This window comes from Fundulus heteroclitus, chromosome 10 (assembly GCF_011125445.2).
Source record: "Fundulus heteroclitus isolate FHET01 chromosome 10, MU-UCD_Fhet_4.1, whole genome shotgun sequence".
In the NCBI taxonomy this organism is placed as follows: domain Eukaryota; kingdom Metazoa; phylum Chordata; class Actinopteri; order Cyprinodontiformes; family Fundulidae; genus Fundulus; species Fundulus heteroclitus.
The window spans coordinates 20,874,354-20,931,646 of record NC_046370.1 but is presented as its reverse complement, the minus strand read 5'-3'; the positions used below and the strand labels follow the sequence as shown (position 1 = coordinate 20,931,646).

The following is a 57,293-nucleotide window of genomic DNA, read 5'->3' as shown; positions in this document are numbered from 1 at the left end:
AAGCAAGCAAGAGTTTTTGTTGTAGTAGTTTTGAGTTCAAACGACACAACATCTGAGACTCAAATTAAGGAAATCCTGCCATTGGTGTTTGCCGAGTAAAATCCCCCACCTTAAAATCAAACAAAGTCTTATAAACCATGTGCTAGTATGGATGCATTCAAAAAGTAGAAATTAGAAAGCTGGAACGTGCTGTTGGAGCTGCACGCTTTCACACAGAAGGGTCAGGGAGATGACAACAGTAAAAATACAGTATGCACAGAGAGGTGATGGCCATCAAACATGAACCTGATGTCCTGGAGACTTGATGCTGAGGCTTTCTGATGTTCCAACAGCAACACTGTAGCACGCCATGGTTCTTCAGAGGACGTTTGAATGTCTGCAGCTGTTGCAGACATCCGAGTCCGCCTAATCGATCATGAGCTTCTTGAGGGAGTTGAGATAAGCTGGGATGAGGGAACTGACCGACTCGTTGTCGTCGTTGAGGATCTTCTCCCCTCTGCCCTCGGAGCCCACAGAGCTGGGTGACCTGACCAGGCCGGGGTAAGGAGTGCTGTAACCCTGGTGGAGCAAAGCGTTTTCTTTCAGGACACGCATGCATGACCCGCGACCTTTAAAAGGGTTTATACCTCTTGAACTTGTTCACATTTGCCACCTTACAACCCCAGATTTAACTGTGTTTGGAGGGAGTTTTATCTGATACACCCACACAAAGAAAAACCAAAACAACACATGGTTTTCTCGTTCTGTTTACTAAAATAATCTAAAAGTGTGGAATGTATTAGCGTTCGGACCCACCTGAGGCGATACCTTGCAGGACCATTATGCGCTGCATTGACAGAGACAACAGCTTTGGGCTGCGCCTCTATCCTTCCCTGTTCTTAGCCTAGCAGCTCAAGATCAGTCCGTCCGGAAGCCAAGCGTTTGCGAACATCGATTTTTGAGTTTTGCAACAGGTTTCCAGTTGGATGCAGAACTGGACGTGGAGTGGGCCATCCTAACACAGGAATATGTTCTGACCCTAACCACCTAATCACAGCTCTGGCTGTTTGTTTAGGCTGCGACAGAAGCGCAATCTCAACTCTTTGGCAGCCTCTAACTGGTTTTCTTCCAGGATTTCGCTCCATCCATGTTCCCATCCAATCTGACCCGCTCCCCTGTCTCTGTTGAAGAAATGTTCTCCCCAGCATGATGCTGCCAGCATCAGAGATATGGAGATGGTGAATTGACGGTGATATCCAGTAAGTGCTTTGCATTCTGATGGGTTGAACAGTTCTCTGAAATGATTCAAAGTTTGTGATTTTTTGTTGTTGTTGTTGTTGACGTTAGTCTGCTTTAAACCTCTCTACAACTGTATCCCTGACCTGCCTGCTGTGTTTCTTAGTCTACAAAGAACCGACGCCTTCACAGAACAGCCAGTTTTATACTGAGAATAAGTTGCACACGGGGGCAAGAGTCCCAGTTTCAAATAAGTTGACTTCTGAAGATAGCTGGTCGGAACGGGAAGGGTATCAGAGTAACAAGGGCTGAATGCAAATGCACGCCACACTTTTCAGAGTTGTTTAATTCAAACCATATATTCTTGTTCTTCCACCACCCACCGATGCACTACTTTGAGTTAGTCGATCGCATAAAAAAATCCCCCCAAAAACACAAAAGGTTCTGTGGTTGTAACAAAAGGTTTAAAGGGTGTGAATAGTTTTGCCAGCTACTGTAGATGGGACTTCAGGCAGGGAACGTGCTTGTCAGAAGCAGCTGGCTGCTTCACAGGGATACTTACAGAGGAGTACCCTTTGCCGAAGCTGCCCCTGTTCTTGGTCCTGATCTTGGTCAGCGCCGACTCTGCGATGTCAGCCCGCTCCTCGGCATCATCCAGCTCGTGGACGGTCTTCCTGTACTTCGCCAGGTTCATGTTGGCCTGTTCCTCCTGAGGGGACAGAACACGCTGAGCCACAGGCAGTGAGGGACCCACAGGGGCCGTGGAGAAATCGGAGCGAGAGCACCCAGTGACGTACGGCCTCCTCCACTTGTCTCTTGTAGGCCTTCATCTTGTTCTGCAGCCTCTCCACCAGCTCCTGCATCCGCTGCTGATTCTTCTGGTCCTCCTCGGACTGGAACAGGAGCTCCTTCAGACGACGCTCGTTCTTCCGCAGCGTCTTCACCGTCTCGGCGTGCCGCTTCTGCTCCGAGTCCAGCTCCAACTCCAGCTCTTTTACCTGCACACAGACAGAAACTGCCGCTGACAGGGTCCCAGGAGCTCCCCATTCACCCACACCCGTCTTAATAGTGATGGAAGATGGAGAATTATGGAAGTAGATCAAGCTGTCGTCGATGTGACGGCCCTTTTGCTCCTGAACCTGTGCAGCGCAGATGTGTGTGAAGTAAGGCAACTGTGTTGTTGTCGGCCTCTTGTTTGATTGTTTTAAAGAGTAGAGGATTTTTTGTTTTTATTGCATTTTATTTAAGTTAAAAAAAATGTTTTTATCATTTTGTATTTAACAAAAAGAGAAAAGGCTTATTGGCTCAAAGCTAAAGGGCTATTTCACTTTTTTAAGGAAATCATGATGCACTCATATCTGATTAAAAAGCTCAAATTCTTAGAACGCTCCCACCTGAACTACATCTTTCTCTACTGAACAGTTTGAGATTAATAAAACATTTTTTTTTCTGTTGGTAAAAACAAAAATTAGTTTTCAATTAGAAATAATGATCATGTATTTTTGTCCTTGTGTTGTAAGTATGACCTAAAAGAAAACTTGGTCTTTTCATTCCTGACTGCCACTAAAAAGTGGTCAAATACACACCTAACTAATACTCACAGCTGATTTAAAGTGATAGAAAATACCAGACCCATATCGAATTGAATGATATTTTTACTTCCATCTGTAGCTGTAGAAAGGACAAAGCAGCTGAATAAGATTTGATCGTAGTCAGGAATAGTGGTCTGCAAGGGATGCTCAGAATTCATGCAAAGCATCACTGTTTGCAGGATTACATCGGTGAAAAAATATTTTTAAGCAAATATTTTTAAGAAAAAATATAAAAAATAGAAGGAATAATGTCTGGTAAATTAAACTTTTTACATCCTTTTTTCCCCCCGTTTAAATTGTAAAGCTGTTCTAGTGACTCAACTAAATATATAAAGCTTTGACAGAACTTGAAGATGCATCAGAATAGTGAATATGAAAAATGCAAACAAAACATTAAAAGGTTTTGTATATTCCTAGGATGAAGAGTGCAGTTTTTGCATCTTTCCATCCTTTACCAGAGCTTTGTGAATCTGCAACACTGCTTTGCTCTTATTTTATGAATGCCCCCCCGTCCCCAAGAAGGACCATCAGAGATTCACGAGGAACCTGTGGCCAGCATCACTTCCAGCATCCTCCCCATGATCTTGTTAAATGTCTCCCAAATAATGTTTGTTATACTCACCTGTTAAACGATTCCTGAAAGTCATGTATACTGTTACACTAAAATTACATCAAATCGCAGCGTAAATCGCTGCGATTTGATGAGGAGTACGGATTTATCAGATGCTTTTCTGGGAACGAACCTTCCCCTCCAGCTTCTGGATGATCTTTTTCCCTCCTTTCAGAGCCATCTGTTCAGCCTCGTCCAGCCGGCTGCTCATATCTTTAATCTGGCCTTCAAGACCTTTCTTCACTCTCTCCAGATGAAGTGTGTGCTCCTGCTCCAGGCGCAGCTCCTCCCCCACGCGCGCTAGCTGGTGGAGCAAAGCGTTGGTTTCAAAACGGGCCTGAAGTGTGTGAAGGTGCTCTAAAAAAGAGGCGTGCCCCTGAGTTTTACCTCACAGCCGGCCTTCTTGACCTTGTCTGTGCAGCCTCTCAGCTCGCTCTGCAGCTCCTCGTGCTCCTGCTGCAGAGTCTGGAGGTCCACCTCCAGCTTCCTCCTCCCGGTTAAAGCCGACTGAAACTGAGCCGAGAACAAAAACAAAGAAAGGATTTTTTAAACGTCTGATTATCAGAGTAAAACCTGCGGTGTGGAAACAAGAACTCACCTGGCTGCTGAGGTCGCTGTACTTCTCGCTGGCCTCCTGCAGCTCGGTCTCTAGGGCTTTCCGGGCCCTCTCTGCGCTTTCCAGGGCGGCGCGGGTCTCCTCGCCTTCGCTGACCAACAGAGCACAGCGGCGCTCCAAGGCCGCCTGCTCCTCCCTCCGCTCCTCATGGCTCCGCACCTCCTCCTCCAGCTGAGCCTGCAGCTCCTGCAGAAGAACAGAACCGGTAAGTGTGCGTCAGAAGTCAAAACAGTGCCTTGCAGAAGTACTCATAGTTTTTTGGCATGTTAAAACTGCAAACCCCGAAGTTTTTTATTTTACTTTTTTGTAACAAACCAATACTTAGGAATCCATTGATTGTGAAGCAACAGGTGAAGCAGTCCTTTGGAGAATGTCCATCAGCTTTGCACATCTTGACATTCTTCTTTGCTAAATAGCTCAACCTCAGACAGACTGGTTGGAGAACACCTGTGATTCTTAAGTGGAAATGAGTATGCTTGAATTTAAACCTCTACTTTGTAGCTCTGGCTGCATGTTTGCAGTCGTTGCCTCCCCAGAAAGGGAACCTCTGTACCAACATGGAGTATTTTGCAGGTTCCAACCCTGTTTAACCCAGTCTAGCCCTGGATTTAGCTCCATCTGTCTTCCCATCAGCTCTGATCAGCTTCAGCATCCCAGCTAAGGAAAAGCATGCCCACATAATGATGCTGCCACCACAATGTCTAACAATAAGCATGGTGAGTTCAGCTGGCCAGAGACAGATCGTCCGCCTGTTTGTGCTGCATGGGTTGTGACAATATTTTACCAATATTTTTTTTGTTTATAAATCAGTTTATACGTGTGCTGTAAATACGGCACGGCATGTAACGGGCAGACCTTGATCTGCTGCTGCATCTTCTTGCTGCTCTTGTTGAGCTCTGCGTTGCTCTTGGTCAGCAGGTCGACCTGCACCTCCAGCTCGTTTATGTCCGCCTCCAGCTTCTTCCTCAGCTTCTGCGCCTCTGCTCTGCCCTTCACCTCCACGTCCAGGCTGGCCTGCAGGGACTCTAGCGCCCTCTGGTGGCTTTTTCTAGGAAGACAACAGGGTTCATGAAGCAACGCCAAACGCTCCGTTTGTAGAGTTCAGTTCAAAAGAGGCCGTAGAGAAAGTCTAGAAGGTAGAAAGAGCTCCAGTCTTACCTCCAGGTTTTGCACAGTGAGGTTTTGGACTTGCAGCATTAAAAGTGATTACAGACAATAAGGATAATAAGGAGATACCAGTAATCAGGCCAAGTTTTATTTCATTCAAATCACATTCTTAAGTCACATTTCGCTATCGGTCTACGTAGCTTTTTAAAGTGGACCTGTGTTGGACAGTTTTGTGTGTTAGGGGATGAAGAACAGGAGGAGAAACTCACCTTGCAGCTTCAGCTTCCTCCTCCTTCTCTTGCAGTCGGCGCTCCAGGTCGCCTTTAGCCTGGGACAACTCCAGCTGAAGCCTCAGCACCTTGGTCTCTTCAGCCTGGAGAAAGAAAACGGAGAAACTTGCTAAAAGAAAGCACGAGACACTTGTGACGATGAATGCGCAGCTCGCTTCGCTTTGCAAGTCTGTACCTCCAAAGCTGCCTCAGATTCCTCCAGTGAGGCCTGTAGCTCCTCCTTCTCCATCTCAATCTTCTTCTTGGCTTTCTGGAGCTCGTGGACACTCTTGCCCCCATCGGACAGCTGGTCTGTTAGGTCAGCTATCTCCTCTGTACGAGAAACAAAAGCCCAAAAGATGCTACTAAGCTATAAGACATATTAATATGCTACTGCAATTTTTCTTTTATCAGGCACAAACAAAATTATATCTTAGGATTTTTAAGGTGCGGTCCTGTAAAAAGTTCATAAGGGAGTAATAACTTACTTGAAAAAGGGAATTCTGCATCCTTATTTAATGTAAAACCAGATTAGTTAGTTAGGTAACAGCTACTCCACGAAGGGCGAAGAATAGAGCAGAGGCTGCATCCGGAAACGTCTTTTGGGTAAGGACTCTTTAGCCAAAGTGGAAGTGAGTCAGCGGTTGCCATGATAAGTGCTGTCTAAATAGTGCAGTGACTAGAGAAGCAGGTAGGAAAAAGAGCCTGTATGCTTCCTCTCATAGCTCCTTTAGCATAGGAACCTTGTGAGGTCCCTTACCGCCACTAAAGAGCGATAAGGTATCCCACAATCCTTTTGAGTGACATGACGTATAAGCACAGCCCACCTCACGGAAATTTACAACAATGTCCGGAGAGATAAGAGCACACAATTTATAGTTCATTTTGAGAAGGCCGTGGGCCCAGCTCTGACCAGAATCATCCATGTGGGTTAAAGACTGTCAGAAATGGGCACAGCAGTCCGAAGCTCCTTTACTGTTGACCTCATAAAAGGTCAAGGAACAGGAGCTAGGAGCTGTAATTAGAACATTTCAAATTTAGCCAGAGTATTATTATTAGCACAAGAAATCGAGGTGAGAGGGGGTGCAACACCAATGATCATCCACACACTGCTTTAGTTTCATATGAGAAAATTAGCCTGAGAGGATATGCTTCGTATCTCGAGTTTGTCACAGGAAGATAATCGGTGACGCACCACCTCCGACCCCCATTTGCCCTGTAAATACGCAGCAAGTTTTCTGTAAATGGTGTAAACGAGATCATCGAGCTATGTTCTTGATTTTCACTGGACATTAGCTTTGGGATTTATGTAGTAAGACATTGGCTGCTTATAGCTGAGGTGTCCAAACATTTTGCCTTTGGTGGCCAAAACTTTCAAACTGAACGTAGGCCACAATATTTATTTTTTTTGTTTGGTTTTTGTTTTGAAAATGCTTTTTACCTGCCAGTCCATAAACTAAATGCAAAATATTTTAATGAAAAGAAAGTAGTCTGATATCTATAATAAAGAGATTGTAGGCTTTTCTTCAGAAACTCTTGCTTTGTTCTGCCAAGTTGGCTTTTGAGTACAATTGACATGATGTTTGTGGTCTTATTTGCATTCCATTTAAATTAAAAGCAAAAAAACGATGCTTAAAGGCATAGTGGACAATTTTTCCCAGGGTGTGGAGAAGTCACTTTTTGAATAACTGCTAATTATTATTATGCTATTGTACATAACTGTAAAACTCTACTCATAGTAATATCCACCTGTATATTATATTCGGTACATATCCAGCTGTAAATTTAGTTCACAATACTAGTTATCTATATATTATAGTCATAGGACAAATCTATCAGTAAAATTCTGTTTATAATAGTATCCATCTCTATATTTATTCAGAAAAAACCCATGTCCTGTACTTATGGAACCATTGTTTATCCTGCACTTGCTTCTATTGCACTTCTGGTTAGACCTAAACTCCATTTCGTTGCCTTGTACCTGTACCTGTGAAATAACAATAAAGTTGAATCTAATCTAATCTAATGTGCATGAACATCCTATCTGCTCTTCCGCTCCTCAGGGGATCGCGTTGAAGAATCTCCCAAATGCATTCTGGGCTTATTTCTTTCTTCTTAGGCCTTCCTCTTCTTCTCATAAAATTGTAGGATACTTTGCTTCCTGCAACTCTCAGCCATTTTCAAAGTATACGGTGAGAGCAGTGGAACTAGATCCAACGGCTGAAACCAGTTGAACACATAAACACTAGAACCGTTCATGCGCAAAGGAAACTAGGAAGGATTAAGTACACAGACTGGCGTTAGGTGAGCGCATCACAATGACTGGCATGCGGGACAACCAATAGACAAGATGATCCCCTGGAAACCGAAGCCGAAAAGATTGTCCTCTATACCTTTAATAAAACACAAATTTTTCACGAGTTTCTATTTTAGAAGATTTTAATTTGTGTGCATCTTCTTTGAAAACTTTTTGTCTTACATGGACAACTCTTAAGTGTAAAAAAATATATATATCTTACACTTAATATAACCCTGAACACAACATCTCCATAGTGAAACAAGGTGGTGGCAGCATCATGCTGTGGGAACAATGTCCGTCAGCATAATCAGTGTGAGTCACACTGTGTCTACATCTGTCATAGTTTTTGGTTTTGTTAGTCTTGCTAACAGACTACGCTTCTAACTGTAATAGTCGTATCTTATAGTCTTACATAATAAATAAAGTGTTGTGACACATCGATGAAAATTCTGACGACGATTCACCGTTTGTACGATTTATCGTTCCTACCCTGGAAGGCCTTGTTCTCTCTGCGTGCCGCCTCCAGCTGCTCCAGGCACTCTTCGTGAGCCGTCTTGACCTTGAACAGCTCGGCGGCGTGCTGCTTGCTCTCCTTCTGGCAGCCCTCCACCTCGGCCACCACCTCCTCGCACTTCTGCCTCCAGTCGCCGAGCTGCTTCTCCAGGACCCGCTGCTTCTTGTCCAGCGCCTGACCGCAGCTGCTGGCCTGAGGCGGGTGACATGCTGTGACTGCACCGAAACTTGCCTTGCTGCACGGGGCTAATGCTTTATTTTTTTAACCGTCTTTACCTTCTCCAGTTCCACGCAGAGCTCCTCCACCTCTCCCTGCAGCCTCTGCTTGGTTTTCTCCAACGAGGAGCATTTTGCCTGGGTGGCCTCCACAGCCTCCTCGGCCTCCTGAAGCCTGGCCGCCAGCTTCTTCCTGCGACAGACCCCACGCCGTTGGTGAGTGGTACGTTACAGAATCTACGCAGAACACGACGGTACGACAGAGGAGGCGATCCTCGCCGGTGTCGGCACCACGCACTTGGTCTCTTCCAGCTCGTCGGCGTGCTGGACGGCGTCGGCCTCGTGTTTCGTGCGCCAGTGCGTCACTTCGCTGTTGAGCTTGGAGATGAGGCGCTGCATCTCCTGCTTGCTCTCCTGCTCCTCCTCCAGCTGCTCCCTCAGCGCCTCGCAGTCCTGCCGCGCCGAGCCCAGGCTGCCGCCGACGGCCTGCTTGGACTGGCGCCAACAACAAAGACAGAGGTTATGGGACGTTCGCGCCAAGCCGTCCGGATGCGTGCGGTTCCACCTCTGAGGCGCGCACCTTGACCTCCTCCTCCAGCTGCCTCTTCAGCTCCTCCACTTGCGACTGGAGCAGGTTTCTGGAGCGGGCCAGCTGGCTCGCTTTGCCCTCTGCCTCCTCCATTTGTCGGCTGATGTCGGCGTTATCGGCTGGCGGGAAGCAGAAGGAATGATAAACCAGTGGCATGCACTATTACACAAAACAGGAATATAGTGAGACCAACTTATTGTGTAAGATGTGTATTAACCCTTTGTACACAGGGGGGGCCAGCTGTGACACACACAGTAAAGAAGAATATCTGAGGGAATGTCTCAGCTCCTGGTGTGGAAAAAGATCTGTGTTCCTGATGACGAGGATACTGACAGCATCACTGAATGCATCGCCGAACACATTAACTTCTGTGTGGACAACACTGTGCCTCTCATGACGGTATTGTGTTTCTCCAATAACAAGCCCTGGATCAAGCCTGAAATAAAGGCGCTCCTCAAGGAGAAGAAGCGAGCCTTTAGATCAGGATAAAAAATATAGAGTGAGAGTTATGCTGCAAGAACTGAGCAGGGAGACAAGGGATGGATGATAATAATAATAATAATAATAATAATAATAATAATAATAATAATAATAATAATAATAATACAATTTATTTATAATGCATTTTACCCCATTTGGCCATTTATGTAGTATGCTGGGGACGTTGTGATGAATTGTGTGGGTTAACACACCCAGCAACCAAACATGTTAACTTATCCACTTATAGCTTCAGCATACTTGAGCCTGGACTACAAAATCATGAGGGAAACAATAAAATTAGCGCATCCGCGAAATTGGTAAGCTGAAAGTCTATGACCTTGTTTAGCAGTTCTGCAAAAAACACTGTCACATAATTGATAAAAAAAAAGGGAATTGAAAACAGAGAAAAATGAATGGACTAAAAAACATATCCCAAACAGAATATAAAGATGTCTATTAAGTACCTATACAGAATTAATTGAAGGTTTCTGCTCTCCTAGAGACTCCAAGTACACAACAACATAATTAAATTAACTATTTACCAATTAACTAAAAAGTGGATTTTACATCATATGTCCCATTTAAGATGTGCACATGACAGGACCCCTAAAAACGCTGTGGCGGGTATGCCGGGCCTATTGGTGACGCAGTGACACTGCCACAGAAACACCTCAAAAACACCTATCATGCGCAGACAGCTCATGTGAAGTAAGCACGGCAACACGGCAGGTATTAGACAGAAACATTTGTAGATTTTCAACGAGACCTTTCTGTGGGTTGGCAGACGATACGGCGTGTAGAGCTAGGCTGTTTGAAAGGAAGAATCTGAGGACGCTACTAACAGCCATAACGAAGCCGATATTTGCCTCAGCATGAACGCAACGCCTCATGCTTGTTGTTGTTTGTTAGCGTGAGGAGCATGAGGTTAGAGAGAGAGATGGAGCTACAACGTCATCATTTAAGAGGAAATGTAGCAGGTATGTACGCACACAAATTTACGGACTGGCTCTAACTTGCTGTCTCAGTGTACCTGTGAGTCTGTTCTTTGCCACGCTGAGCTCAGAAAGAGTCCTCTGCAGGTCGTCTCCTCTCCTGTTGGCCTCAGACAGCTGTTCTTCCAACTTCTTAACCAAGCTGTCTGATGACATCTGCATCACACGGCATGCGACAAGTCATGTGGGATGAAAGCTGCTAAGTCATCTGCTCGCTTTAAACTACATCGATCAACCGCTTTGGCTACTTCCTGACCTTGGCTTTCTGCAGACTGTCCACCGAAGCAGCCAGGTCGTCCACCTCCATCCTCAGGTTCTGTTTCTCCTTCTCCAGTTTGACTCTGTTGCGCTGCAGAGCTTCACAATGCTCGCTGAGCTCCGCCACGACCTCGCCGTGCCGCTTCCGCAGAGAGGCAGCCAGGGCTTCGGATTGTAGAGAGGACTCGTCCAGCTCTCTTCTGAGACGCTGGAGTTCAGCCTCACGCTTCTTGTTCACCTCCATCTGTTTGTCACACAGTCAGATTGTAAATGGGTTGCTCATTTAACCTTCCCAAAATTTACAGTACCTTTTCTCTTTTTTTTTTCAAACAGACAGAAACTTAATTTGTTGGATTTTTTTTGTGATATACAAACACAAAGTAGTGATTTGTGAAGTGGAAAGACAACGATGCATGGTCTTCACAAATCAACATCTGAAAGGGTCACGTGTGTAAATTTGTATTGAGGGCCCCTGAGTCAATACTTCATGAAGTTACCTTTTACTGCAATTACAGGTCTCTACAACCTTTGCATATCTACTGACCCAATTCCCATTCTTCTCTGCAAAAAAACTCTTCACTTTGGTTGGTGTCCTGCCTTTAACAGAATTTAATTTCCTCATGGCAAATGGCTATGTCTTATTGCTGGCTTTGACATCACAGTCAGAATTGGCTTCATTGGCCAAGATTGTGTGCACAAACAAGGCTTCAAGCGTTAACAATGTACGGACATTAGAAATTCTATATAGTGCTTTTTTTAAGCCTTCCAAAGTAAACTATAGGATATATATGATGAAATATTGCCTCTGGCTCCAGGGAGTATTCATTTGTTGTGAAATATTAGTTGTTTTCTGGTGCTACTTTTCCAACATGGAAGAAAGATGATAGCCTTCACTGCAATGTTGCTTCTCCCCATGTGGGGTCACCCTGGAGCCGCTGTAGAATGACATAAGAAAGAAGTAGTAGTAGTAGTAGAAGTAGTTGTCATTGTGCAGATTAGGTGCTAAAAGAGTCACTTCATCTCAACTTTGAGCGGAAATCATCACGGCTCCTGGTTATGTTGTTTACTGGGCAGGGGTAGCGCGGTCAAGGTAGTAATAATGATATTAATAATAATAATGATAATAATGTTCTCTCTGTCCTAAGTGTTCGTTGAAGTTTGGATCTGTCCTACTTTGTAAACGAGCCAAACCATGCAGTGATGGATAGGCACAAAACAAACTGTAGAACGGCAATGTAGAAGATGACCAGCATCTCCTGCAGAAGGTTGCACTTCTTGAGCTGCTATAGGAAGAACTGAACATTGTCCGTGTGTGATGACCACACACAGACAATGGTGAGGGGAGGGAGTGTGTGTGGTTTTGACTGATACCAATGGACCATGTGACCCACCTCCTCGTCATTGTACTGGATCAAATAAATGACAAAGGTGTTATCTGCAAACCTTTAACAGACAGATCTGCTCAGATGCAGACATCTGTGTACAGAGAGAAGTAGAGTGGGGATGAAACACATGCCCAGGATAAATCAACATGTGATGGGAGGAAGCTGAGATCAAATCCACATTTTTTCTGATTCAAACTCAACTACTGTTCTCATTTACCCAAAGTCACCAACAATACCTTTATTCTTGCCGCTTTTCCATTAAGCCAGATTTTTGAGTGGACGACCAATGTCATGTTGTCAAACTTATTCTCCCACCTTAGCTGAGCATTTCTTCACCTTCTCCAGAGTGACTATGGGGCTCCTCGCTGCTTCACTGGTTAAACAAACTATCTTTGCCCGGTTTGTCCATTCAGGTGGATGGTCATAGCTGGGTAGGTTTCCAGTCGTGTCATATTATTTCCATTTCCAGATGACAGACCAAACAGTGCTTAGTGAGACGATTCATAGTTTTTTGGATATTGTTTTATAATCTAACTTTGTTTTAAAATGCTCTGTAACTTTACCTACTGCTGTAGAGCAGGATTCATACAAAAATTTAACAAAAATTTGCTAGCTTTACCAATTAGTACATTTCTGATGGCAGCTGGTTTTATTTTGGTCAATCCGATTAAAAAGGGCAAGCCACAGTTACTTTAATTATTTTTTTGTGACAAATTTCCATAACCTATTATCATTTTCCTTTCACGCCACATGTGTTGCTTTGTATTAATTCTTCTCATTAAATCCAAATGAAATGTGTTCCAGTTTGTGGCAGTAATGTGAGGACATGGGAAAAGGTTAGCACGGTATGAAACCAAACAGTGGATGTAGCTACCCAGTGAGTAACAATGAGATTTTTAAGAAGGTCCTTCCGAGACGGTTTTGGAGGAATGACTGCTCTGTACCTGTGAAGCTGTGACCCCTCCTGCCTCCTCCAGACGGTCAGTGAGTTCATCGAGTTCTCGGTGGAGATCTGCTCTCTGCTTCTCCACCTGCCAAACACACTCCAGTTCAAAAGCATATCCAGGATAATAAGCGCAAAACTTGATGAGTAGCGGTTCGGCTTTTGATTTAGAGTGAACACAGACTGAATCTTTAATCAGTTTTAGACCCTGAATCAGTCCCACCTGACAGGACAGGATCTTTAACCTGCAGGGGACCAGTATGATTGACAGCTCTCAGAAGGAAGCGCTCTCTCCTGAGGTCAGAGGTCAGTAGACTGGTATCCAATCAGAGCGATGCAGGGGGTTAGCTGCTGTCAGACAGCACAAATATGCTCCTCGAGTTCCTGTTTCCTGTCGAGGTTAACTGATACCTCTTTTTATTGTTGACATTCTTCATTAACATTCTTCAGCAAGAACCTATAGGTCTTTAGGTCAGCTTCTTCATGTGATCATAGGCTTCCTCAGCAAATAGGCTGATGCATGAGATAACATTCAAGTGTTAGACTTATTAGGGCGGTTAAACCCAGTATTTCTGCATCCATATAACGGCATAGCAGTAAGCTATGAACATCATACATTTACCTTTTTAGTGAGATGTCAACATCAGATCACGAGGGGCATGAATGATGTTTGGAACTGAATCATTTATTTGAAGCATTGTTTTTCCAAGATGGTGTGATAATAAAACATACAACTACAGTAAAAAAAGTGGTGCTGACAACTTAAAAATATTTTTTTAATTTGACAAGGCCTACTAGCTTATTGATTGACTTCATCATGTAGTTTATGTTTGCTGGCATAAAGAGAAATTGTTTGACAGCTCGGAACAAATGGAAAATGCAACGAACTCAGTGAATATCACTACAATAGTTGAAACCATTTTTTAACAACTGCAGAAATTCAAGATCATCACTTCAAATGATTGAGTGAGCAGTCTGCAGTAAGTCTCTTAGTTGATCACAACCAACACAGGAACCCCGATGACCGGGCCCTACTGGGGCGGGGCTGAAAGGCCAGTCCACTTGGGTCTGTACTCGAGGTTGTCTCTTTATGCCTCTGCCATGGAGGCTGCTCGTCCTCTTCTTTGCCAGGGGCTCCCATATGTGTCAGGCGTGTGGGCATCCTGTAGGTTAGCCTGGGTTGCTGCAGCCCAGGGCAGCTACAACACGCTTATGGCACCAACCCTGTGTTGCTTGTTATGGGTTTTCTACCCTTCTCGTCACTGTATTACTGTATGAATCCAGGTAACAGATTCACAAACGCACAACTCAGGGTCATACAAGTGTGAACTCTTGTGATATAGAACAGCTAATACTTTACTTTTCCTCACAAAGCTATTGTTGCTCCCTCTGTTATTACCCCCCTTCTCCCGTTCCAAACTCCCTTCGTTCTCCATCCCTTTGCCTCTTTTGCTTTTTCAGGTGTTTTCCATGCCTGTATACTTCTTTTTCATGTAGTCGAGCGATTTAACGATTTAACTGAAACGAGTAGGTAAGCAGATTCTTTATATGGTATGCTTGAAATGCCTTGACGGAATACGAGGGGAAATACAAACAACAACAGATCCGTCCAGGAATCATTAGAACAGGAGACATTAGAAGCCTGTACTTACCATCATTAATAAAATTTGTTAATGTATTGTTGATTTATATAGTTATAAAGTTGTAGTTATAAACTAGGAAACAAAATCACATAACAATAAAATGATAACACTCAAAAAGATAACAAGATAATAAAAGAAAAATATGTGTCAAAAACAATGAGCATAAGGAGATTAAAAACCTTTCTAAACAAATGAGTCTTGAAATTCCTCTTAAAAAGACTGGTTCAGTGATGGCACGGAGGTCCAAAGGGAGCTAATGATTGGTACAGTGCATAAACTGGCTGCTCTAATGATGTGTTCATGTTAATTCTGTTCTGCATTATACTACACACTCAGTAAAACTACATATTGAACCTCATGATGCAAGAGGCCCTACATTTTAAGGCTTTTTGTTTAACTTCCTAAAGCATTGCACGCCATATTAAGACTGTTAAAACGCTTTATGAGCAAATCAGCCAGCACTTGTTGTTTTTACAGCCCTCTTTTACAGCTGGTTTGAAGACAAGCGTGGATGTTGAGACAAGTTCACAAAAAGCTGGAGTCTAAAGCCCCCTGGACAGCAGAAAAAATGAACCACAGCCGTCTGCACACCTCTGGCAGCGCAAAGGAAAACAGATGACGCTCACTGGGGGCCTTCACTATAAATACCCACCCCCACAGCACTACCAATTCCAGCTGAATCTTCCCAAAAAAAAAAAAAAAAAAAAGCGCCGCAGCCCACCTGCTAAATGAAGCCCCGCCCCCTCCTTGTGGAGGCCTAATGCCGAACACTCGGCTCACTCATCGCTCTCCCCAACGCTGCTGGCTGAGTCAACAGCCCCACAGCACCGACACCATCAGACACTGCTCCCCCCCATTCATGAGCGCAAAGGACCCCCAGAGAGCCCCGCTGCTGGAGTTGGGAGATTCATGCCATTTTGCACAATAGCGTAAAGGAAAAGTGTATCTCTGTGTACACACACACACTCCAAGGTGTGTTTGCACACAATCTATGCAGGACTCATCCATCCTGTTAACCACCAGAAACCAAAACCTTAAACATGTCTATTATGTTCCTTTCTGCCTTACTAATTGAAACAGAATACGCGTCACAGGTCTAACTCCATAACTACGACTAAGATAAAATAGATCCTTAGCATGGCTAGCTGAGTTAAAGTTTTTGAAATGTGGTCCGGCTGCGAAGCGACGTTGACTTTCTGATAACTCTCTTAACATCTTCATTCGATTTAAATACAGATTTGTTTTAAAGGAATCAATCAGATTCTTTGGAAGTAAAGTTATCTGACGTTATTATCAGTACTAGTTCCCTTATATGTAGCGGACGAATATCATACTACTGCACATTTTTAGACACGTTTAACAATCTAGTTTTGGGTCCCCGTTATTCCAAAGTTAAAATGTTCATATCAACGGGATTAAAGGACGTATCAGAAAATATTAATGATCTACACTTTTCCAAAAGCCCATTATGCAAGGTCTCCTACTTAGACAGATGAGAGGTCTGTAATTTTCATCATAGCTAAACTTCAACTATGAGAGAAAAAAAAAATCCAGGAAATCAGATTGTAAGATTTTTAAAGAATTTATTTGTAAATTGTGGTAGAAAATAAGTATTTGGTCACCCACAAACAAGCAAGATGTCTGGCCCTCACGGACCTGTAACTCCTTCTTTAAAGAAGCTCTTCTGTCCTCCACTTGTTGCCTGTATTTATGGCTCCAGTTATCTGTATAAAAAATACCTGTCCATAGCCTCAAACTGTCATACTTTTGTAAACTGAACCCGAACACAACCACACACACACAGAGCTCTGTTTTGAGAGTTTAGATCAGTGGAGCATGGAGAACTGGGTGTATGGGAGGTGGAAAATGCCCTGAATATGCCCATGGTGTAGCAGGCAAGGCTGCACCATGACACAAACACTCCAAAGACTCCAAACTCAGCCATGGCCAAGACCAAAGAGCTGTCAAAGGACACTAGGAAGAAAATTGTATCTGCACCAGGCTGGGAAGAGTGAATCTACAATAGACCAGCAGGCCGGTGAACAAATCAACTGTAGGAGCAATTGGAAGAAAATGGAACAATTGATAGGCTCCCTTGATCTGGAACCTCATGCAAGATCTCATCCCATTGGGTCATAAGAACGGTGAGCAAAAATCCCAGAACTACACGGAGGGACCTGATGACCTGCAGAGAGCTGGGACCAAAGTAACAGAAGCTACCATCAGTAACACAATGAGAAGAGAGGGACTTAAGTCCTGCAGTGCCAGGCGTGTCCCTTTGCTTAAGCCAGTACACGTCCAGGCCCGTCTGACGTTTGTCAGAGAGCATATGGATGATCCAGACCAGGACTGGGAGAATATCATGTGGTCAGATGAAACCAAAATCAAACTTTTTAGCACACATTTTTTCTCCAAAGGGGACAGGATGACTAATCCGTGTTAAGGGAAGAATGAACGGGCCAATGTACTGTGAGATTTTAAGCCCAAACCTCCTCCCATCAGTGAGAGCATTAAAGATTGAACGTGGCTGGGTCTTCCGGCATGACAATCATCCCAAACACACCGCCCAGGCAACGGAGGAGTGACTTCATAAAAAGAAAAAAAATAAATAAAAATCATGGTCCTGGATTGGCCTAACCAGAATCCAGATCTTAACCCCATAGAAATTTTGTGGAGGGAGTTGAAAATCCGTGTTGCCCAAAACGTCGCTGCTCTAGAGATCTGCATGGAGGAATGGGTCAGCATACCAGCTGCAGTGTGTGCAGACCTGGTGAAGACTTCCAGGAAACGTTTGACCTGTGTCATTACCAACAAAGGTTATGCTACAAAGTATCCGGTTGAACTTTTGTTAACGACAATAAACTTATTTTCCACCATAATTTCCAAATACATTTTTAAAAAATTCTATAATCAGATTTCCTGTGGGGTTTCCCCCCTAATTTGGTCTCTCACAGTTGAAGTGTATCTGTAATGAAAATTACAGACCTCTCTCATCTTTCTAAGTAGGATAACTTGCACAATCAGTGGCTGACTAAATATCTTTTCTGCTCCACTGTATGCATATGTGTGTATGTGAGAGATACTGGCTCTCAGCTGAGACAGCCGGGAGAGGATCCACTGGAAAGTAGCGCCTTCTGTCGCCCTGCATCCCCTGATGCTATCAGGTCGAGTGTGCGACCTAAGGAGCAGAGCCTAACAATGGCGAGCCTGTCTGCAGCTGAGGTATGTTGTAATTGAGCTGCTCTGAAGACGGAGGCTGCGGAACAGATAAAGACCTGCAAGCCCCCGCGTGCCTCTGGCTCTGCGCTGCGGTTTTTTGGAGGCTGGAGGGCTCTGGGCTAGGACCATTAAGGGTATACCACCCAGAGTGGGGAGAAGTGTGGAAAACACGCCCTCAGGCCTGCTGTCACTCCATTCAACACTCCCAGTGAAATATGTACCTTCACTTTAGTGCCTTTACCTACTGTATGAGGGCTTAAACACACACAAGGCTTAAAGGGTGTTTTGTTTGAACTAAGAGGCACTTAAAGCACCTTAGTGGATTAGCTTAATATTAAGCAGACATGGTGTTATGAGAAAACCTCACTTTACAATGTGGATGTGTTGGAAACATTATTGAGGGTAGTAGAACGTCTTGATGGTTATTTTGCCAGTAGGCCAAAGCTTCGGGGATTCCAAGGAAGTGAGTGCCCTCACTTTTGTGTGACGGGGGAAAGTCTGACAGAGTAAAAAGCCTGTCGGAGCGCCTTGTGCGCTTCGGGGGTTGCCCTGTGCGTTAATCAGAAACACAAGGTCTGCCCCAAACCGGATTGTTATCCCAGGTGCAGATAGTTTGGGATGGCCAGAGCTGAGTAGCAGCACATGAACCTGTTGGCAAGTCCCTTTTCCTGCTCTGCTTTCTGACAGTTTCTCTCTAATCCACAAGCTGTTGTCGACCTCATGAGCCTGACTGTTTGAGCAGAGTTAAACTGAGGTCAGAGCTGTTTGGCTTATCATCTATCCAGTGTGACAGAGTTGATGCTCATCTGGGCTTTATAGCATTTGTAAAGAGTGAGGCAACACCGAACTTGATAGTACTGTATTTATTCTCTACTGTACCTTAGCTCTCATGGCTCGTTCTGCATCCAGCTCCTCCTCCAGCTCCTCGATGCGGGCCTGAAGAGAGATACCGAAGAACTTACATGGACGGAACACGAAGCAAAAAACCTGCCCTCGCTGAATATTATAACAGGCTTTCACTTTGACTGTGTCATTACAACAACCCGAACACAGTTTGCTATTTCAGGCTAGCCCTTCCGTGCGGTTGGTTCCTGTCTCATGCACTTTGCTTTCTCCAGAGATTTGGCACGCCCCTGGCTTTTTCTTCTCAGGTAGCAATTTAGAGAAAGAATGTCCTGCAGCCACCAGTGATTATCTTCAGAGTGACCCTGGACTGGCTGAGCTGTGTTTGGTCAATGAGCCCAAAAAGCATTGTTGCCATTTGTTTGACATTCAAGGAATTTGGCTCAGGATATATATATATATATATATATATATATATATATATATATATATATATATATATATATATATATATATATATATATATATATATATACTTACTACTATCCTTTCAAGTCATTAAGGACCACAATAGTAATTTCATCAAGGAAGTAAAACATTCTACTACTATTTTTCTTGAAGAGAAAACAGCTTTAATATATTTTGTAATAGATGTGATTTCATAAATTGTAGATGTCCTCAAATTAATAGGGTGTAGTGAATTTTACATTTTATGAAAAAGGTTTAAAAAAGATTAAAAAAGAGATTGAAAGTGTGATTTCAGTCTCTTTTTGAGTATGGTTTCTTGATCAAAAGGGGACGCTTGACCCATTGGACAAAAACTGTCCATAATGACGCAGAAGGTTAAAAAAGTATCAGGGGTCTGTGACAAAAACTCATTGTTCACAGTTAGAGAGAGAGACTGCAACGTCTCCCTGTCTGGAGCTGTCAGGCGTCATCAGTAAGCTTTCATTACACCAGAGAGCAGCTGAAACAGGAGTTAGGAAAATGTACAATGTCCAAAACAAAGCTTTACATTTGTTGCGAGAAAAACTTATACCTGTAGATTTTGTCTGCAATTTACAGAATTAACTGGAACTGTGTTGAACCATCCTTCAAGCCTGATTGTCAACAAGTCATTCCAAAACCTAGGAAATGTGGCAACATTAGCCTTGAATTAAAGCAAACTGCTCAACATGTCAGCCTCGAGTTAGTTTCTTGAGAACCGTCCCTGTATGCATCGGGTCAGATGTATCCTGAGATATTAAGGATAAAGCTCCACATTTCAGATAAAACAATGTCAGGAAATTATAGGTTTCTTATGTTAAACCCATGCTGGACCTATATATATGTTAACTCGTGTTGGAAAAAAATATCTGCAGTCAAGGAAATGACAGAGAATAGGAAGAACACCATCAGAGACTGACGTGTCCACATCATCAATGGCTAGTGAGTTTAAATGACTTCAACCTGTATTTGAGATCATATTGTCAACGCAATAATAAATGTCTACCTCATTACATAAACCCCATCAATCACACAGCAAGACATTCGGAGGCGTGAAACATCATCATGATGCAACATCTAAGTGCCGTTTCAACTGGAAGATTGACAAGGCAAACCTTAAATGTTTTGTGCAAAGGAAAAACAACTACAGCACCATGTCTGAGACTAAGCTATTGTACCAAAAATGTATTTGCATCAGAAAAGCTAGAAAATGCTCATTTTTATCATTGCACACCAATATGAATATGCTGTTTTTATTTTTCAAACAGGCTTTTAGTTTACAAGCAAATGTTTTGTTTTCCCTCTGTTTTTGGGTTGTTACATCAGCATTATCAATCACAGCCTGTGCACTAATTACCACAAGTAAAGTTGATTGATGATTGAGTCGATGAAAATGATTGAGACAGAGAAAAAAACCCCCAAAAAAACAGAAGACGCTTTATTTGGGTGATCTGCAAAAAAAATCTACAACTGTTAAGTCTTTTAAACTGCCCTGTCATAAACTTTAAAATGTAACATGACAACTAAGGCCTGTAGAGTCAAAGATGGAGCTCTTGGATCTTTTGCAATCTTTATGAGCGTTGCACGCCCTGACCTCTGGATGAGTTTACAGGGATGTCCACTCCTGGGGGAACTGTCGACTGTCCTAAACGTTTCTTTAAAAGTCTTCCACTTGTGATAAATGTTTCTCTTTTTAGAAATATAGAAACTTAACTAGCTTGGAGCGCTTCTCATATTGATTAGCAGAAACAGTTGCTTCTCTAAGGACATTTCTTATTTCTTTCCTTTTATCCACAAAGCCATCACCTGCATGCTCCAGAGCTTCACGCTGCCAAAACTCCTTCTTTGGTCAAACTGGCTGACGATCTGCTCCTCAACTTTAATGGAAACTGCAAGCCCATAACACATCGATTTATTGCCGTCCTGGTACGATTTAAAGATAGTGATCTACTTGCCTTGTTTAGAATCGAGCTTCACAAAATGCATGTGAACTGTACTATGTTTAAACCATACTAACACTCTATAATGTCACAAAACAAATCAAAATAAATGTATGAGAATTGATTTATTTTACATTTCCATCGCTAATTTGAGCTTATACCAGAAAACATTACAAACCCTTCAACAAGTGCAGAAATACTCTTCCAAATTGAGTGAACCTAAAGTGTTTTTTTTTTCTCCTCTCATCCCATCAAAAACAATCAGAATGCCTTTGCATCTATAAATCACGAGCGGAGCACTGATCTCCTGCCAAAGTTGTGGTTTCCTCTGTTGATGGAAATTTATTGCTCCCTCTCCAGCACGGCTGCAGCCTACCATGTTGTGTCATGTTCAGCGTTATCTTCAGTTTCTATCTCCGTCTCGGTGTCAGGAAGTCGTGTCTGACATGGCGTGTATAGCCCGGGGCGGCTATAGCAGCAACAGCGCACACACCTCACTGACTGGTGGTGAAAGCCGCTTGTCGGCTACACGCTGCCCAAACCTCCAAAGTACCGCACACCTCAGATGCTGACCAAAAAAAAAAAAAAAAAAAAAAAAAGCCCCATTCAGGGGACTTTTACCAATGCACATACATAACATACGCGACCATTCATCCTTCGTTCTTTTAAAAGTAAAGTTCACATAGACTCAAAGAAAGATATAACTTACATGCCAGCGGAGGACCTCTGTAGAGAGAACAGCCATGGTGAGGCAAGAGCAGCTCAACTGACTGACTGACTGAATGAGAGACTGACTGTCCAAAACATGTGTGTATACACGCACACACACACACACACACACACACACACACACACCTTGCTGCTGATCCCCTCCGGCACGTTACTGTCCACACCCTCCTATGTATGCACGGCCTCTCTCCCTTTTCCTGACAGTTCCCCTCTCGCAAATCTGGATCTTGTTAAATTCCCACCTTCCATTGCCTCAAAAGAAATTCAGCGGCCCAGAAACAGTCGTAGAAGACATGTAGTGTACTAACAATCGCTGCATTGATTTGCATAAACTTTACTCGGGGCTCAGTGATTGCTCACTTCCCCCTCTCCTTAGGACCCGGTCTTGAAGAATACTAAGGGAGATAACAGAATGCAGCCAAAATAGCTCGGTTTGGTTTCACGGTCTAATCTCCAAGCTTGCATGAGCAGGGTTATTTTTTATGCTGCACCTTGAAACGATAATCATTGTCCATGAACTGGAATCAGATGTGGCCTTAGTGTTTCCTTACTTGGGACAGAGGGGATGTACAGCAGCGTGGGATGTTGTTTCCTGTTAGATCCGCTCTCAACGGAACATTTAAAAGCCCTGCCCGTTCACCAGAGAAAACATTTCAGACTCAATGCTGTAATAATTTATCCATGTTAAAATACTGTAATTGATGTCAGCTTAAAGACACAAACACTGCATGTTTCTTCTTTAGGATGTCCTCAGATGTTGAGAACACTGCATTAAAAGTGGTCTCTGATGGATTTCACTTGAAACATGAGGACACGCAGTGTGCAACTGGTTGAAGCCCCAAACAGCAGGTGATGAAACAGGTTAGGCCAGTGGAATCTTGAGATGAGAGCTGCTGAGGATATCTGCACTCTGGATGCACGGGATTACGTCTATCGAGCTGTTTTTAGAACATAGAACCCAATCAAGGGAAACATTTAAATAGTGGCAAAACTATCAAGTGAACAAGTTGAAGCAGAAATTAATTGTAACATATCAAACCTGTTTAATTGGCAGACTAGGACTACTTCTACCCTTTCATATCATTCTTTCCTTCCATGATCAAAGTGCTTTTCACACCCCCTCCATCAACTAGAAGGTCCCAAAATGAACTAAAGGGTTGAAATTGACCCATTAACATTACGCCTCTGATCCAGAGGTATTAATGAACCTGCGGCAACTATGTTGTGGAATGAGTGTGACATAGAACAAACCAAAGACAGCAGCAGCAATAGTTCAGCCGATAATGGCCATGAAATTGAGACATGATATAATCCTGCGGTGTCCATCTTGTACGAGAAACTTTTGATCAGCATAATCGGAAGCACATAAAAAAACAAGCTGAGAATGGTAGAACTGCGTTTGTATGTGAAGCACTGAATGCACCTGGGCAGTGTAAGACTGTGACAGAGCTCAACCCTTTTGATGCAGTGACAGCTGCAACATCAAGTGTATGCTCACACAGCCTGTGATCTCAGAGGATTGCCTTGTGTGATGTGACAGGACAAATGGATACATAATGGACAGTTTCATGGTTGTGTGTTTATTGGCGAACTATAATGTGTCAGTCTCATTTATCCCCTATAAACAGTCCATACCTCAGATTATAGTGTGTTGCATAATCTCCAATTAAGCTTATGCTGATGACACACAATTTTATGTTCCTGGTTCACCTCATCATGACAGTCCCTAATAATTGCTCAGTGAGTTTGCCAGTGGTATTAATGGATGGATGGGCCAGCATGTACCTTGTTGATGCTTAAAAGATGAACAGTTGATGAATATCAGTTGCCTTGCAATCAGAAAAGTTGCAAATTAAATTTCCGCTTCCTCCCCTCTCAAATGTCGGTGTGTCATTGAGCCAGGCACTTAACGTCAGTTTGCCTACAAATCTGTGTACTGGTGAATGTGTGCACATAGGTGACTGTGTCAATGTGGCCCCAGTGTAGTGTTTTAAGTTGTCAATATAACTAGCAAAGTGTGAAATACATTCAGTCCATTTAGCATTCACTACCAAAGGTTAAAAACTACAGGGCATAGAATAGAAATACCTTTGTTGCCCCACAATGGGAAAATTTGGGCGTGACAGTGACAAAAACATGTAGACAGGATACACCAGAGTTACACTTTAGATTAAGTGATATGAATACATTTCAACAGCCACAAAAAGTCTCTCAGTCAGCTTCTTAAAGGCCTTAAACACTTTGAAAGACTTAACAGATTGATTTCAAAACAGAATGTAGAACGTCAAAACGCAGTTGAAGCCCATCTAATGTCCAGGTCAGTAACATACAAATGGATCATATCACACAATTCCTCAAATCACTGCACTGGCTCTCACTTTGCCAAAGAAAGATTTTATAAACCCATCTTGGTCTATGGTACACAGAGATCATTTTATGGTGTCAACCCTCTTGACCATCAGGTTATCAGAGACATGTCTACTCGGTGTTCACACGACTGTAACTAAATAAGATAAAGCAGCATTTTATTTAATGTCTGTATGCTGAGTGCTGTAATCAAAGTCCTTGATTGTGCACACAATCATGACCAATAATGTAGATTTTGAGTCTGTTTCTAGAGAACTCAGGTGACCCGTGTCTTAACCAATGAATGCCTATAGACTTTGAAAACCGCAAAGGACACCATCACAGTGCTTCTCATTCACCTAGGTTCAACTTTTTTTTTTAAATAAAAGCTTACACATAAAAAAAAAAAAACTACCTGGGCTGCTTTGCTTCATGCAAGGGGTTTGGGAAACACATGAAACAAACTTTGTTGATGCCAAGCTTTATTAATGCGTGCCACAGTCTGGACACCTTAAGCTAAACATCTGCCGCAGAACCAAACTGAGCCTTATCTTTCCAGACAGAGATGACCCCGTGGCGCTGCAACCGAGGGCAAGTGCTTTATGGCTGCATAATAAAACCACTAAAGAGCCTGGGTCTGTTGTAAGGAATGATGCAGGACATTCTCCCTTCAAGCCAAATGCTTTGAATTATGGGGTGAAGAGACAGCTTAATTTTTCGCGACGGACAAAGAGCTCTCTCTTTCAATCCAGACAAGTCCGCGGATGCATTTGCACCACCATTACGTCAAAGAAAAACAGATAACGGTGGGCGGGAGACTGCTAAGTGGCCCAACCACCTGCATCTTTATCAGCAGAGTGGTTCTGCACCTGAATCCAGAAATCACTATATCTAGAACTAAGCGACAGACCCAGACTAAACACGCTATCGGCACCAGTGACAGAGATAAGTGCTCTTAGACTTACATGATACTATCTGGATGCCACAGGAAGATGCACAGAAAAGCCAAAGGACAAACTTTAAAGAAGATTGCAACAAATAATAAAAGGCGCAATCCACACAAAAGACAAAGCACTGATTTCAATGCCAGACTTGCAGAGTTACACTATTTAACATAATGTTCTGTTAGATCAGGGAATCTTTAGCCTCTTGCACGAAACAGTTCCATCATAAACAAGCAAAGACGAGTCCTCCATGAGCAGCCTCTGGCCGTTTGTTCACCAGTCAAGCCACCAATATCCTGAACACAGATGTGCTTTAAAAAAAGAATTGAACAGAACCGCCTGTTGATCACCTCTTGCGATTCTCTTCATGAAAGTTATGCATGGCTGGCCCGATGTTACTGTTTAACTGTGACAACTTCAAGTAGATCTATAGATGATACAACTAGCCCTGTCTTTCCATGCGTAATCCTCTCTTTGTCCTAGATAAAGCAATAGAAGGAGCTTCTTTTGCCACAAACTATCCATTTGGGCTCAGTTTTTGATCCCATAGATGCCATTACTGGCTCAGAGTTCATATGTTTAGCTGTGTTTCTCTCCTAAATGAAGCCACTAAAGGAGCTACTGCTGCTATTAACACTTTACTTTATCTTTAACCTAGAAAGTAGTCCTGGACCAATGCTTCTATTTTATTTTTCTGGTGTATGCTCTGTCTTCTCAAATCTCCCCATCTGTGTTCTTCCCATTAAAATGAAGTATTTCTTCCTACTGTCGCCACATGCATGCTCAGTGTGGGAGATAGTCCATGTCCATGATAGTTAGTGACTCAATGCAGTTGGCCATGATCCCTTGGTTTTCAAACCTCCTCACCAATAAATTGAACATGGTTTCATTCTTTAAAGGTATCACATTGGAAAATAGACTGATTCTAAATCTGCACATATGTTGGAAATGTACTCACTATATATTTCTTTAAGTAAAGTTGATTTGTTTTGTAAAGTACCTTGAGACAATATTTGTTAGCTACATACAAATTAACTCAAATGAATCGAAGTGAGTCGAAATAAGGGATTATGCATAAAATATGCGTGGGTTTCCCCTTGTAAACCTTTTATCTCCATTGTAAGAGTGGAAAAAAAAAATCTATCGCATGACTGCAGCATCTTTGACATGGTAGTTAGTCCAGATAAAAATACTAGCCAGGCAAATATGTCTGCATCAATAAAGTTTTATTATGTAATAAATAAACATTGCAGATTGAAATCGTATGTTAGATTTGTGCTTAGAATGTCAGCCACAAAAGATCTAACTACATTGACCCATACTGGGATACTTTGTTGCGGTATGTTAGACCACTGCCGCAGTTCAGTACAGTCCTCCCACAAAATCTTTATATTAACTCTACCCGCTGACAATAAAAAAAATCATTTTGCATCTTTTTCTTGCATCTGAGAATTAAACTAATATCAGAAACAGATTTGGTGAAAACAAAACAACAATGGCCTGTGAAACAGACAGGATCTAAGCTGATCTGTTCTCCAGCTGGCCTTTACCCGATTAAACAGACCATGCAACAATTTTCCTCTTAAAGAGGGAACAGAATGAGAACCTGGTCTTCTTTATATTGTCTATTTGTTTCACTTTCTTATTAATGACATAAACTAAGAAGAGTCAAGACAAGAGCAGTGGTTGTACATTTTTCTAACTATAAAGTGACAACATCAGATGAAAATAGAAGATCCATCTGTACATGGCGAAGTATGTAGGCCATGGGTCTGAACCGTCTCCTGACAGTCCTGAAGCAGTGAAGTGACTGATCCGATCACTTAGCAGATGGCAGCAGCTCTGCTGAAAGCCAGGAATGCGTTTGTCCACTGACTTGTCAGCTTTTGCTCAGCACTAGGTTAGCAGGGAGTCGGTCGCGACATCCAGACTCTGGAGCCAGCTCCCTCTGGATCTCTGCTCAATCAATAACCTGGGCCTTTTTAAAACCAAAATCAAGGCATTCTTATTCAGGGAGGTTTTTAATACTCAGTGACATTAGCTTTTAACTGTTTTATTTGTTCTATCTGTTTTTTTATGAGTTTTATGATTTTATTGTAAAGTATGTTGGCTGTCTGGTTGGCTGTTGGAAAGGGCTACATAAATAAAATACGTAAATGAATAAAGAACCAAGTATGCATGCTTGGGCACCATAATATGACAGATTAGTGGTGTAAGAGTAAATCCAGTTCACAAAACGATGCACAATATTGGGTTCATCAAAGCATTTTCTTAGCATTATTTTGGGGAAACTTAGCTTCCAAATCAGTGATTCACAAAGTCTAAACTGTGTTTAAAAGAGTATTTAATTATTGGAAAATATAAAAGTCTATCTTTGACAGGACCATTTATTGCACGTTTTATGCTCTTCTAATATAAAGGTGGCCCACTACATAAAAAAAATATTGAGCTGCTGCTTTTTTATGTTTCACAAAAAGAATGGAGGTTTAATATACCTCTGTGCTTTTTTAAAGAATCTCTAAACTGTGTGGGAATATCCAGTTCAGATGAGATGGTTTTAAGTACTGTATCTTTTGGACTATAAGGCACACTTAAAATCCTTAAATATTCTCAAAATTGATGGTGCGCCTTATAATCCGGTGCACCTTATATGTGATTAAAGTTGTGCTTACTGACCGATTTTATGTGCTACAATGTGCTCAAAAATCTGTTAGAATGTGTAAGTACGACTTTGGTAAGTAACAAAGCCGCTCCGCTCAACATTCGGATCATTACGGTACACTGTGTCACTACATGATCAGACCACTGAGCTTTCTACAAGACTGCCTGACTGTGGTCTAGACACGGACTTCTAGGAGATCAAAACATAGGATACATTACTGATAATTTGACTTTCTTTAATTACTTAGCCAAAATGAAAGTTCGCTCCGCAGAATCATGTTGCTGCGTACTTTGTCGCGTCTGGTGTAAATGGCTCATAAGCCGGGCCGCTTACATTACATGGCCAGTGTATTTCTTTCTTGAGGGGACCAGATTTGAGTTCTCAAATGAAAACTGGGGACGTCTCTGATTTTGTTAAGCACAGAGTCTCTGCCTGGGGGTTGGTTTGTTTTGTCTGAACTGCAACGCCGACGGGGGGCAGGGAAGGTGTGTTCGGCAAAGCTCTACTACTTAGGGACAGCGGTAGGACCGGGTACATACCTCTTGTTGTGCTAAACTTTTTTTACTCCATCATGATACACTGAAAAGCTTTTGCGGGGACAGGTCATCCAAAACAGGGTCTGTCCCCGGAAATCAGGGACATCTGGTCACCCTACCGGAGGGGCAGAGTGATATTACACACTTGGGAAGAATGTGCAGTGCGCCTCATAATCCGGTGCGTTTTATATGTGGACAATAACACACAGACACATAAATTCACTGCGCGCCTTATAATGTGGTGCGCCTTATAGTCCAGAAAATACTGTATTTTTTTTAATTTGAAACATAGATGTTTACATACAGTTCAAGTTAATAAATTGATCTTTCATTTAGAGCTCTGGAGCAGATGCTAACTTCATAATAGGTAGGAGGTAATGGTTAGCAGGTCGCAGCATTTTGACAGTGTTTACAAATTGTATCTTGTCTCTCACCATGTTCTTCACCTAGTCCACAAAGATCCTATTTAAAACTGGATGGAGGTTTCTTTTACTTTTTGATTTGCCCAAAAGTTGATGCTAAACATTATTTTACCTAACATATCCTTCAGCACAACAGAAACAACTCAAAATCTACTTTCTTTTTACATCAAACTAACAGTACCAACCATAGACATAAAATAGCATCAAGTATAAAGGTCTCACTTTAATATCAGGGCTTCAAAATTATAGCTTAGACTCAGATGAGGTTCCATGATGACACCAACTGGATAAAGTCAAGTCCAAAATTATTCAAGCCCCTGGCCAATTTAAATCATTTTTATTCAACCAAGAAGTTTGTTTATGGTTGGAAATGAGACAGGGATCTCTCAAAATAAATTAAACAATTTGAAAAGAGCACAAATAAAAATAAATCTGATATGATTTACATTGGGATTAAGGGGGTTGGAAAATGGATGGATGGATGGATGATTTACGTTTGGTCAAAAATTGCCATTATTCATACCCTTCTCGATAATCAGTGGAAAAATCTTTATCTGCATGACAAAAATCAAACCATTCTTTTCATTGCTGAAAATATTTAAATTTTTCAAATGAAATTTTGATAATTCATCCTTGAATTAAAGGTTACTTTAACCCTAGAGCTACCAGTAATGTGAATAACTTGGAGCTTAACCATAGCCCTTTGCAAGACATACATCACTATGATGTGAAATATTTTGACATTTTAATGTTGACAGATCTCATCCAACAACATTTTATCACAAACTTACGGACCAGAATGAAAAGTAATGATTGCACAGCTGTGAGAAAGTATTTTGCTGTGTTATGAAACTTCAATGTTTTAAGATCTTAAAAAGACTTGAAAACAGCAGTTTTTAAATAATGATTTCATTGATTGAAGGAAAAACCCTATCAACTCGGTCCTATGTGAAAAAGTAAATATACCCCCATTAGTAAATCAGGTATTGACTCTGAATAACCACGCTCCATTTTTGGAAAGTCATGGTCAATTTTAAGTACTGGCACATCTATAGAATCAAGTAATCACCTGAATAGAACCTGTCTGACAACTTGAAGTAGGCTAAAAGATCTGAAAAAGCAACATATCACGCCTCAGTCTAAATTAATCCAGTGACAAATCAGAGAGACATGGACATACCTGAGCCTAGAAGGGGTTGGAAAGCAACTTCTAAGGCAATGAGACTCCTCAGTGAGAGCCATTATCCACGAATGGAAAGCACTGGAACCATTGTGAACCTTTTCAGAAATGGCCAGACTAGCAAACGTACCGCAGAAGTCAATCAGTGACGCATGAAGAAAGTCAGAAGAACCCAGCACAACATTCAAAGTACTGCAGGCCTCACTTGCCTCAGTTTGGGTCAGTGTTTATGGTTCAACAATCAGAGAGAAATTGTGTCAAAATTGCATCAATGGAGAAAACCATTGCTGACCAAAGAGAACACAAAGGCTGGTCCTTCCTTTGCCAAAAAAAAAAAAAAAAAAAAAAAATTGTTGATAACTAAGACATTTGGAAAATTATCCAGTGGACAATAGTGATACTTTGTAAGATGTGTGTTCTGTTACATCTGGTGCAAATATATTACAGCATTTCAGAAAAAAAGAACCTCATCCCCAAAGCCAAGTATTGAGGAGGAACCATAAATTCTGCTCACCAGCTTTAATTTCTGTATAAAAATGGCGGCTTCTTCAAACAATGTTCCTAAGGCTCTGTTTAGCAGTTGACCTTGTGAACGTTCCCCTCTTATTTAAACATAGCAGGGCCTAACCTGTAGCTCCTTGCTCCTCCTTTGCAGTCCGATGTTGAGGGCCTCCTCTGCTTCCAGCTTGGTGGCGGTACTGCTGATCTCCAAGTCCTTCCTTCAAAGAGGTAGAGAGCACAAAAGCATGTTCTTCATTCAATCAGAAGAAACATTTGACTGAAGGATGCATTTCTCAACATGTCATTTTTTATTGCTACAGCTGATGACACTTCACTGAACCATGAGCTGAGCTGAACTGACAGACTTTCCGTCCCAGGACGGTCTAGAGAGCACACCACTTCGGAAACAAGGTGAGTCATTGATTTTTATTAATATGAAGCAGGGTCAAGCTGAGTTGGAGATGTGTAGTCCATGTTTTTTCTGACACCTGGTTCTTTTCTTCTTGTGATTGTAGCTGCAAGGTACCGTAAATACATCTCTTAGCTGTCATATTACTAAGGGCAGATTGTAACATGTTGGGATCTTCATGTATGCCTCGCCTGGGGAACAGGTATTCTTTGATCTCTGAGACTCCGGGTCCAGGGAACGTTTTTCCTCATTTTGTCCTGTTACAACTGCTGTTTTGGGGAGTTTTATGTGAAAGACCAACACAACCTAGTGCAGCATTGCGTAGTCGAAGAAGAATGACAAATTATGTTCTATTTCTTTTTACAAATAAATGTTAGGGCGTCACATCAGTTTCCAGAACTTGCCACATATTCTGGATTGGGCAAGGACGTAATTTGTGGGGGGTTAGCGGGGTTATGAACCCCCCAAAATTGGATCTAGTCAACATAACCCGCTGTCCCCAAAAGTAAGATTTCAATTTACAAAGATATTTTTATGAATTGCTTCTTGATTTTGATTCTTTATTTTAAATAAATAAACAATAGCATGTTTAATCATCTGGTAATGTAACCCTCCACCCGCCGCCTAAACTTGGTATCACTCAACAAACCTGCTTTCTCCACCTAGAGTTCGCTGCTGCACTGTGGACGCCATAGCTGGCGAGGATGGATTTAAAGATAAAAAAAAGCAGCAAAAAGTGGACAGACAACAATTTTCATAGTTGGCCAACTTCTTATCCAAAAGTCAAAATGAGGTAAAGATATTCCTAAAAATGAAACGCAGGGTTTTAGTCCATTCATGTCTAATTACTGATGGCTGTATATGTTGAATCATGTTACACCAAATTATGGTGGCCATGCAAATACATCCAACAGGAAAAGTGTGTAATTTAGGTATGTTGTAAAATATGTTCTAAAGATTTAAAATATTTTAGTAAATTTTAGGAAAAACTTTTGAAAAATTAATTGTTTCATTAACTGTTGAACTGATGTGGAACAGAAAAGGGCAAAAATAAACACAAAGAAAACAGGTAAACATGTAAACATTCACAATAAAAGCATTACATTTATCTGTAATTCAGGAACGTGAAATTAGCCTGAATTATTTTACTAAAGTAAAATAATTCTTCACCTCTGTGCTCCCTTGTGTTAATTTATCACACAAATTTCCAGTTACACAGGCATGTTTTGTTTGGAGCATGCCAGATGTGAAAGGCGTGTGGTTTAGGTAGAAGCACAGTGTCAGAACATTCCTGGTGACCATCAAGTTGTCTTTATTCTGGAGGAGGAACGGATGACCAGGGAAGCTTTCTGTCCCACCAAACCATAACAGTCAGATGTGAACAAGACTGGTCCACCCAATCGCCCACAAAAGTCATTCATCACATGGTTTCTGCGTCCTCATAAAGGTCGTTATAATGCATGGTCTACATGAGAGCTGGAATTAAATGCATGCTTTCTGTAAATGTTTATGATTATGGTAGGGTTTTAAATATCAGGACTAACTGGAGAGTTTTTAACCTGTCTTTGAGCTTTCCGTGGCTAATTACATATAATCAAGCATTCCACAGAGATTAAAGAGACAAATCCTGTCTTGGCTCAGGAAACGGGTCAAAGCAGGTACATATTTACCCAACCCATCTGCTGTCATTAAATAGGAATACAATTAAAGGAAAACGAATGAAAAACAAGACTAAGACAGACTGATTCTAAATGGCGAGCATCAAAAGAACTGACATTTTTATTATTTCTTTATGCATAATGTCCAACAAAGGCAATTGCTAGGCTGCAGTTCTCATTTAAAAGCTCTCCACATTCCTTTCCAAGCTATTTCACGCTGTAATTACTTACTGTAATAACAGCATCAGATCTTCAAACTTTTGAGTGAGATACATACAAAAGCAGACACATTGGCACCAAAATCAAGCAACCAAAAGGAAAAGTTTGATTTAAACATACTTTGGTACACAAGCCAACTTGGTATAGTTGTGACTTGAATAGGCACCAAAGTGCATAATAGTGGCATAGCTTACACTTATGTAAAACATGACATGAAAGATGTTATCTACAAAACTCACAAAAATAAATTTTTATATGTATAACATGTTGCAAATGAGCTGCAGCAACACTTTATAGATAATTTTACCAAATGCAGTTTCAAAATATATCTATTTGGAATAACTCATTTATTAAAACAGCATAATTTATGTGTATATTTCCTGTTTTCAATTTGTACTGTTCTCCTGGTGTTTTGGAGTTCTGGTTTTATTTTCTGTTTAGCGTCAACTGCTCCATATATCCTCTGATTAACTCCACTGGTTCATTTGTCATTCTCCACCCCTCCCTCAGTATTCAAGCTCACTGGTACTCTTTGTTCACAGCTGGATTCTTCCGTCGACTGACTGTTTCATGCTTGTTTCATTTTTTTGTGCTCCATGACCTGTTCTCCCCATGCAAGACCAAACTGTCAGTTTTCTTTTTTTTTTTTTTCTATTATTGAAAACAATTTTTTTTCCACAGCCACTCTCTTAGCTTGGTTCCTTCACTACTACAAATCATGAGAATATTGTGATAAGGCAGCCTCAGCACAGCTTTAGTGTAAGTGAGCCATTTTTTATGTTGTTGTTCACTAATAATCTGAATTGATTTTCAAGAGCTGGAAACACATGCCTGTTTAAAGTGTATTAAAAGCCTAGTAGGTGCTATTCAGATTTTATATAGAAAATTAAACCGCTGGACGGACAGTGAAAGTACCAGTAGGGAAAGCATTTTTGACTGACCTTTTGATAAGATCTTCCAAACCACTCATCTTCTCCACCCCTCCTAAGCTGTCCTTAGTTTGTCTGCTGTCAGCCTCCAGCTTTCTCCTGGCCTTCTCGGGCTCACCACGCTGAAGCTGCTCCAGCTGGTACTCCAGCTGAATTTAGGAAAACATGCAAGAAGACAACATATTACAGGTACACCAAAATCATGGTTCGGTACATACTTTGGTTTTAAAGTCACCACATTTGGTTTTCTTTAATCTCAAGGGACAAGGAAAAGGTGTCCCCTATAATGCTGACAAGAAATACTTTTAATTAATAATAGATAAGAGAGTATAACCGCTGACTGGATGGATGGATTATACAACAAAAAATCAACTTGAAAATGATCAATGTTGTTGTTTGGTCGCACTATAAAATTTACGTTGACTGTGTAGAAGTTTGAGAGGAATTTGTCTCAACAATCTAAAGGGTTAGTTCTCGAATTCTGTTGACCTGTCTTGACAATATAGTCACAAAGCTGGCTTTATCGTTTGTCTTCTCTTCAACGTGCCTTTTTTTGGCATGACAATGTTAACATATTCTTTAGAATACCATATCTACACACATTTTTGTTAAAAAAATAAATATTTATTTCCCAGCAAACATGCATTTATATATAAAATATATGTACATTGAGAGCATAGTTGATCCAAAGTCAAATCTATTGTTTTTGTGCACATTAATCCTGAAATGAAGTAATGAAATTACTATATATATATATATATATATATATATATATATATATATATATATATATATATATATATATATATATATATATATATATATATGCTTCTTAATTAAAAATGTGGATCTACAATCCACATTCAACAGTCAGTTATCTGGCTTCAGAAGGGGCTTTAATTCTTTAGACTTGAAACAGGTACTACTTCTGAGGCAGAGTTTACCTCAAACTCCTCACATTGAGGACATCTCTTACAGCAGAGACAAAATGATTCATCAAAGAAGAACTCGTGCAGAGGATCTAACCATTTTATTTTTCTAACTGGATTATTGAGATGCATCAGGATACATAAATGTTTCATTCAACTCCAAGAGCTGGGTGTTAAAAAATATAGACTTACATCTTCAGCTTGTAACTGCAGTTTGGTTTTCTCTTTTGTCAGCAAGTTCACTTTGTCCTCCTCCATCTGCAGATCCTCAATAGCTTGCTGTTAGAACAACACAAGATGTCTGAGCCGCAGTTGCAGATGTTTTTTTAATCTTTGATTCATCACACAACTTCACATCCATCTGACTGCAAAGGCAGAAGTAGTTTTTTTTTTTGCAATGAAAATGTCACATGCAGTTTCCTGTTTGATCCACAGCCAGCTTATTTCTTTCTATCTTCTTACATAAAGTCTTTTTTCATTAAAATCTGAAAATTGTCCGGGGGTGTACATTACCGAGGAGACGTAATTTTACCCTTGGAAATTTCTTATGTTTTTGTTTTGTTTGTCTGACATTGATGTTTCAGATATTCAAACAAATTCCAATTTAAGACAATTATGACTTAAGCAAATTCAAAAAAGGGTTTTCAATGGTAAAATGAAAAAAATCTGAGAAAAATCTGAAGAAGTTTGTCCATATGTGAAATGATAATTATCCCCTAATTATCCCTCTTAACTGATTGTTTCACCCTTGGCTACAATTTGTATCAAGGATTGCACTAAACATCTTTTTTGCAATCTTTCATATTGGTCTGGAAGAATTTGGCACCCTGCTCTTTACAGAGGGGTTTCAATTGAGCCACACTTGAGAGTTTTTGAACAGGAATGACTTGCTTAACGCCATGCTACAGCATTCCAGTCAGATTTAGAGCCTTTAGGAGGGATTGCTTGTGTGTATGGCATTATTGTCCTGCTGCATAACCCAAGAGCACTTGTGGCTAGTCCCAAATTGATGGCCCAATTTTCTCCTTCGGGGCTCTGAAATAGAGAGCAGAATTCATACTTCCCTTAACTATTGCAAGTCGTCCAAGTCCTACAGCATCAAAGCAGGTCAAGACCACCACACTACCACCACCATGTTTTGATGTTCTTTTCCTAAAGTCCTTTGTTGGTTTTACACCAGATGTAGAAGAATACACAAACTCCAAAAAGTTCCACCTCTTTCTTGTCAGTCCACAGAATATTATCAATAAAGCTTTGGAAAGCTATAGTGTATAGTTTTGTTTTGTTTTTTTACAAATGTGAGATGGGCCTTTGTGTTCTGTTTGGTAATTTGTGATTTTTACCCTAAAACTCTCTTGCCCTGTCAAGTGTTCTTCAGAGTGACAGCCTGGGGGAAGAAAGTGTTGCAGACAGAAAGTTGTTGAGGGGGGTGAAGGGAGGCCGTGTAGGGAAAGTTATCCGGAACGCTACGATTATCTCTACTGCCCTGAGTGGGTTTAACTCCAGGTGGATCCATCCGCACCAGTGGACCAGTCGATCCACCTCCTGACTATATGCAGATTTGCTTTTATCCTGGATCAGTTGTAAGCAAACTGGAGTTTTACAGATATTTGTCTACAAGGAAAAGAGTGGAGAGATGACTAAGCCAGTGGCAAGGGGTCCAACAAGAGACCCATGAGGTCCTTGAGATGCTTCAATCAATTATCATCTTTATTCAAGCTTGGTTGTGCACAATCAAGGAATTTCATTTTGGTTACAGTGCTCACAATGTACAGATATTCGGTATATTTGTAAACAGTATGATCTTTGTCTTGTAATTGTGTAAAGAAAATTAAAAGACAAGTTAAGAGTTGTGAAAGTGCAAAATACTGATTTTGGTTCACAGCAGAGCAACTGACTAATCAAGCTGTAAGATTTCTATTGTGCTAATTAGAGAAACAGCCGTAGCTGCAGGTTTTATTTTTCAATTAGCGCTCTGTTGCACTGATCTGAAGATAAAAGTCTAAACAGTTTCTGTCCAGGATATGTGGGGTCTGCAGAGTTGTTAGCAGGCTTTTTCCTTTCCCTAGAGCTGTACACGTCCTGGATGGAGGAAAGGTCATCCCCCATGATCTTCTCCATGGGACTAATTGTTCATCGCAGTTTGGACCTGTCCTGTTTTGTGGATGAGTCTGTCTTTGTAATGGATGAACATAGAACAGACAGGTCCTGTGAAGTGCTGTCATTTGTGTCCAGGAGGAAGAGGCGTTGGGAGAGAACACATCCCTGTGGGCACCAGTGCTGATGCTCCTTGAGCAGAAGAAGATGCTCTCTAGCCTCATCTGTCAATGCCAGTCAGTCAGGAAGCAGCTGATCCACTGACAGGTGAAGGGTTGCATTGCCAGCTGGGTGAGCTTGGGTTGGTGCTGAAGGCTGAGGTGAAGTCCACAAACATGATCCTGTGTACGTCCCTGGGTAGTCAAGGTTGGGCAGGATAAAGTGTAGTCCTGAAGTGACTTCATCATCTGCTGACATGATTGCCTGGTAAGCAAACTGAAGGGCATCTAGCGGGGAGGGGGGGGGATGTCTCTCAGATCCTTCAACAGCAGTCGCACAAAGAATTTCATGAACACACAAGTCAGGGCAACAGGCCTGCGGTTAGTTAACCTCTTGATGGTCCATTTGTTGGGGACCTGGATGATTGTGAAGTGTTTTGCAGCCTGAGGGAAACTCACACAGCTCCAGAGATTTGTCGAGGATGTTTGGCCAGCACAGGTTCTCAGGCATAAGGGGGAAACATGTCAGGTGTTGGAGAGTTCCTGGTGTTCTGATATTAAGAGGCTCTTTACATGTTGTTGTGGGATCTTAGGTCCACGCAGTAGGCCTGAGAGGAGGAGGGTGGTTAATGTGTGGGGAACTATTGTGTCAGTGAGGCGGTAGGTGTGAACGGCTGCTTTTCAAACTTGCAGCTGAAGCTGTCAAGGTGGGGGATTGCAGATGTCTCTAAGAGCCAAGTTTTGGTAAAATAGTGGGTGGCAGGTCTGCAGAGGTCCAAGTCTTTGGAGTTCAGAAGCAGCAGTTTCTTAATTTTGTTAGCCAGGTAGCGGACATTAGCGAGGTGAATTGAAGCGAAAGATGTGCAAAGTCACTGTTAGCTTCATAAGTGCGCCTGCCTGTTTACATTGTCTGCTCTCTTCTGTAATTGTCATGGTAAGCCACGGTGCCGCCAACCAAGATCTCAGTGAAGTTGAGGGTTAATGAAAAGTTGAAAAAGAGAGGACGTCTGATGTTCAGGGGTAAAGGGGACCAGGAATGGTGGCAAAGAGCAGAATAAGCACAACAACATACGCAAGCACAAGACAGCGAAGTACTGAGGCTGCCGAAAAATTCCACTTCTGCCGTGTCAGTCGCATTAAAAAAGATAAGACCTAGCAGTGCAGAGTAAATGTCCATGATGATAAACCAAAAGCTGGCTCTGATAATATGGGAACACACTCTCAATTTCTCTACTCTGAAACATAATGTGATTAATGCTAAAGGTTATGTGGAATATATTAAGAACCAGTCTGATTTGTGTTTAGGGACAATAACCTGTAGGAATATCAGTTCATGCTTAGGTTGCATATCTGTGTCTGTTTCTTTGTAAAATAAAAGACTAATTTCAAGGTTGCCAACCTAGAGAAAGCAGTCCAGCTTAGAATGAAGTGACTGCAATTAAGGATAAATATTTTTTTAACCCACGTGAATGGATGTCACCAACATCTGATGTAGAAACAACATAAAATGCGCCTGCCCTGTCTTTACCTGGCTGAGCTCCACCAAATGTTCCTTCTCCCTCTGGAGCTTCTGCACGGCTTGGTCCCTTTCCAGAAGCTGCTCGGTCAGCCTCCTCACCTCACTGTCGGACAACTACAAGTAGAAGGAAGAAGTAGAAGAAGTTCAAAATGAAACTTAAAGAACATTAAGAGTTTTTAGGTGTTAAAGCATGATTCAGTTTGATGGAAACTTCTGATCTGATCTCCTCTGACACCAAGCTCTCCCTTTCTTCTGCATTCAAGCATACAAACGCAGCAGCTTCACTCGGCAGTGTCTACTGCTGCACTGTAAAACGGTAATCCTGTTTCAAGATAGAAACAGATGTCATTATGGTTGTCCCTTTTCCAACAGACATCAAAGCCTCCTCCCAGCAGATTGGGCTCTGACTCCAGCTGAAGACACAAATGAGGTGCGCGTGAACGCAGGCTGGAACAGAGAAAAGCTGGTAATGGAGACATGTGCTTTACAATTAATTACAAAACGGATGAGATCAATCTTTTTCTCCCTTGGATGGATCAAAGACCACATGTCCAGCCAGTTGTGATAACAATGTCCTAAAAAAAAGCATCAGACAATTCAATTTTTAAGAGCTGATTCACCGACCAGATGTTTACAGATGCTGTACCAAATGGCACATAACCATCTTTTTTTTTTTTTCAATGCCTAGGACTAAATCAGACTAAACGTTTCCTTTTAACAGCAGGTAGAAATCATTTTGGTAATCCTAACAGATCTGAAGAGGAAATGTCTTTTTAATCTAAGGACTGGGTTGATCTCAAGTAGATTCTTAAAGCCTACGTCAGCCCCAGTAGCTCCACAGAGACCACCCTCACCACCTTCACGCACAGTTTGAGAATGCACTGGCATACCTGAACAAGAGATAGCATCTTAATCCCTTAATAAACCTCACATAAACAGATAATGGCTTCAGTGAGAGGGCTGTAATGGAGATGGCAGAGTAGCCTCTGGCATCGGTGTCTGAGCACAGGAGACGGGGCTTTTGTTACAGCATTTCAAAACTTGCCAACTTCGAGAGAAGCATTGTAAATCAGCCGCGAGGCATTTTTATAGTGATCTGAAATTTACAACACAGATGTAGGTTAAACAGGGACAGACTGTGGCGTGAATATCTGCTGCATAATTGGTCATAAAAAGCACAACATGTGGTTGTAGAAAGTTATGTCTGAGGATTCTGGGCCTTCTGCATTAAAGTTGTTTGACGCCGTTTTATTTTGTCTTTTTTATTGAAGTCACATTCTGTCATTGAGTTAAAGAATGTATATCCCTAAATGTTTTTTTTTTCTCTCAAGTTTCACCTGTTATAACCACAAACTCTAGCGTACTTTGTTGGGATTTTATGCAGCAGTTCATAATTGTGATGTGGAAGACGACACCTACACCGTCTTCTGAACTCTTTTTTTTGCCACAGCTTCAAGTCATTTGGTGTGTTGCTCTACCAGCTTTGCACATTTCGAAATATATTTTTTAGTCCATTCTTATTAACATAATAGCACAAGTCTCCTGTCTTTTATCTAAACCATTTCATTGCACCTCTGGCTGTATGCTTACAGTTTTCGTCCACCCTAGTGTCAGGTTTTTACAGCCGTCAACCGACTTTCTTCCAGGGTCGTTCTGTTATTAGGCCATCCGGCTCTGACATGCTCTCCCACACCCTCCGTTGTAAAGCATCTCCACAGCATGATGCTGCAACAACCATGCTTCACGGAGGGCATGGTGTGTTCAGGGTGATGTGTGCTGTTTCTTTTCCACCTACAGTTCACCCAAAATTAATCAAACCCCTGGCTAATTTAGTGATTCAGCCAAGAAGATTGTTTCTGGTAGAAAATGAGACATGTGTCTCGAAAAACACTATTATAAACAACTAAATAGTGTAGTAGGAATATCCGTTTAGAAAAAAATCACTAGTTCTTATTTACATTTTGTTATTCATACCACTTCAGTGATTACTGGTGACATCGTTATTAGCATCAGTAAAATCCCTTAAATTGTACAGCTGCCTTTTGACAAAATGTGTGAAAGAGGTAGGATCACCCTTGCAATGTAGTACAAATCCTGATTTGAAATAAAACTGCCTCAAAAGGCTCATATTGTGTCAAAAAGGTATCTTTTTTTTTTTTTTTTTTTTAAATCATGCTTTAAAAAACATTGCAAAGACCAAATGTGATTCACTAATGTGAGAAATGTTGAGTTTTGGTTTTCCAGCAAATATGCAAAAATGTACTCTTTAGGATCTCTTTATAGGGGAAATATCACACAAACTCCACTTTTTTAGTCCCTAAATACATTTTCTTGTGTACTTGGAGTCTCCAGGAGTGCAGAAAAGCTGAATTTAGTCTGTCCAGGAGTTGCGTAGATATCTTTATATTCTGTTTGGGTCATATTTTTAAACTGTTCAGTTTTCTCTATTATGTTTTTTTGAACAAATACGTCACAGTATTTGCTGTGGTACTGCTAAACAAGGTCATGGACTTCTGGCTAACCAATCTTGTGAGGCCACCATTTTAATTTCTAGCCATTATTTTGAAGTTGAAGGAGGTTGAAGCTACAAGTAGATAAGTGAAAATGTTCGGCTGTTGAGTGTAACCCACACAATTAATTTATTTGTTCCACAGCAGCATATTACAGGAATGGTCAAACGGGGTGGATTGGTACACTGTGCCACCTGGAGCGGGGCGGGGTGTAACGGGCCTCATTTGCATTTAAAGAGACAGTACCAGAATGAGTTGCTCTCAGTCTCACCTCAGAACAGGGACAAAACGAGAGACTGAGGGGCAACAATAATTATGAATTTGGAACAAGCATCAGAGTTCCCCTTTATATAGACCACAACTGAATCCTTTTAAGTAAAAAGTAACAATTAAAAAAACTTTATATATGCTTTGATGATAGGCTATAAATCTTGATGTGTTTTGGTGAATATTATTGAATTTAACTAAAAACCTTATTTACATCAATACTGGTAAATGTATTCAGGATCAATATTAGGTGGTATCTAATACAGGTATATACATAAGTCTACTGGTGCCAGAAGGCTCCTTAGTGTTGAAGTCTGCACTATTCTACCTGTTTGTCCCTCTCTGCCACAGTCAGGGCACTCTCCAGGTCGTCCAGGTCTCGTCTCAGGCTGCCACACTCTGCTTCCAGCCTCTCCCTGTGGAGGACAAGCTGAGCCGAACAGGCCTCCTCCTCCTCCAAGCGATCCGAAAGGCCCGATAGCTGCCGCTCCAGTTCACGATGGGCTTTCTCCAGCAGGGCACAACGCTGCTCGGACGCCTGAACGTTCTCTTGCTCCTAAAGTTAAACAAACACAGATTTTGGTCGGGTGAATTTCTTTTGAGTTTTGCTGGTTTTGTAAGAAATTATGACTGCTCTCCAGTTTTTACAAACATTTTGTTTCACAAAACGCTGAAAGCTGATCACCTAGTTGTACGTTGAAGAGGATGAGGGAGATCCATGGGAAATAAAAAAATCACGCAATTAATAAAAGCAGAAGGGATTAACACATAATATCAGAGGATAAGGGAAATAAAAACAGTCTAAGGAAAACACTAGCAGCTTTATTCCATACAAAGATCTTACCGCAGGTGACGGCCCAAGAATAAACATACCCTTCAAGGCAGGAGGAACCTTCTCTTTGTTACTTTGCATTTCACATAGTCAACAAGTATAAGGCAGGACAATGACCAGCAACTCTGACCGGATCAGCAAGTTTTCATGAGCACCAGTTTCTTGGCTGCCACACGGGTGAAAGGACCTGAAAGTGAGAGCTTACTCTGCTTTATCATCGACCTGTCATCATGGGCAAGGCGTTTAGAATGAGCTTCCCTAAACATCTGGGCAAATGATTGGGCAACCGCATTTTTGCCTGCATTTGTCTTCCTAAATACACTCCGTTTCCACACCTTTCAGAAGCAATATCAGCTCTGTTGTTAGGCATGAAGAAACCCATTCTGCACATAAAGGTGCACACAGAGTACATACAGTGCCTTTTAATTCTATTCAAAGCCCTTGAACTTTGTTACGTGTTGGTCACATTGTATCCACAAGCCTCAATGTATTTTAGTGGGATTTGTATGTGACTGACCAACACAAAGTAGTGCATGATTAATACGTGGAAGGAAAATGATAAATGTTATGTCTTTACAAATAAAATCCAGAGAAGCCAACTGCCTCAAGAGGATACCATAATCCATTAGGTGTCATGGTGCAGCTTTGCCTGCTGCACCATGGACATTTCATTGCACTTTCCACCTCCCATACACCCGAGTTCTCCATGCTCCACTGATCACTTTCACCTGTCAGCCACTAATCAAGCCAGAACTCAGCCAACCTGTCATCCTTCCTATTTATGCTCCCTTCAGTCAGTTCTAGCTTGTCGGTTCGTCAGCTCATTACTGATCACCTTATTCTTTCCTTGACCTGCCCAGTGCTCCAAGTAAACTCTCTGCTTTGCTGCTGGATTACCTGCTACCCCAGTGCTCCAAGTAAGCTCTCTGCTTTGCTGCTGGATTTCCTGCTACCCCAGTGCTCCAAGTAAGCGCTCTGCTTTGCTGCTGGATTTCCTGCTCCTCCAGTGCTCCAAATAAGCTCTCTGCTTTGCTGCTGGATTACCTGCTACCCCAGTGCTCCAAGTAAGCTCTCTGCTTTGCTGCTGGATTTCCTGCCTGCCCAGTGCTCCAAGTAAGCTCTCTGCTTTGCTGCTGGATTTCCTGCCTGCCCAGTGCTCCAAGTAAGCTCTCTGCTTTGCTGCTGGATTTCCTGCCTGCCCAGTGCTCCAAGTAAGCTCTCTGCTTGCTACTGGACCTCCTGCTACCCCAGTGCTCCAAGTAAGCTCTCTGCCATGCTGTTGGTTCTCCTGCTACCCCAGCCCTGCAAGCATTCTCTCTGCTGAGCTGCTGGTTCGCGGCGCAGCACCCGCAGCTCTCCAGCTCCCTCTCCAGTCCTCCAGGTCCTGCCATCTACATCCTCTGGCTCCAGTCCAGTTCAGCCTCTCTGGTCTCCTTCTTCCACAACTCATCATCATTCAATAAAACTCACTAAACTAACTCTCTGTTGTGGTTGTGTTCGGGTTCAATCTTCAAATCATGACATTAGGAAGACTGGGCAGGCAGGGAACCCAAAATTCTAGCCAGACATGGTGTCTCGCTTATTTTTAAAGGGTTATTAATGAATTGATTTAGAAAAAGCTAAAATATACAACATTTTTTGAGTTATATCACAAAAGTCATTGAATGACAAAGGTGAGTCCAACTTTTGACTGGTAGTGTATGTACCGCAAATTCCACCAGCATAAACAAGCTGAGCAGTAGGTATGAGCCCTCATAAGTAAACATAAAGCTGCAGTTGCTGCTCGAACAAGCTCAAAGAAGATTGCTGTCTCAGGCAAGGCAGGGTAATCTGAGAACTGTGAATGTGTTCAGAACAGGGCATGAGGACCATGTCTGTTGCAAGCTTATGAAGACCAAGAAACAGGTGTGTGGAATGAACTTGACTGCAGAACAGCAGAAAAGCAGGCTCACAGGTGCATGAAGCTTAGTGAACTGCATGGAAGGAGTGCAGGATGGAGTCATTAGACACTCCAGATCATGACACTAATTAAGAAATTAAGTCACAGCTGTTGATGGCAAAACTATTAGTTGTGCAAATCTAAATCCAAATCTAGTCTTTGTTAAAGAGTGGCTGGAATGGATGCAACGCCCTGTTTGCAGCACGCCTTACATGGAATACAACATAACAGCCCTTGTACTTCAAATAAATATTTAATTGTGAAAGAGAAAGACAATTGTTTTTTTGTTTTAGAAAGAAAATGTGAAGTGTGTGATGCGTTTATTTAGCCTCACTGAGTAAATGCGTTGTTAAACCACCTCCTGCTATTTAAGCCTGCAAGTTTTTAGTGATTGTCTCCATCAGATTTGTACTGCTAGAGACTTAACATTTTTTTGATCTTTGCAAAATGGCTCAGACTCAGCCAGGTTGGATGAAGCACCATCTGTGAACAAACATTTTCAAATATTGCAAACGTTTCTCAGTTGGATTTAGGTCTGGACTTTGGGCCCTTCCAACACATTGCTTTGATCAAAACCATTTCATTGTAGCTCTGGCTGGGCGTTTAGGGTTGTTCACATGAACCTTCAACCCATTCAACCCTTTGTCATTTTTTCTTGCACTTCACAATGTAGAACTAGTTTGAGGTTTAAGGGGTAGGAATAAGTTTTGCAACTCACCACATACTCATGAACTCAAATTCATTTGGTGTACTCTTTGATTCTAGGATTGACTCGGTAAAATCAGAAAAGCCTCTCTGATTAAGTCCAGCACCCTGCATTCTATATCTGAACGTTTCTGAGTTTCACAGATTTCTACATGTATTCAGTACTCTCAAAGGCAATGCAACTATTCCAGCTGAGGACAAACTCATGTAATCCTTTGTCACGTCATGCACACGCAAATGCCAACATGTATACATGCTGGCTCTTGCAAATGTCCATGGTTCTTTAATTTGGCTCATTGTTTAAAGATCTTTTCTGTTGGATGTTAATAGGCAATATCCTTTTGCCATGAAAATATAAGAAACGAGAAACATTAGTTCTTTAAGTTTGTTACGGAACAACACGCATCAGAGATTTCACAAAAGCTTGGATGCCGCCTCCATCAAAATTGCAGAATTATTTTTTTTCTAAACAAAGTAATTATTATAACCATTCTCTCCAAAAATGTGTCTGACTTTACATTTTTTACCATTCCTATTGCATTTTGGGTTTGTTTTTTATGTGTAGGCCTCCTAATTTTAATGTTTCAATGCTGAGACCCCGCGTACAAATGAGTGAGTATGCACACTGGTAACCTTTCACGTGACTTCATGTAGGTCTCTAATTGGTTACTTAAAGGAACAATAAGTCAAATTTCATCATTTTAGATACAACAAAAAAATAGTTTGTGAACACCTAGGTATCTCTATAGATGGACTATGGTATGACATCACACACCATCTCTCTGTGTCGTTCTCCAGTGTCTTGTTTACATAGCCTGGCCAGCTATGGGTGCATGCATGTACGTCAGTGTGCGAAATACCTGTCAATGTTTGGGGGGGTCCTCATCTCCCGATTGTTGCGCAATACCGATCTAAATTTTCTCAATATGCAGTAGGCCTATAACATTATAATGTCAAAACCAAAGTCAGCTTTAATGTCAATTCTTCACATTCACCAGACATACAAGGACTCGAGAGGATGTTTCTCATTCACCAACAGTGAAACAGATAAAGTGCATACTAAAATTAAAATTTTTTTGTATTGTTGTCAACGTTACGTCTTTCTTCTGTTTTGCGCGCACATGGCTAATTTGCATATGCAAACAGGATTGGCTGGTTCCACTTGGCAAAAAACAGAACATATTTGTGAAAAAAAATTTGAATTTTAAATATTGGACATGTTGAGCTTAAAAACATTTTAGTGACCATTAGTGACAAAAAATATTTCATTTTTTATTTTTTTTGACACAATTTAAGACCCCCTTTAAATTTTGCTTTTGAGGCTTTCAGTGGGTCTCATGGGTTAATCGGGCGGGTCGAGCCCCCCCGGACCCCCCTGTATTTCGCACTCTGATGTACGTGCATGTGAACAGCTGCAGAGAGTACGCCCAGTTGATCAAAACGTTTTCTTGTTAGCAGGATTGTAAAGTTATGAGTTACTTTCTTCTTTAATAGACATGTTGCTACAAATGGGATACCGTTTTGCTGTGTTTTTATCTTTTGTACATATGCGCATACGAGGTGATGAGTGAGACGGGCCAGGGTAAAGGGGTGCCAGATTGCATCTAGAACAGAGGTAGAGAAAGGTGTGGCTCGCTTTTTGTTTCATTTTTTTTGTCCAATTCGATTAATGCATCATACCTCTAAATCAAAGTCACACCCCTGGCAGTTCAGATGCACAGGTGCAAATGTCACTCAAGCATCTGAATGTAAACAGAAGAATGAGACCACAACAACGATAAGACAGGAGAGAATGGCACAGCATCAGTCACTTATGTACCAAATAATATTTTCACTGCAGCAGTAGACATTATTTAACTTTGACTGGACCGACCAGACTTAAAAATCCAATAGCAAGCAAATGACCATGGCCGGATTTATGTTCAAGGAGGGTTTATTGTTGACTGCCAACCCCTCCCCTCCCTTAAATTTGTGAACTATGATCTGACATCTTTTTCTTAAAAGCAAAAAAGTCAAGAAAGTGACTTTTAAATGGACAACAACTAGCAACACAGGTCTGGTATCAACTGTCTGACCAGAAGTAAAGTGTTGTAAAAGCAGTGTAAGGCAAAGTGTAAGTTCACGTTAAAAACGTTTTTTTTTTACACTGCCTTGTATTTCTGTAAGTAAATGCTGTAAATACTTTACATGTTCTGCTCTTGGTTTTTGCTGACAGGAAGATAATCTAATGCGACCCCACGTCCTGCCTCCATTTACTGTGCAAATAATCATTGCATTCTTAAAAAATAAACAGCTGAACACAACAACAGTTTAAGGAAAACAGAGTATTCATAAACCACAGTGAAGTTTTCATTCAATACATAAGAGGTTTTAAGTGAATAGAAAACCACTTTGTTCTTGGCCCCTGTAAGATTAGCCATTAACTTTAGCCTCCAGGGCTAACTACAAGACACAGAGTTATCCTCTGCAGGTACGATTTTTAAGAGTTTATCAGCTTTTAACAAACTTCAAAAATCATGAAATACCTCTGTTAATAAATGTTTGATCTTTGATCCAGCTAACTGATTCTTTTGGCACAGATAGTTTTAACTTGGAACACAATCAAACTTAGCAGCTGTTGGGAAACTTGTTTCATGTAATTATGTACCTAATTTCAGATTTGATTTATTTATAATAAATTTTAATTATTTTCTAGTTTGTAAAGCTCCAATTACTCATATTAATGTTCTTCACAATAGAAAAACATGCAGTCATGTTCGTGTGTACAATAGATTTTAAAACAGATATCTCCAGTTCATTCCGACTTTGTGTTGACATCAGTAACACAGTATTTTCTCCTGCCATTTTGGATGGATTCTGTATTTGGATAAAACCATGAGTCCTCACTGGAACATCTAAATATAATTGAAGCAAAAAAACAAGTTTTAAAGTATTTGGTAAATGGAAAAATCACTTTTTACCACCTTTAAACATCCTAAATCTTTTTTTGTCTGTCAGAAAAACAAGGAACTGAGTTTTACCATCCGAAGAATACACATTGCTAGGGTTCTTCTCAGTAATACGCTACCCATATTGTGTGTGATACCTACAGCTGCCACTCTGTGCTCCAGTGTGGTGCTGTAGCCGTCCCAGTCCAGGTCCTCAGATTCTGGTTCTGGTCCAGGATCCACTTTGGTCCCATTGGCTTCCTCAAAGTCATTGTGGAGGGAGTGGCATTTCTGTCTTTTCCCTGTAGTCGTCATCTTAGCAACACACACTGTCTTGCTTTGCAGACTCTACTTGTTTTACAGTGCTGGAACTTGTCTGACAGCGTTTCCTCACAAAAGAACCGTAATCAGTTGTTTTTTTCCCCCTTCTTCCTCCGAATCTTCCAGGTGGGTTTGAGCTGGATCAGTTTCAGTCCCTAGTGGTGCTCCAGTCTAAACTCTCCCGGCATATCCTCTCTCTCACTGCTCCCCGTCTTTGCTTTAATCAGTCTTTCTTCTATAAAGCTAGATTTAACTCAAAATGTTTTGTTTCAGAGTGTGCTGCTGCACCGCTTAAATCCTAACTTTCCTCTATGTCGTAGTTCCGTTCTTGGTTATCCACTGAAAGTAGCCTTTGTGCCGTCCACCCTTACAATGTTTCACCACATCGTTCTGTTCTCTCTCTTCTTCTATAGTCTCCTCCTCCAGAAACAGGTGGCTTTCTCCGGCTTGCTGGAAAATGGAGGGGGTCCACAGGTATTCCCTCCTAATGGGAGTGGCTGGTCAGAGAAAAGCCATGACATATAAAAGGCAGGAATACAAGAGCAGAATGCCCGAGTAAGAATGCATCTTTCTTCCCTCAGTTATAATTGACATAAATGTCTTCTGGGCACACGCCCACATGGTCGTCCACAATGCCATGGCCTTCATCTTAGAAAGAACAACAAGACGTATTGTGACACAACCAAAGCATGGCTCTTTTTTTTTTCTTTTTAAATGAAGTCACACAGACTCTCATAAACTAGACCAAGCATTTCTCTGTCTACGTCAACATCAGTCGGGGTCACGACATGAATATGAACAATCTGAGAAATCTCAGCTGTCTCTGAACTAAATGATAGCGCCAACATTTTCTAGCAAACATGAGAGGATCGCTCTGGCTGGATCTGAGTGACAAAACAGGGACCTGTATTTAGGTTCCTCTTTTTATCACTTTGCAGGGCTTTTATTCTGCAATTACTTGTAAGTTCAACATTCACAGGGGTGTATTGGGTAGACTTGACTTCATGAAGCACGAATGTCCTTAAAAAGTTACAAGCAACTTCTTATTAACTACAATTTGGTTGAGTAACAACAGATATTAAGTACAATATGTAGTACTTAATAATAGTTTGGAAAATTATATGCAAAATACATAAAAATGAGTTTAAAAAAATACAACCAACAGTGACCAAATGCAGAAAAACATGTTTTTGCTCAAATTAACGAATCCATAGATGCTGCTAATGCTAGAGAAACCTTATGTAACTCAACAGTATCAAACAAAAGGAAGAAATAGCTGCTTTTCACAGAATGAATGTTGTTTTCCAGAATTATGTGGCCTAGGCTCTTGTCCCTTACGCCCACTTTAGATAAAGTGGGCGAAAGGGACTTTCTTGGTCTTGCTCAGTCTGTGGACCAAGAAAAGCCTTTATGTCCAACACCAACATATTTGACAAACGGTCTGCCAACGTCTGTAAAAGAAAGCTTCCAATTCAAATCTGTAAGCCTAAAAAGCAAGAGACGATAAATCAGTTTCCCTTGTAACATCCATGGCTGTCTTTATGCCATAGTCATTCAATAATCAGAAGTTCAAACTACCTGTTCATTACATATGTTAGTAACAACATCCCAGGAAAGCAGCCACAGTTATGCAGTTAATTACTGTGTGTGGCTCGGACGGCGCCCTCATCCAACCCATATTCTTGTCATGTGTCAAGATTTTGAAATATGGTCTCCATAAACCAGAAACCCTGGAATTTAACTGCTTGTAGCCTTTCAGCTTCCTCCTAGCAGATGAGTGATGAACCTGGATGAAAGAGGGGGTTGTGGGTTTAGCCGTCATTTGCTTTCATCCGAAGATATGTCTGAGTTTTGTAAAAATAAGCAAATATAATCAACAATTATGGTTGGCTTCATTTGAAGCTAAATATATAACAATCTGTTCAGTGTCAGCAACTACCATGTAGTTGCTATCAACAATGGAGATATGGGAGTTTAGTTAGACCAGCTGCTGCTTGAATCACATAACCAGTCATACTCTTATCCTAGGATGGAACAGTAAGCTTGTCAACATCAAAGCACATACGAACACCTAGTATTTGACCTTTCACAGACTTTCTACAGCTTTCTCACATTACATAAGAAAATGCCAAAGCTGGACTGTCACAGTTAAGATCTTGACATAACCTTTCAGCTCCATGAAAGCAAGCCACCTGCACCTTGAACACAAGTACACCCTCTATTTTTAGCTCAGTTGAATGTGGTCCACTCAGATATATAATTTTCCCTACAGCCTCTAAGGGGCAGTAATCCATTATTTTATGCACTGTCCACACAGATAAGACGAAGAAAATAACAGAAACGAAACAAATATGACTTCTCAATGTCATTTATTTGTTTGTTGTTTGAGAGAGATAGATTACCTCTCACTATTTTATTCCCTCACTCATTGTCTCACCTAATGTTTTCTTTAACTGTTGTGTGCTTGGCCCCACCCTATGACTGGGAGTGTTATGGTCCCTTGTGGGAGAACTCGCAATCTCAAACAGACAATTTAGTCAGGTGAAATTGAATTTCCACTGCTCTACTTAATCTATAAGTGCAGTATTTACTGTAAAGTATGGCCGGGCTGTGGACATCCAAAAATAGTTGGGTTTTCCTTTCATTTTGCCAAAATGCTATTATCGTTCCAGGCTTAAGGTTTAGCGGTTTTCTACAACTCAAGTTAACAAATCAAACAAAAAGACACTGATCAATTGCCACAAACATTTTGCAAACTGTTTACAGTTCATCTTTTGCATTACTTTTCCTTATCCTGTAGAGGAAATATTGAGTTTAAAGTTGTAAAGTGAATAGAAGACGAAACAAGTTTTAATGTGATTTACTGCCTTTGCATTGTCACTCACACTTAAAGGTGACCTATTATGTTTCCTTTCATACATTTAGGATAGGTTTATGGGTTATACAATACATGGTCATAACATTTCTTGCTTAGGTTGGAAGAATATCAGGGAAAAAAAAAGACTGACACTAGCGTTAGCATCCCTGTGGGATTTCTAATGCAAGCTAGCATCATGCTAACTATTAGCTGTCTGTGTCTGTTCAGCTGTAGTTAGTGTAAAGGTTAGGCTCATTTCTATGTTGGGCATCTTTGGCATCATGAAGTCATTAAAAGGGTCAGTTGTATGTGTATAGATAACCCTTTTGATTTCATAATTTCATTCCAGTTCACATAAAAATGTAAAAGAATTCACAGTAACATAAAATTAGCATCCATAGGCCCATTTGAACAGTTTATCTGCAAAAAAGGTAATATTGGCGTGAGTTAAACTTTAAATCCAACATTCTGCATCACTTTGTCTCTTTTTGGACATTTCTGGATTGTTTTGATGTGTTGTGGAAAAGCTTACATCTAGTCAGTCTACACAGTTTAAAATAAAACATTCGCTACAGGAGTCACACTTTAAAATAATATTTGCCTCTACTTTATGACATGGTGTGCCTTTTTTGGCTCTTGAGGGCCATATGAATTACCTTGATGAGCCGGATCCCGTCTTCGGGCCTTGAGTTTGACACGTGGAGTAAAGGAATTATTATCACTTTTTTGGCATGTATTAATGGTTAAGTTGTGTATGTGATTTATTACAATAACGATAATAACTTTAAAGTATGGTGTTTTATAAAAGTAAAAAGTAAGGTGTTAAATTTTGTGTGCTATAGTTTTACATCTCTTGGGTTGTCAAGTGAGGGGCTGGGCTGGGCTCAGCGGGGGGTGCTAGGTGAGGGGCAGTGCCTGCCGAGTGTGACATAATAATAGGGACGTTTTTGAAACAGCTTGTTTTCCAGACACCAACTAAACATTTTCCTATTGCCAAAAACAGTTGGGTGTTTCTGTTTAGCACATGGACTGTTTCTAGAAGCAGTAGAGACCCAAATGCAAGTACAAAAAAAGTTGCAAAAAGTAAATTTTTCATAATAGTTTACCTCTAAGAATGGACTGCCCATCTTTCCAAAGTAATTGGAAACCATAATGCTACCTTGGCAATGCATTATATTACTGACACTTTTTCTTGTATGCCACAATTTCCAATAAGCCTGCAGCATTAGCTTCACCAAGTTTGAGTTGCAGACAAGTGACATAAACTACATTGATTGTCTGGTCACACCAGCTGAAATGTAACTCTGGAGTCATTGTAAGTTTATCTGATTTGCAGCACATGTTGTTTAAAGAGAACGGGTAGAGTTAGCATTTGGCGTAAAGGACAACATTTCAAGTTGGCTGCCTTTGGATTAAATCAATTTTTGAAGTTGGGCCAGCTGTGAGACTGTTCCTGAAGAAGCAGAAAATCACCAGAGCATTCTGGTGAGCCGGAGCGCTCCAGACACGCAGGTGTTTGAACGGCGACATCTGTAGTTTAAACAACCGGGAGTTAGCCGTACATTTCGCATATGTGCAAAGAGCGAACCAAAGGAATGTCAGTCTGTCAGGGTGGTGTTGACCTAACGGGGCACAAGTACATCAAGGTTGATTAACAAGCAGGAATTTCTCCTGTCCCAGATGAAAAATGTCTGAGGTGTCCCCCCCCCAGCCTCAGCGGGTGAAGGCTAATGAAGAACAGGATAAATTTCCACTGGAAAACTGGAAAGCATCCTTACACACCATAGCAGCACTAAATAGCTCTGACGCAGGGTCACATTTCTCACTGCAGTCAGATCTGAGGGCTCCATGATATGAATTATGCCGGCTGATCTGTCTCCTCCGCAGATTAATGTCATTATTTACGGCTGGCTAATCTAAGCAGAGAGGAAAAACATGCAGGGAGCCAGTGCACACCTGGTTAGTTGCAAAACAAAATGTAATGTTTTTTTTAAACATTTCTATTAATTGAGATTAATTAACTGACATAATGAACAAAGTGACATAACAGACACGGTCTAGGAAAAATCTCAATTTTTTGCACAGACAAAGAAGAACAACGACCCAATTGTCATACCCAGATGGCAGTTAAATCCCAAATCATAGCCCAGTTTCTTGATAGAGTTTATGGTGTGTTAAATCGAAGTCGTATGAGGAGTCTGCTAAGCAGTTCAGCTCCAGTAATCCTGGCCTGTGGATCAAATCCCACAGGCCAGGAGCCTTTTCCATAAACACTGGCAACAGGACTGCTGATCCATACTTCCAAACTAAATCTTCTGCATTTCAACAAAATCTTTCACACTCAAATGGAACACTGCTGTGACAGCAGACTTTACCTTGAGGCGCACATATACCCGATAAATTACAGTTTTTCAGTTTTTGAACTCTTTCTTCAACAAATTGTACCTCAAACATGAGAATTGGAATAAAAAAAAAATCAAAATATTTGTCTGGATACTTTTCTCTTCAAATAGTAAAAGTGTAGAATTAAGTCTAAATTTTAAAAATAAATAAATAATAATAATAACAGTTTATGTGACTTTTATCTTTTGTTAAATTACAGGCACAAACTTTAAAATACAATTGACAAATCAGCTCAAATTTTTATTCAGAGTTATCTGAAGTATATCTTGATGCACTTCTGAATGAAATTACATCACATTGGTACCCAATATGATAATAATAATAATAATAATAATAATAATAATAATAATAATAATAATAATAATAATAATAATTCTGGGTGGGATTGTCTGTCTTATGTTAGGCATACATATATACATTTTAATGTGTAAGCTTTATTAGAAATATTAAACATAGGTTTGTAATGCTGTGTATTGAACCATCGAAGGCCACATATTTTAATTCAAAGGGACCTTTTAGCTTCACTTAGAGAAGGCAACAGCATCACTTTTTTCTTCTTCTTAATTTAGGTCAGTTAGTGAGTGGATCCTCAATTTGCAGCAATCAATGCTATGAACTGTTGAAACATTTATTTTGAAGAAAATATATGAGGTCTTTTTTCAAGGATTGGCAACAACCTTTTCAGTCACTTGCTTATTTAATTACAGAACCTACATTTTCAGTAAGCTACACTTTGAGAAATTATGTTTGGGCTTTTGAAAGGGCAAAAAGTTTACTTAATGAAGTAAATTTACATTTTAATTTTAAAAGGGCATCATTAATGAAAAGCCAATGTGATTGCTTTTCCATGCCTGTTTTACATCCATTAGTCATGCTAGTTTTGCAATAGGGACAGCTGCGATAGTCAAGCAAAACACATTCTGTTGTACAGTCAATTTGATTCATTATTGGCTCTCTAGTTAACTATAAAACAAGTTGTCATAGCTGTGAAAAAGTAATCTCGGTGCTGTAGAAAACAGAAAAACTTTTCTGCTTCAGTGATTGAGTCTATTGTACTAACTTTGGAAAATTAAATTTGTAGAGTACTGACTCTTCAAAGATTGCATTTGGGTCAGGGCACCATGAGCTTCCATGGGCTAACTTTGGCGTACATCTCAACAGAAGTAAAGGGGCGGGTCCAACTACTGAAAAATTGCCCCACATCAAACAATAGTGCAGTTTGGTAAGTGCCACTCTCCTGGTAAATCCCATACTCAGACTGATCTATTGGAGGCATGATTCACCTCTCCACAGAACACTTCCATCCTGCTCCAGGGTCCGGTGGCGGTGTGCTTTAGACTCCAGTAGATTGCATTGCACCTTTTGATGCCAGTCTTCAATACAGCTGTTCGCTTGTGGAAACCCATTCTAAGAAGCTTTCTAAACACTGTTCCTTAGCTGGTCTGAAGGCTACACTCATTCCCAATAGCTTACACTTTGTTATAATACCACTAACAGTTGATACAGAATAGTAAGAAGTGAGGAAATCCCACCACTGAACCTGTGTCACATGTGGCATCCTGTTCCTCTATCACATTGTAATCCTCAAGGGGAGCCACCTCCTGATTTTGTCCAACAGTGACCATGGAGTGTTTGGAACACCTGAATTCAGTGATTTTAAATCACTGACCTTGAATCAGATGTGATTTAATCAAAGTTCCAATTCTGCAATTATTTCTACAGATTATTTTATTTTCCGTTCCCTTGCAGGGTGTCCTGCAGGGTGTATCTGCTCTGGATTCTGCCCTACATTCTGCTGCTACTTACTGACCATTTCCAATCTCCTTTTGTAAAAGAATTGTCAGAGATAATTTTTTGCTTTATGATAACTTTTGTTATTATTGTTTGTGTTGGTTTTTAACCAATGTATGTTGACCAAAAATGTCCAGAAAGGCGCCTATAAACAAAATGTATTATTATTATTATTATTATTATTATTATTATTATTATTATTGTTACGTACCCACAGAGGCTGCAAAGACTTCCAGAATCTACATGGTTACCACACTGAAATACAAATGGCTTTTAAGGCCTGGAAATATAAGTAGAGATAGCTCGCAACTGATTCTAGTATTTTAGGGTGATTAAGTTACATTTACCATATTTATGGCGAGACAAGAACACAGTTACTGATTTTTTTTTATAGAAATTGTGGTGAAGATTCTGTTACAGAGTAGATACAGCATTTACAAAATAGCTTAAGGCCAGGAAATAGCATGATGCCTTAACGCACGCCTATTCGACAAATACTTTCTTTGCCTGCACTCACAATAAAATTATGGAAAATGGTGAAGGCAGCAGTAAAAACCACAGCATTAAAACATTCTTAACCGCTGCCACGGTAGTGGCAGTAGCATTTCTCTGACTTCTCTAAGGGTATCATTACCTTCTTAATGTAAGTGCAGTAATAGTAGGTAATATGACCATGCCACAAATTCCTTAGCAAGCAGAAACTTAGACATAATCACCAATAATCAGTGCTAAAGTATCAAGTAAGTCGAACCTCTTTGAAAACTAATTTTAAGATAATAGAAAAAATTATGCAGCAGAGACTTACAGCTTGGCATTTGATGACCACCTCATTCTTTTCCTTGGTAAGCTGATTGTTCTGCTCCTCGAGCTCATGAACCCTGGACACGAGCAGCTCGCTCTGCTCCTTGGCTTGTTTTAGCTCTTCTCTCTCCCTCATCCCTTCCTCGTCTGTGTGCGCGTGCAGAAGAGATAAAAAACCCTGACCTGCTACAGCACCCAGAGAATTCACACACACTTTGCACAAAGCTCAATATTCCAGCTCAGCCGACTGGCTCTTTGACTGAAACTCCCTCACTTTGGTTTACATCTGTCTGGAGTTAGACGGTCCACCCCCCACCACCGTCTCTCTCACATTCACTTATGCTCATGTTGCCCTCCAAAATAAATCCACATGTATGTATGGACACAAACACACATAGATAGATGTGTGGCCATTTATTGTTACTTGTTAATTGACTGGCCTCCTACTGGCTTTCTGTTCAAAAATATAGTCAAAAATATTCTATCCAATGCTGCTTTGCTCTGCCATTGTTCTACAAACACAAACAATAAACTGACAAATAAACAGACAGATGTGAACCTTCTAATATCGGCGTAACATGAGATTACCAGGGGCATCAGGTTCTAATGGTGGAGTCCCTGGTATAGTCACATTTTTGAACAACTTTCAAATACAATTTTAAACCTGTCAGCGCACACCTTTCTAACCACTGAGAAAATGAAGGTCATGATAGACACTGTTAAGTTTAAACACTTAGCCCTGGCCTGTAACCAATTAGTTGGAATCTGATCCTTTTCCAATCAGTGATTATGCCACTCTCTGTCACACTCACAACAATATTATTTGTGGTAGAGGTTCCAAATTAGCTATTTTCACAACCATTGAGAAAATAAAAATTAATTCTGAAGAATTAAGAAAGCCTACTGAAAAGGAAACTGTTTTTAAACAACATGTCAAGACATGTCCTTAGCTTGTTCTGGCTGCGAAAGAGAGAGCGAGAGCAAGACTTTCAGCTGATAAAACAGGTTGAAAGTTGCTCTATTTTAAGTGGTGGGCGCAGCTAACCAAAAAGCTTCACAAACTCATATTTAGCAGACAAAAATATTATCTTCTGTACTGTTAAACCAATGATAAATAAGAAAATTTGAGGAACCTAACGCTAGCCACTCACCACCGGCTGTCACTCAATCGGTGTCACAGGCCTTCAGGCATAAAGAATTAGTTTGTTTTGTTCCCTTTTAAATATGTTGTGAACGATATATGTTTGATCACAGCTGTATTGAAATAAGTTTTCCTATACTTAACATGATGGTTAAATGTCCCTCGAGGTTTGCCATTAGATAGGCAGTATACCAACAGGTGTTTTGTACAGAGGTGTTAGAAAAATGTCCAGCTGAGCCAGTGCGGTGACCCAAAAGCCCAGCTCCGAGTCCAGTCTCCTTCCACCTCATGTGGAGGAAGGAGACTGATATGTGGTGGAAGGAGACCCAGAAATCTCTGTTATACT

The 57,293-nt window shown here is 41.0% G+C and overlaps 1 protein-coding gene across 4 annotated transcripts; it reads right to left on the bottom strand.

Annotated features, from left to right (window-relative positions):
• Window positions 1-390: 390 nt before the first annotated feature.
• On the bottom strand, window positions 391-56,003 carry LOC105927383 (myosin-16). 4 transcript variants are annotated; one of them, XM_036142316.1, is made up of 23 exons: window positions 55,811-56,003; window positions 41,559-41,786; window positions 38,463-38,567; window positions 34,872-34,958; window positions 33,763-33,899; window positions 30,663-30,753; window positions 18,826-18,882; window positions 13,086-13,172; window positions 10,755-11,000; window positions 10,537-10,654; window positions 9,018-9,145; window positions 8,736-8,932; window positions 8,498-8,630; window positions 8,198-8,414; window positions 5,606-5,742; window positions 5,410-5,513; window positions 4,889-5,081; window positions 4,016-4,219; window positions 3,805-3,930; window positions 3,551-3,721; window positions 2,013-2,213; window positions 1,778-1,924; window positions 391-558 (listed from the first exon to the last, which is right to left on the bottom strand). In XM_036142316.1, exons 1-23 carry the CDS (start codon window positions 55,940-55,942, stop codon window positions 406-408), a joined length of 3,399 nt encoding a protein of 1,132 aa, XP_035998209.1. In that variant the 5' UTR covers window positions 55,943-56,003; the 3' UTR covers window positions 391-405. The 4 variants fall into 4 exon arrangements, with proteins under 4 accessions (XP_035998209.1, XP_012719566.2, XP_035998210.1 ...); XM_012864112.3 differs by lacking the exon at window positions 55,811-56,003 and adding an exon at window positions 47,796-48,348; XM_036142317.1 differs by lacking the exons at window positions 34,872-34,958; window positions 55,811-56,003 and adding an exon at window positions 47,796-48,348.
• Window positions 56,004-57,293: the final 1,290 nt, after the last annotated feature.

Excerpts from the sequence above, each read along its gene's own strand:
- LOC105927383 (XM_012864112.3), bottom strand. The coding sequence starts at position 47,948 with ATGACGACTACAGGGAAAAGACAGAAATGCCACTCCCTCCACAATGAC. Across the intron at positions 13,173-18,825 it reads AACGAGCCATGAGAGCTAAG|GTGGAGAAGCAGAGAGCAGA; the intron begins GTACAGTAGAGA and ends TGTGTTTGGCAG. Across the intron at positions 8,933-9,017 it reads AGCTGGAGGAGGAGGTCAAG|TCCAAGCAGGCCGTCGGCGG; the intron begins GTGCGCGCCTCA and ends TGTTGGCGCCAG.